We start from the raw sequence: 62,106 nt of genomic DNA, 5'->3' as shown, positions 1-62,106 counted from the left end.
TTTCAGCCTCTTCAGCCTCTGGTTTTTGCTTCATTACACTCCCCTACTGGACTAACAGTTCAACATAATGATTTAGTGGAGTGGTGTTTTCTTCCTCATTCTGTGTCGAAAACTTTGTCTGTTTATCTGGACCAAATAGCCATATTCATTGGACAGGCTCGGTGCACAATACTTCAAATTTCTGGATTTGATCCAAATGTAATTGTAGTTCCTTTAAATTGGCTCGAAGTTCAAGCTGCCTTTCAACATTCTGTACTGTGGCAGATTCACTTGGCTGATTTTATTGGCGTTATTGACAATCATTATCCAAAAAACAAATTTTTTCATTTTATAAAAATGATGTCTTGGGCGGTTCCTCGATTAACCAAAAATCAACCCATTCCTGAGGCTGTTACAGTGTTCATTGATGGCTCCAGTAATGGCAATGCTGGCTATATAGGTCCTACAGACAAACTTATTTCTACCTCTTATACTTCTGCTCAAAAGGCAGAGTTAACTGCTGTCATTACTGCCTTACAGGATTTCCCCAAACCTTTAAATATTGTCTCTTATTCTACATAAGGTGGGGAAGAGGATATGCTTGTGTTTCACCAGGAGATCATCAATCCCCTGTCTGGGTATCCACCAGAAAACTCAAACTTCAGGTGAATACTGACAATCAAAACCACAGTGAAGAGACGTCTGTGTCAGAGACTGCCTTCAGACGTGGTGAGATCTGTGCCGACTCCTCAGAAACAGGCACACCAAATCACAATGGGTGTAAATCAATCCTCCCTGATGGCAATGGAGACCCATCTAACTAATCACACTTCTCCTGATTACCTTTCTTTTTCTCCTTACAAACCTAAAGATATCGGCGGACCTGCCCCGATAATCACATAGGTTCTTTTCTATTTTCCTAAGCATCAGCTGGCTTGAGAAATAAAGGGACAGAGTACAAAAGAGAGAAATTTTAAAGCTGGGTGTCCGGGGGAGACATCACAAGTTGGTAGGATCCGTGATGCCCCACAAGCCACAAAAACCAGCAAGTTTTTATTAGGGAGTTTCAAAAGGGGAGGGAGTATACGAATAGGCGTGGGTGACAGACATCAAGTACTTAACAGGGTAATGGAATATCACAAGGCAAGTGGAGGCAGGGCGAGATCACAGGACCACAGGACCGAGGTGAAATTAAAATTGCTAATGAAGTTTCGGGCACCATTGTCATTGATAACATCTTATCAGGAGACAGGTTTTGAGATCAACCGGTCTGACCAAAACTTTTTAGGTGGGAATTTCCTCTTCCTAATAAGCCTGGGAGCGCTATGGGAGACTGGAGTTTATTTCACCCCTGCAGTCTCAACCATAAGAGACAGGTACGCCCCGGGGGGACCAGTTCAGAGACCTGCCCCTAGGTGCGCATTCTCTTTCTCAGGGATATCCCATGCTGAGAAAAAGAATTCAGTGATATTTCTCCCATTTGCTTTTGAAAGAAGAGAAATATGGCTCTGTTCTGCCCAGCTCACTGGCGGTCAGAGTTTAAGGTTATCTCTCTTATTCCCTGAACAATTGCTGTTATCCTGTTCTTTTTTCAGGGTGCCCACATTTCATATTGCTCAAACACACATGCTGTACAATTTTTGTAGTTAATGCAATTATTACAGGGTCCTGGAACGATATACATCCTCCTCAACTGACAGGATTAAGAGATTAAAGTAAAGACAGGCATAGGAAATCACAAGGGTATTGACTGGGGAAGTGATAAGTGTCCATGAAATCTTTACAATTTATGTTTAGAGATTGCAGTAAAGACAGGCATAAGAAATTACAAAAGTATTAATTTGGGGAACTAATAAATGTCCATAAAATCTTCATAATCCACTTTCTTCTGTCATGGCTTCAGCCGGTCCTTCCGTTTGGGGTCCTTGACTTCCCGCAACATGTTTCTCCATGGAATAAGTATTCACTTTGAGGACTTCTTTCAGAATCCCTACTTATAATCACAGAAAGGTTTTCCACCTTCGTGCAACTGCTTATGGTAAAATCTTGATTTCTAAAGAATTTACTAATCTCTTTTTTTCTTTTTCTTTTAGAGACAGGGTCTCATTCTGTCACCCAAGCTGGAGTGCACTGGTGTGATAAGAGCTCACTGCAGCCTCAGCCTCCTAAGCTTGAAAGATCCTCCAGTCTCAGCCTCTGGAGTGGCTGGAACTACAGGCATGCACCACTGCACCTGGGTAATTTCCTTATTTTCTATTTTTTTTGTAGAGACAACGTCTCTCTATATTGCCCAGGCTGGTTTTGAACTCCTGGCCTCAAAGAATCCTCCTGCTTTGGCCTCATGAAGCACCGTGATTATAGGTGTGAGCCATCATGCCCAGCCTAGATTTACTGATCTTGATATGTTCTGCCTTTTCTGACTCCCTTTTATGTTGACAAAAACAGCAAGTAGCCTGCCTGTGGTCCCAGCTACTCAGGAGACTTAGGTGGGGGATCGCTTGGGCCCAGAAGTTCTGGGCTATGGTGCACTAGGCTGATCAAGTGTCTGCACTAAGTTCAGCACCAACATGGTGACGTTCCAGGAGCAGAAGACCACCAGGCTGCCTAAGGCCTGGTGAACCACCCTAAGTCACAAATGCAGCAGGTCAAAACTCCCGTGCTGATCAGTGGTGGAATCACATGTCTGAATAGCCACTGTACTCCAGCCTGGGCAACACAGCAAGACCCTATCTCCTAAAAAAAGAAAAAGAAAAAACAAACAGTAGCATAGCCACACTTAGCCAAATTCTAAACTATGGTTCATGCTACCTAATCAGTCATGTCTGTTTAATGCAATAATGCCATTGAACACAACTGTCATAAGGGCAGGAAAAGAAAACACTAGAACACACAATGAAAAGGGACAAACCTTTGACCAAACCAAGTGTTGTTTCCTGAGCTGTGTAAGTCAAAGGCGGTCCTATTACAGGTCATGATTTGCAATGTTCTGGTGTCCACTGAGTGGTTGTCAGGGTAAGGTGCATGTGTCTGACTTTACCCAAATTGTTCAGAAATGGCACTTGCCTGCCATCTTTGAAAGACATAGATGAATCTTAATACAGTCCTTGTACATAGCTTTTCTATGTATTTTTTTCCAGTAGGACAAGAAATACATGGAAGACTTTATTGTCATGCTGGGTATAGTGACCCAGTGAAGATAAAGCTCCCTAAGTAAATTGATAGCATGTCTGTTTTATCAAAGTTCGCATTTCTTTCAAAGGGTAGCATCTGGCCAGGAAATATAATGTTCCCTCTTCTAGGAAATAGAGTGAAATTGTAATAAATGCAATGTTTATCATCGACACGTCTACATTCCTGAAATTATTGGAGTTCACTTTTCTCATGGGTGAAATCAAGATTGGCGTGTTACCTGTGCATAGCCTTTGATGTAAAGATAACGACACTCCCTAGCCACATTCCCTAGACAATTTCAGCTGCCCCCTAATAAGACATTCTGACTGTTACTCTTCAGAATTATGGGATGAAGAGGGCTCCATAAACCATCTTACTGAAATAGAATCAGAACCACCCACTCTTCCAGGAGCTGAAGGGAGCTTTTAAGCAGATCACAGATGACTAAGTGTCCTAGTAATGTCAGAGTTTCTGGGGAAAAAAACGCTAATAAAGAACAAAAGTGCTCCCTGCATTTCTGATGCAACAGATAATTCTTGCTGAAGCAAAGCAAAACAAACAAACTTTTTTTTGCTTCTCATTAATATAAATTTTGCTTAACAATATTCAGCTCCAGAGAAGATATGACACATGTCATTTTGCAATAAGCAACCTGCTAGGGTGTTTTTTATGAAAAAATATCCAAGGATCTATCAAATGATGGGCAACCGACTCTTTTACCCCAAAGCCAAAGTACATTTGTTCATGGAATATTTATAAAATCCCACCTGAGCATCTGACTTCCAGGGTAGACTTTGGAGTCACAATGAATGGAATCAGAATAGCTCCTCTCTCAGGAGAGAGGATCAGTGTCAGTCGTGGCTATTAAAAAGTTCAATAAAGTGTCACAGACAACAAGCTTAATGTATCCTGGGTTGAAATAGACACAGGTTAGAAAGTGAAAGGAATTCTACCTAGGGTGATCGGAAGAGAATCATAGAAAAAGGTCAATGTTCTCCCGTTTTCTAATAAAGCAGTCGGCCTGTCTACAAGAAAATTGAGTGAAGCAGATTTTGTTTAAGATTTGAGATGAAGTCAGCACTGCCTCCACCTATTTCAGGTTGGGTGGAGAGGGTCATTCTCTTCAACAAGATGTTGTTTTGATACGATCCAATGTGTTCAATTGTTTTAAATGTCTAGACTAGACATTGAAATTAAGAATGATGCTTCGTCCAGGAGTGGTGGCTCATGCCTGTAATCTCAGCACTTTGGGAGTTGAGGCAAGCAGATGGCTTGAGCCCAGGAGTTCGAGACCAGCCTGGCCAACAGGGCGAAACCCTGTCTCTACTAAAAATATAAAAATTAGCCGGGTGTGGTGGCACATGACTGTAATCCCAACTACTCAGGAGGCTGAGACAGGATAATCACTTGAACCCAGGAGGCAGAGGTTGCAGTGAGCCTAGGTAGTGCCACTGTGCTCCAGCCTGGGTGACAGAGGGAAACTTCATTTCCAAAAAAAAAAAATGATGGTGCGACCCGGTGCAGTGGCTCACGCCTGTAATCCCAACACCTTGGGAGGTTGAGAAAGGCAGATTGATTGAGCCTGGGAGTTTGAGACCAGCCTGGGCAACTAGTGAGACCCTGTCTCTACAAAAAATATTTTACAAAAATTAGCCAGGCATGGTGGCACACACCTGTGGTCCCAGTTACTCAGGAGGCTGAGGTGGAAGGATTGCTTCAGCCAAAGGGTTTGAGGCTGCAATGAGCCGTAATTCCACCACTATTCTACAGCCTGGGCAACAGAGCAAGATCCCATCTCAAAAAAAAATTTTTCAATTAAAAATTTAAGACAAAAAGAATGATGCTGCATTTTTTTTTCAAACCTTAAATCCAAGTAGGTTATTAGGGAGGTAATTGAGGGAGCATTGATCAGGGAAATAGGAAGAGAGACAGGGAAAGGCAGGAAGCCAGTAGAAGTTGTACTTATGAAGCAGCTTGCCACTGGGCTATTGAAGCTGAGTCCTGTGCAGAAACACTGAGATTCAACAACAGACCTTCAGAATTATCCAACCCAGGGACAATGAAGATGAGATATCTATCCTAGGATTCCTTTTCATCCTTCTGTCCCAGCACCTTTATTTGGTCTTCCATGCAGGGGCTGACAGCAGAGTCAATAGGACAACTTTGCCATGTGCTATGATGGCTAGTACCATGGGGCCATAAGCTGTGTGCAGACAGCATTCACCATATATACGTATTTCTGTATTAACTTGGAGGTTTCCTTGATCATTCTTTATATTTCCTGACTGGTTGACTTGAACAAGAGGGATAAGGGGAAGCAGAAACCAGGCAATCTTGTCCAGAAATAGTTTGAAATAGGCATAGTTTACTCCCAAAAGTAGGAATTGGGGACAATATTAGATTTTTTTTTTTGAAACGCTGTTTTGCTTTTGTTGCCCAGGCTGGAGTGCAGTGGCGTGATCAGGGCTCACTGCAACCTCCGCCTCCCAGGTTCAAGTGATACTCTTGCCTCAGCCTTCCGAGTAGCTGGGATTACAGGCATGTGCCACCATGCTCGGCTAATTATGTATTTTTAGTAGAGACGAGTTTTCTCCATGTTGATCAGGCTGGTCTCAAACTCCTGACCTCAGGTGATCCGCCCGTCTTGGCCTCTCAAAGTGCTGGGATTACAGGCATGAGTCACTGCGCCCGGCCAAAGATTGGATTTTAAGTGCAGTTTTGGCTGGGTGTGGTGGCTCATGCCTGTAATCCCAGCACTTTTGGGAGGCTGAAGTGGGTAGATCGCCTGAGGTCACGAGTTCAAGACTAGCCCGACCAACATGGTGAAACCCTGTCTCTACTAAATACAAAAAAAAAAATTAGCCAGGCTTAGTGGCACATGCCTGTAATCCCAGCTACTCAGGAGGCTGAGGCAGGAGAATCGCTTGAACCTGGGAGGCGGAGAGTGCAGTGAGCCGAGATCCTGCCATTGCACTCCAGCCTGGGCAACAACAGCAAAACTCTATCAAAAAAAAAAAAAGAGAGAGCAGTTTCATGCGTTGATCCTAAAGGCTGGGTTTATTTCCAACTTATCTAAACTTTCATGAATACTAAGCGATTTGAATTCCATAGAGAAAAGTAGACAGCCCTAAAAGACTTCATGGGTTTTAAGAAGACACTTAGGTGCGGGGGCTCACACCTGTCATCCCAGTACTGTGGGAGGTCAAGGCAAGAGGATGGTTTGAGACAAGGAGTTTGAAACCAGTCTGGACCACACAGTGAGACTCTCCCCCTATTTCAAGTAATGATAATAACAATTAATAATAATAATAGAGGAGGCTGATTGTAGGCTGCAAATTTTTTAATAAAAAAAGTCATTGTGGAGCCACATTCCTGAGTAAAGGCATTTGTAAGAAGCTTGTGAGGAGACACCCTGAGAACCAGGGGTGATGTCCCTTCAGGAAGAAAAGAACAGATCATCAATGCTGGGACCTTAGAGGTAGTAACAGAGAATTTGGATTTTATCTGACAGTGAAGGAGATCTGCCCCATGATTTATGACCAAGGTCCATCCACTCTGGCTTGTGTTTCAATATCAATACACTTGACCAAGTACAGCACACACTGTAAAGTGAGTGTGCAGCTGGGACCAGGAACAGGCATTCTTTCTTGAGAAACTACAGTGTGTCTCAGAAAAAAAGTCCAGTAGGTAGGCTGGGTGCAGTGGCTCACGCCTGTAATCCCAGCACTTTGGAAGGCCGAGGCAGGCGGATCACCTGAGGTCAGGAGTTCGAGACCAGCCTGGCCAACATGGTGAAACCCTGTCTCTACTAAAAATACAAAAATTAGCTGGGTGTGGTGGTGGGCACCTGTAATCCCAGCTACTTGGGAGGCTGAGGCAGGAAAATCGCTTGAACCTGGGAGGTGGAGGTTGCAGTGAGCCAAGGTCGCACCATTGCACTCTAGCCTGAATGACAAGAACGAAACTCCATCTCAAAAAAAAAAAAAAAAAAAATTACCCAGGCGTGGTGGCATGCACCTGTGGTCCGGAAGGCTGAGGCAAGAGAATCGCTTGAACTCAGGAGGTGGAGGCTGCAGTGAGCCGCGATCACGCCACTGCACCCCAGCCTGGGCAACAAGAATGAAACTCTGTCTCAAAAAATAAATAAATAAAATAAAAATACATTACAAGTAGTGACAAGCTTAGGGCTAAGGATGCTGCAGGGTAATAGCTTGATAGTTTTGTAAATCTGCCCAAATTTAAAAATTAAGTTGTAATTAGCCAGGCATGGTGGCACATGCCTGTAATCCCAGCTACTTGGGAGGCTGAGGCACTAGAATTGCTTGAATTCGGGAGGCAGAGGTTGCAGTGAGCTGAAATCACACCACTGTACTTCACCCTGGGCAACAGAGTGAGACTGTCTCAAAAAAAAAAAGTTGTGGATACAGCATTCACACCTGCTGAACATTTATTTTGACCAAGAAATGATCTCTCAATGTACAACTGCAAATCAAGGAAGTTCAAATTATCGGAGGACATGTCAGAAATTCTCCCTAAATAAAATGTCTGAAAAAGTGTATTTCCAAATGAGGTCCATCTCACCTACAGTGCCCTCCCCTGGAATTTAATATGCAACTCATTATGAATGTTGGGAGCTTTCTCACAATGTCAGGCTAGTTCCTGGGCATAGTTCCCAGGAAACCAATTTTCTGCAATTGCCTCACCCCATGCCAGAACTTGCTAATTTTCAGCCTGTTCACTACCTCCTGATTTGCATCTGCTAATTCTGGGGTAGCGACCTCACCCAGTCTTTCTCAGCAATAATAATCAAGAAAATAATTTCCTTGATAGACAAGTTAGATAAGCAGGATGAACTTCAGAGAGACACGTTCTTTAAAACATTCCTAGATGCCTTCTGTGTGCAATAACAATAATTATAAAACATTTTTAGTGTGTGATAGGTGTAAAAGGATTGCAGGCGTATGCATAAAAAAAGGTAGCTGCAATCAGGGAGATAGGTTTTATACTGTTTTATTTTGACTTCTTTGAATGTATCTTTTTTTTTCTTTTTGAGACAGGGTCTCACTGTCACCCATGCTAGAGTGCAGTGGTGTGATCACGGCTCACTGCAGCCTCAACTCCTGGACTCAAGTGATCCTCCTGCCTCAGCCTCCCAACATGTTGTGATTACAGATGTGACTGACCGTGCCCAGGCTGAATGTATCATTTTTACAGTAGAATATAATTTGAGCTGTTTCTTTTTAATCAGTGATTTCAAAAACTATAAAAGAACCTCTGTTGGTAATAGAAGAAAATTACACCCATGCTTAAGATAGGATATTTAGGCCTATACTTAAAGAATCAAAGCTTTTTGGCCAAAGTGGACTAGCAAAGCCAAAATATGAAGGACATGCAGAAAAAATAAATGAAGTATTGCAAGTGTTTGAATTTGACAAAATGTAGGTGAAAGTACTACATTGCTGAAAACTAAAATGAATGCTTAAATACAGCGAGGCATAGACCCTGTCATGGGATATAGGTTATACAGAGTTATGCATTTGTTTTTTCTTAGCAGAAGCTTGGTGTTATAACAAGTGCAGTTGACAAGGAAGCTTCATTTTATAAGGACGCCACTGGAATAGAAAATCTCAGAGGTGACTCAACAATAAGTGATTAAAATAAAACTAGTTAAAAATAATGTGATGGGTGACAACAGAATACAAGCTTTTTTGTTTTTTGTTGTTCTTGTTGTTGTTGTTGTTGTTGTTGTTTTGAGACAGCATCTCGCTTGGTTGCCCAGGCTGGAGTGTAGTGGTATAATCTTGGCTCACTGCAACCTCCAGCTCCTGAGCTCAAGCAATCCTCCCACCTCAGCCCCCCAAGTAGATGTGATTACAGGTGTTCACCACCACACCCAGCTAATTTTTTTATTTTTTTGTAGAGACAAGGTCTCGCTATGCTGCCCAGGCTGGTCTTGAACTTCTCGGCTCAAGCTCTCCTTGGCCTTGGGCTCTCAAAATGCCATGATTACAGGAGTGAGCCACCATCCCTGGACAATTTTTTAACCTCAATCAAGCAATAAAGGAAAGTGTACACCGTCTCCAACTTTGCCACTTTTTTCCTAAGAGATAAAAATGAACACACTAATAACTTTGGAAGGCAAAAATCTTCTCTTCTTTGTGATCAATGCTTAGAGGGAAACCTTCATGACCATCTCCTAGTGTTGTGGGAAGTCAGGGACCCCAAACAGAGGGACCAGCTGAAGCTACGGCAGAAGAACATAAATTGTGAAGATTTCATGGACATTTATTAGTTCCCCAAATTAATACTTTTATAATTTCTTACGCCTGTCTTTACTGCAATCTCTGAACATAAATTGTGAAGATTTCATGGACATTTATCACTTCCCTAATCAATACTCTTGTGATTTCCTATGCCTGTCTTTAATCTCTTAATCCCATCATCTTCGTAAGCTGAGGATGTATGCCGCCTCAGGACCCTGTGATGATTGTGCTAACTGCACAAATTGTTTAAACAACATGAAATCTGGGTACCTTGGAAAAAGAACAGGATAACAGCAATATTCAGGGAACAAGGGAGATAACCATTAGGTCTGGCTGCCTGAGAGCCGGGTGGAACAGAGCCATATTTCTCTTCTTTCAAAAGCAAATAGGAGAAATATTGCTGAATTCTTTTTCTCAGCAAGGAACAGCCCTGAGAAAGAGAATGCGTTCCTAGGGAGAGGTCTCTGAAATGGCCACTCTGAGAATGTCTGTCTTTTACGGTTGTAGTTAAGGGATGAAATAAGCCCCGGTCTCCCGTAGCACGCCCAGGTTTATTAGGACAAGGAAATTCCCACCTAATAAATTTTGGTCAGACCAGTTGTCTGCTCTCAAACCCCGTCTCCTGATAAGATGTTATCAATGACAATGCGTGCCTGAAACTTCATTAGCAATTTTAATTTCGCCTGGGTCCTGTGATCTTGCCCTGCCTCCATTTGCCTTGTAACATTTTATTACCTTGTGAAGCACGTGACCTCTGTGACCTACACCCTATTCGTACACTCCCTCCCCTTTGAAAATCACTAATCAAAACTTGCTTGTTTTGCAGCTTGGGGGGCATCACGGAACCTGCCAACATGTGATGTCTCCCCGGGTACCCAGCTTTAAAATTTCTCTCTTTTTTACTCTTTCCCTTTATTTCTCAGACCGGCTGACACTTAGGGAAGTAGAAAAGAACCTACGTGAAATAACGTTGAATTATTGGGGGCGGGTTCCCCTGATATCCCAGGCTGTCCCAACTCCTTGTTCAGTAAAAGTCATCAGGAAGGGTGACATGTGGAAATGGCTTCGAAAGACCACACCTGTTCCATTAGCCTTGAAGTTAGATCATCTATTTCTGCCTCTGCCAAAAATGTAACTCTATCTTTGGACAAGCTCCTTCCTGTCTCTTAGTCTCTGTTGCTACATATGCAAGACACAAGGAATGTTCTCCCCATCAAACTGGTGTATGTGCCTGCGTGAAAAGAAATAGAACGTGGAGCACAGTAGATGCTACACCTTAAAGATCAGTTTCTCCCTCAATCTCCTTGGCAACTACATCTTCCTCACAATCAAAACCCTGTAAATACTACATATGTTTTTCTCACTTTTAGAGTTGAAAGGTATAAAGTTAGGAAACCCAGCAGAAATTGCAGTGAGCTGAGATTGTGCCATTGCACTCCAGCCTGGGCCACACAGTGAGACTCTGTCTCAAAAAAAAAAGAAAAAAGAAATATATATACACATATATATGTGTATATATATATGTGTGTATATATATATGTTTACACCTACAATATATATACTATATATAGCCAACATATACAAAATACATGTGCACCATATGTCTATACACCTCTGCACACTATATGTGTACATTTTACATATCCCATATACATAAGTCTATACCATATATACATACCATATATATGTATATACTCACACCATATATACACATACCATATATACACACCCTATATTTATATACGCACACACACCATAACCATCCATATATATCCATATAGTATATATGGGGTGTGTGTGTGTATGTTTCTGTGTATACATAATATACACTGCATATAAAATACTGGTCCACCATATACATCTATACATACTACATATACCACATAAATATATATTCCCTCTCTCTATAGATACATACCCACCATGTACACATATATCCAACATATATGTACATGACATATGTATACACACATATATACACACACCAATCTATACACCATGTTTTTACACCAGATAGATATATATGCACCATTTATACACCATATATATACTCCATATATAATACACATCATATATATACATACACACATTATATATATCTACACTCCATATATAATATATACTCTCCATATATTATGTATAATACATAATTATATGTATAATAATGTATTTGAAGAGGTTTATCTAAGGAACATTACTCAAGAGGCTTCTTCCATAAATAAAACTGATTCAACTAATGAGATTCTGCTCGCTAACCTGATGCTATAATGGGACGAGACTTTTGGGGGCTTTGGAATGAGGTAACAATATTTTGCATGTGACAAGGGTATGAAGATTTGTGGCCAGATATCAGACTCTGGCACTTGAAGGGGTATGTCTACAAATTTCTGATAGGCAGCAATGGATAACTTTTTTTTTAGGCAACCATAAATAACTAATACAATGAGCAGACACACATTTGTAAAAAAAAAAATAATAATAGTAATGATTATTTTAATAAAAAGAATAATGAAAATATATGGCAGGAATTTAACAGTGTTATTTCTGGGTGATGGGAATATAGAGTCTTGTTACTTTCTTCTTACTATTTTTTCTGTATTCTTATTTATTTTATTTTATTTTTTGGAGACAAGGTATTACTCTGTCACCCAGGCTGGAGTGCAATGGCATAATCATGGCTCACTGTGTCCTGGACCTCTTGTACTAAAGTTGGGAGTACAGGCACATACCACCACACTCAACTAATTTTTTATATTTTTTGTAGAGTTGGGGTTTTGCCATGTTGCCCAGGCTGGCCTTGAACTCCTGGACTGAAGCAATCCACCTGCCTTGGCCTCCCAAAGTGCTGGGACCACAGACATGAGCCATTGCACCTGGTACTATGTTTCCATATCTTTGTATTTTCCGTTTTTCAAATTTAAACCATAAAAAGTAGGATGAACAAAGTTTGTCCAGAAATCTTTCTACAAATGTTTGCCTCATTTTGTCTACTAGCAACTAGGGGTCAGTTTGAGCTCTTGGTGCTATCAGAGCTCCTACCTCTCACTTACATGCAAACCTGGGCATGTCTCACTGCTTATTAGCCTCCTGTACTCCGATCTGCACATTTCAACATAAATGACCATTAAAGTTTAATTTTGTTCCATAGCATTGCCAGGGTGGCATGACTACCTGCTCCTGGTCCATCCTGCCCCTCAATGGAATTCCCTATGGCCAAGGTGAGAGAGTAGGAAGGAAGAAACTAGCCAGGCAGGCAGTTAGGGTGGGTCCTCAGTTGAATCCTTTCAAACAAAAGAACAGCCTGCAGGAACTGCAGATAAGGGAACTTGCACAGGGGGTTGCCTAAGACATGCCCACAGCTGTACAGATAAGAAAGGGTGCACAGGTGACTTGCCCAGACATGCCTGCAATGGAAAATTCTGTGCCCTGACACATGGGCAGTAAGCAGAATAAAACAGTATAGAGTAACTCAAGCTAAGGGCCCGTGTATGCACTAGGAGGATGTTGTGGAGCTACCAGGAATTTGCACCATGTGCAAATAAGATGCCCGGCCCTCATAGGTTTCTTACAAAAGCCTTTGCATTCAACTGTGAAACAGCAGCCCTCTTCTAGGCCCCGTTTCCGTGGTGGACAGCTTTCTTCTTTTGCTTATTAAACTCTGGCTGCAACCTCACCCTTTGTGTCCATGCTCCTTAATTCTCTTGGTTGTGAGACAAAGAACTCCAGATGATACCTTACAAGAGACTGCTACATTGTGGTGCATTGGCGAGAGAATAACAAAGGGGCTTAGAGCCCAAAGACTTACAGCCAACTTAAATGTCCTAGGACAGATGGGAATGAAGGTGGACAGACATTCATCAACCTTTAAAATTCTTTAAGCAATATGAAAGCCAAAAAAACAAAAGCCGTAAGTGAGGTTACAAAATTAACTTCTCTTTACCTTCTATGCATCAAGCTACTGTGTTCTCGGTTTTAGTTACAGACATGTCGTTATTAGCTACTCAAAATATAAGCATGGTTAAAACCTTTTACACTACGGAATTTAGAGAATTTTTAAGGAATTTAGAGAATTTTGTTGTGCTGTAATGCTTTTTATAGACTTTTTAGTAATTTGTCTTAAGTCAGCTAAAAAAATATATTTTATATATATATAATATAGGTATACTATATATATAATACAGGTATATTATATATAATATATACATATATAATATACATATACATATATTATATGTATTATATATACTATATATATAATATATACGTGTGTGTGTGTGTGTATATATATATATATATACACACATAAATCTCATACCTTGGAGTATTATATCAGGGAGGCTTTGTCATGAGGTACCTTTATCCTCTCAGTAATTTTCTTTTAATTCTATGGGTAGCAGGAAATTTGTTATGGTTTGGATGGATGTAAAGGGTTGGGTAATAACCCAGGAGGCAAAAACAGCTTGTTTTACCTGCTGTTTAGTCATCTGTGTATCCATCCTTGATTTGGAGGGTCTGAACTAATTCTGTCTCTCAAAATTGGCTGCTACAATCTCACGCTCCCATCTCTTCCATGATAGTCCCTGGGTCTAGAGTGAGGGTGCTTGTATAGTTTTAGCAGCAGGGCACTGGCAATGAAAAAATAGTTTTAGCCCAATGGGATGCCAAATAAGGGAGATTTACAGGCTTTGTCAAATTATCTCTGATCATCAGAATACCATGATTCCCGTTTTCTCAGAAGCAAAACAACAAGAGATAAATACATTCATAATTTTGACTATCAAGAGAATTTGTGTATCACAACAGAAAAAAGAACTTTTTCTATTAGGTTGCCAACTAAAAGCATCACGAATAAAATTATAACCTGTTTCATCTTCAGAGAATTCTTGTAGCCAAGAAATAATTCATGATTCCATCTGCATTTAAAAACGAAGGTCACAGCCAAGCACCGTGGCTAACGCCTGTAATTCCAGTACTTTGGGAGGCCGAGGCAGGCAAATCGCTTGAGACCAGGAGTTTGAAACCAGCCTGGGCAACATAGCAAAACCCCATCTCTACTAAAAACCCAAAAATTAACAGGGCATGGTGGCACGTACCTGTAGTCCCAGCTACTTGGGAGGCTGAAATAGGAAGATCACTTTAACCCAGGAGGTAGAAGTTGCAGTGAGATGAGATCGCGCCACTGCACTCCAGCCTGGGAAAGAGGGAAACACCCAGTCTCAAACAAATAAATAAGTAAACAATAAAAACAAAGGTCAGAGCTGGAATCTAGTAAGAGGTGTGTTATAGTTGAAACAACTTTCTGTCTCTCTAGCCCTCCTTTTCTACTGAAGAAAAAGTATAGGAAGACCAATACGTCTGCAAAATAAGTTTTAGGCTTATTATACTTGAGTATTTGCATAAAGCACAGCAAGAATTGATTGGTCATATGGGCTCTTCTCAGGCTGGCTTTGTTGGAACTTTACCTAAAAGCACATTATTTTAGTCAAAGCCTTGGTCGTATAACCAGTGTCCACAATTGTGTCCTATTTCAAAAGAAAACAGTCTTACTAAAGTCATGCAAACGACTATATATTGACAAAAAATGAGAATAGTCAGAAATAGTTTCCAAATTGTGGAGAACTCAGGCAGAGAGAAAAGTAAATTTTGCTCACAATAACATATGCTATCCAATCACTCTAAACTATAAATATCTCAAAAGAAAAAAAAAGTCCTGAATGCTTCTTTAACCAGAGCAACAGCCTTCCAAACAAGATGTTGTTGTTTACCTTGGAACTGCAATTCACATGTAAAGAGCTATTTATCAGGCTCTGTAAAATCCAGCAGCTCCTTACATAGTTACAGAGTCAGTCTGAAGAGGAAAAAGAGGCTCCCTCCTTGTATATTATCTTTGCATTCCCCAGGTAGCAGGTCCTATATGAACCATTTATGTTTCATCACGGAACTCTTTTGGACACCATTATTTCCATTAGCTTCAGTTAACATCCCATAGCAAGAGTGTATGCCTCTGCTGATGAAAAGGGTCAAACTCTGTAAACTATTCTAAGATATTTATTCTGAGCCAAATATGAGTGACTACTGGCCCGTAGCACAGCCCTCAGGAGATCCTGAGAACACGTGCTCAGGGTTATTGAGTTACAGATTGGCTTTATGCATTTTAGGGAGACATAAGACACCCCTCAATACATGTAAGATGGACATTGGTTCAGCCAGGAAAGGTGACACACTTCAAAGTGGGGGCTTGCAGGTCATAGATAGACGCATAGATTTTCTCATTGGAAATTGGTAGAAAGAGTTCAGTTATTGTTACAGTAGGTAGGTAGTCAGGCATGAGCAGGGCAGGAAAGGCTCTCCCCAGCCCCACCAGGAATGTCAGGTGAGCATCAGGTGGTTATTAAACTGTCTCTCTAAAATAATAATTGGTCACAGTCAGCACCAGGGAAAGGTCGTCTCCCAATAAATAGAAAACACCTAAAACTGGTGGTCAGCAGCTTCCCAATACGATCTCAGGAGGTGAGTGAGTGGGCTCAAGCATGCACACTGAGAAGCAAAACGGTGGAGTTTAACTGGTCTATAACTTTCTAGGAACATTCAGCTGGTAAGGGAAGAATGCCTCAAGTGAGCATGCGTCCAACTCCAGTAAACACACTGCGCATGCTCCCCTCCCAAGTGCTGGCAGGCCACTGTGCATGTGGACAGCCCACCCCAAGGGAAGACTCAGCGGAGAAGGGACACAAGACTCCAGAAGCATGCCAACCTATAAAACCCCAAGTCTAAAGGTCAACCATACACTTGATCTCTTATGTCAGCTACTTGGCCGTCTTCCAAGTGTACTTTCCTTCTTTTCATTCCTGCTCTAAAACTTTTTTTTTTTTTTTTTTGAGACAGAGTTTCGCTCTTGTTGCCCAGGCTGGAGTGCAATGGCATGATCTCTGCTCACTGCAACCTCTGCCTCCTGGGTTCAAGCGATTCTCCTGCCTCAGCCTCCTGAGTAGATGGGATTACAGGTGCATGCCACCACGCCCAGCAAATTTTTTTGTATTTTTAGTAGAGACGGGGTTTCACCATGTTGGTCAGGCTGGTCTCGAACTCCTGACCTCAGATGATCCGCCTGCCTTGGCCTCCCAAAGTTCTGGGATTACAGGCGTGAGCCACCATGCCCAGCCTCAATTTTTCTTAAACTTCTCCAATCTGAGGCAAATGAAGAAAACTGGCATGGGGCCCCTTAATGTTGGGGGACCAGTCGGGGCTCCCTGTGGCCCACCCAACCTTTGATCATGTTGTAAAGTCTTTTGTTTTAACTCCATCAATTTTCCTTTTCTTTGTTTCATTTCTTAATAATTATCTAAAGATTCCAGCCTGGCCAACATTGTGAAACTTCATCTCTACTAAAAATACAAAAAAATTAGCTGGGCGTGGTGGCAGGTGCCTGTAATCCCAGCTACTCGGGAGGTTGAGGCAGGAGAATCACTTGAACCTGGGAGGCGGGGTTGCAGTGAGCCTAGATGGCACCATTGCATGTCAGCCTGGGTAACAAGAGCACAACTCCATCTCAAAAAAAAAAAAAAAATTAATAATAATAACAAAATCATTGTCTAAAGATTTCCACCCTTCTGGCATGAGCCCTTTGACTCACTTTTCCCTTCCCTGTTTTTGTTTGTTAATTTATTAATTTTGTTTGTTAATTAGTGAAAGGAAACCAAAATCCCCAAACCAAGGGGGAAAAGGTAAGCTGGGAACTGCATCAGAAAAACCTGCCTCCCATTTTCTCCTAAATAAGACAGCTATGAAGACAAAAACAAACAAACAAACAAACAAACAAACAAACAAAAACAAAAAGCTACATACCTCTTTCATAATTTGCCCACAAAGAAATTTTTTGTGGACCTCAAGATCTTTACCCTAAAACAGTTCTGTTCAATTTCACCTTGGCATATCTTCAGAAATGTGAAACAAAGGAGAGACAGAAGTGAAAGTCAGCCCTCTCTGCTCACCTGAGACAAATGCATATCTGATAGATTCCCCTGCCCTATTGTATGCAAACATGCAGATTCACTGAACAGGCATCAGTCACTATTCCTCTACCCACCACCCCCACCCCCCAACCCCCATCACATGTAAATTGTGTATTCTGATCAAAGACCAAAAAGAATGCAACCTTTTGTGTCTTGTCCATCCATGAGCTGGAATCCCCCACTTTGAGTTATCTCACCTTTTTTTGGACGGAAACAATGTACATCTTACAGGTATTGATCGATGTCTCATGTCTCCGTAAAATGTAGAAAACCAAGCTGTACGCAGACCACATTGGGCACATGTTCTCTGGATCTCCTGAAGTCTGTGTCATGGGCGGCCATGGTCACTCATATTTGGCTCAGAATAAACCTCTTAAAAAAATTTACAGTTTGTCTCTTCTCGTTGACACCCTAGTCTTTTAGTAGCATCTGTAAGACCCATGAGGGAAAGCTACAACTGCAAACTTGATAAGGTTTCCAAAACCATTGTTTGATTCTGCAAGAGTAATGTCACCTGGGGTGCTCTTGTAGAAGGGGACCCTTGAACCACAACATTTATAGAAATAAAGCTTTCCTTTCCAAATGTATGAACTTCACAGTTCTTCAGCTAACATCATTAATACACTGAGAGTCTACTGTGAACCCAAAATATCTGAGACAGGTCTCGGTCAATTTAGAAAGTTTCTTTTGCCAAGGTTGAGAACGTGTGCCTGTGACACGCCTCAGGAAGTCCTGACGACACGTGCCCAAGGTGTTCAGGGCACAGCTTGCTTTTATATATTTTAGGGAGACGAGACATCAATCAGTATGTGTAAGACATACATGGGCTCAGTTCAGTAATTCAGGACAACTTGAAGTGGGGGCTTTCAGATTAGAAGTAGATACGAGACAAAAGGTTACATTCTTTTGAGTCCTTAATCAGCTTTCCACTGAATACACAATTTAGGCTGGCTCCGTGAATCTGTACTTTTACATAAGCAATGGGGCAGAGGAAGTTATCAGATAAGCATTTGTCTCAGGGGAGCCTTGGAAGGATGACTTTGAGTTCCGTCTGTCCTTTGTGCACAAAGAATTTCCTTAAGCACAAATTGTGAGGGGGGTATGTAGCTTCTTCTCTTTGTAGCTGTCTTATTTAAGAATCAAATGGGAGGCAGGCTTGCCTGACGCAGTTCCCAGCTTGACTTTTCCCTTGGCTTAGTGATTTTGGGGTCCTGAGATTTATTTTCCTTTCACACTATGACCTGGGTAATATAGTTTGGCTGTGTCCCCACCCAAAGCTCATCTTGAATTGTATCTCCTATAATTCCCATTGTTGTGGGAGGGACCTGGTGGGAGATAATTGAATTATGGTGGCAGTTTCCTCCATATTGTTCTTGTGGTAGTGAATAAGTCTCACGAGATCTGATGGTTTTATAAGGAGAAACCCCTTTCGCTTGGCTCTCTCTCTTTGCCTGCCACCATCCATGTAAGATGTGACTTGTTCCTCCCTGCCCTCCACCGTGATCGTGAGGCTTCCCCAGCCACATGGAACTGTAAGTCTAATTACCCCTTTTTCTTTTGTAAATTGCCCAGTCTCGGGTATGTCTTTATCAGCAGCATGAAAACAGACTAATACATTGGGTAATGGGCATATTCAGCTGGTGAATATCCCAGTCATCATAAAGCCAATCCCACATGACTTGCATATGAAGCACATCAGCTGCTTTATCTGGGGTGCTCCACTTGGCATTTTATAGGGAGGGCTGGGCAGTCCCCTTTTCAGGATAAACAGACCTTGTAGTGGTGTTTACCCAGTCCACCAGGCTGGCCATTTCCTCAGGAAAAACTTCCTGTGCATCTGGGTCCCATACACTCATCAGCAAGTATTTAATAGTGAGTGAGCTGCGGGCCCTGCACCAACCCAAACATGCTCTTTCTTTCTGTGGCATTTAAAAATTAAACATATCGGCTGGGCAGAGTGGATCACGCCTGTAATCCCAGCACTTTGGGAGGCCAAGGTGGGCAGATCACCTGAGGTCAGGAATTCAAGAGCAGTCTGGCCAACATGGTGAAATTCCATCTCCACCAAAAAATAGAAAAATTAGCCGGGCATGGTGGCGTGTGCCTGTAATCCCAGCTTCTCAGGAGGCTGAGGTGGGAGAATTACTTGAACCCAGGAGGTGGAGGTTGCGATGAGCTGAGATCATGCCACTGCACTCCAGTCTGGGTGACAGAATGAGACCCTTTCTCAAAACAAAACAAAAAAAATTAAACATACTGTTCTTAAAGTAGTCATTCTTACAACCCATTTTAGAAAAGGGAACTCAGGAAGCTGACGATACCAATCTAGAAGATGGACCAATTCCTTTTCAAACTTGTCCAATCCACGGCCCGCGGGCTGCACGTGGCTCAGGACAGCTTTGAATGTGGCCCAACACAAATTTGTAAACTTTCTGAAAACGTTATGACGTTTTCTTGCCTTTATTTTTTTTCTCATCAGCTATCATTAGTGTTTGTGTATTTTATGCATGACCCAAGACAATTTTTCTTCCAATGTGGCCCAGGGAAGCCAAAAGATTGAACAGCCCTGTAAATACCCTCTGGGTTTAATAGTTACTTATTTTTGCCCTTCCTCCACATGTCTATCTTCTTGGTAATCACAGGTCTCAGAGGTAACTTTTGGTTGACCTGGCTTAATTTTTCCTTGTGTAGGAAGCTTTGAGGTCACTGGCCTGATCTGAGACAGACCCACATCTGAGCTTGGTGCTGCCTTCACGCCCAAGCCAGCACTCTTTTACTTTCATTTTAGCAACTACAGAGGCAGTAAGCAAGGGACTGAATAGTTCACTTTTTCCTTATTAATTTGCATTTCCTATACATCCAGTGAACTAAATTCCCTGGGACTATGAGTAGGATCCATCTCTAAATTCCTCTGGTGGCTTTGACCTTTAGTGACTGAAGACAAGCCAGCTGCATCTCCTTACTGATAGAGGAACTAGAAAGAAATTATTCAGGCAGATAGTGGGGGTAAAAGAGTCCTTGGCAGAATTTCCCTTTTTAAAAAGGAGCCCCCAAATCATTTCTTTTTAACAAAGAGCAGCCTGGAAAATAGAGCTGCAGGCATAGATAAGCAAGCTGGAAGCTTGCATGGGTAAATGCTGGCAGCTGTGCCAATGGAAAAGGGCTACCTGGAAGCCAGGTATGTTCAACATGGAGGCTCCATCTTCCCTTTTCTTTGTCACCACGTGTACAGTAAAAAACCAGAGGCCAGGCGCAGTGGCTCACGCCTGTAATCTCAGCACTCTGGGAGGCTGAGGCGGGCGGATCATCTGAGGTTAGGAGTTCGAGACCAGCCTGGCCAACATGGTGAAACCCCGTCTCTACTTAAAAAAATACAAAAATTAGCCAGGTGTGGTGGCACATGCCTGTAATCCCAGCTACTCAGGAGGCTGAGGCAGGAGAATTGCTTGAACTCGGGAGGCAGAGGTTGCATTAGGCCGAGATCACGCCACTGCACCCCAGCCTGGGCAAAATGAGTGAAACTCCGTCTCAAAAACCAAACCAAAACAAAACAAAACAAAACAAACAAACAAAAAACCAGGCAACATGGCACTAGCCAGGTAAAGAATCCATCTGCATAATAAAAGATTAGGCACCGAGGTGGGCAGATCACCTGAGGTCAGGAGTTTGAGACCAGCCTGACCAACATGGAGAAACCCCATCTGTACTAAAAATACGAAATCAGCCGGGTGTGGCGGCAGGCACCTGTAATCCCAGCTACTCAGGAGGCTGAGGCAGGAGAATCGCTTGAACCCAGGAGGCAGAGGTTGCAGTGAGCCGAGGTGGCGCCATTGCACTCCAGCCTGGGCAACAAGAGCAAAATTCTATCTCAAAAAAAAAAAAAGATTAGGCCAGCTTTTCATGCCTTATGCAAATGACACATCTAGTCCTAACCAGTTTTACGTGCCCTATGCAAATGGTACACCTGGTCCAACCAATTTTTTGTGTCCTATGTAAATCATACACTGCCTCCTCAAGCTCATCTATAAAACTTGCTGCATTTCAGCAAAGAAGCAGCAACCCACTTCTCCAGGACCCCGCTCTGCTGCAGAGAGCTCTTCTCTTTCTTTTGCCTATTAAACTTCTGCTCTCAACCTCATTCTGTGTGTCCAAGTCCTCATTTTCTGTGGCCATGAGACAATGAATCTCGGGTATTTACCCCAGACAATGATGCCACTTCATTACCATGTGTGACCACGTGGCCACCCAAAAGTCAAAGGTTTCTCATTCCCCACCTCTTTATTTTTCTCTTTCTCCAATGAGTTTTATCTACATAATTTTCCATTTATTTTAAAGTGACCTTTAAATAGCCTCTAAACATTACATTTTCTTTGGCAAAAACCACATCTTTGTGTTTTTATAAACCTCACCAAAAATACGTCTTACTCTCCTACTATTCCAACTCCCAGTAACCCTAATTTCCAGTGCAAAACCTAGGATTACCTAATTTAATCTAACATTGATACGGGATGGCTGGGCTCCCGGCTAAACTACAACCTCAAGTCTGGAAGCTCAGCCCTACGTGAAAGCAGCTGACCTCGTTTTTCTGCCCAAATGATTGCCTTTTTGGCCTGCCCTGCCCCCTATCCTGTGCCCATAAAGACCAGACCAGCCGGCAGGAAGAAAAAAGAAAAAGAAAAAGAAAAAAGCAACACAAGCAGCTGACTGGCAGGGATACAAGCTACTGAGTGAGCAGAGAAGTAACTGAGCATTGGAGACTACAGATAAACATGACTAACTTCAGACGGTGTGGTTTTGGAGGGGAGCCCAGCCAGAGAAGGCTAGGCTTCAGAGAAACATCACCTTCTTCACACACCATCCCCTTTCCAGCTCCTCTTCCACCAAGAGCCACTTCCACTGCTCAATAAAGTCCTCCACATTCATCATCTTTCAAACAGTTTGTGTGACCTGATGATTCTTGGACACCAAACAAGAACTCGGTGTCAAAAAGGACAGGTGCATAAGGCTGTCACCTTGACCCTTCACTGAGCTGTTAACACATAGCTGTCCATAAACTGCAGGCTGAGTAACATGAGCCACTCCAGTTCCTGCCCACGAAGGGGGTCAAGGTCAAGGGAACAGTCCCATCTAACGTGACTCTAAGATTTTAAACCACTGGACAGGATTTTGAAATTAAATTTACCAAATTAGTCTTACCAAAGATTACTAAAGGGATGTCAATTAAAAGCATCTGAGCTAGCTTCTGGTTGTCTGATAAGCACTTACTTTTCTTTAAGCCATTTGATTAGAGCTCTTTCATATAATTTGGTACTGAAATATTACTTCCTCATGACATATAGAAACTTACAGACAAGGCCAGGCATGGTGCCGCATGCCCGTAATCCTAGCACTTTAGGAGGCCAAGACGGGTGGATCACTTGAGCTCAGGACTGAGACCAGCCTGGCCAACATGGCAAAAACCCCATCTCTACATAAAAAATACAAAAAATTAGCTGGGCGAGATAGTATGCACCTGTGGTTCCAGCTACTTGGGTGGCTGAGGTGAGGCAGGAGGATCCCTTGAGCCCAGTGTTCAAGGGAACAGTGAACCAAGATCACACCACTGCACTCCAGCCTGGGTTACAGAGTGAGACCCTGTCTCAAAAATAAACAAATCAATCAAACAAATAAACAATAAATAAACATATAGACAGACACACAGATAGAGGCACATCCTATAAAATTTTTCATTTGCCTGTTTTCAAAAATTCTCTCTCTTCCTTTATACTATTAATTTTTAAAAAATTACAGGAGCCAGCAAAAGTTGAAGGAGAGAGTTACCATCCCAGGCCTTTTCAAAAGAGGGAAAGCTCTGAGGCAAGCAGGATACAGCAGAAGTTGAACCCCTAAGATGTCAATCTGAAGAATTTCAAGAAGAGATTATGGAATTCAAAAATAAAAAACTTCTTGCAATTTCACTGAGTACATCAGTATTTTAAGAAAATCTTGTTCTAACCAATTATCTCCTTTTGCATTACTGTATTTTTATTATTGAAGTCCAATATCTAGAATGATTATAATTTCCTTTTAGTTATAGCAAACTTAATTACATAAAATTTTTTTTGAATTCCTTTTTTACAGACTGTATTATGACTTGCACAGACCATATACAACCTGCTTGGATTTTCTGTTCTGTCCTAAACATATCTCTTAAACAACCTGTTATTTTATGTGAAAAGAAAAATTAAATGTACAAGATTCTTTGTCATACAAAATTATTTTTGTTTTAACATTTCTTACCAAAAATACCACCTTGTAACTTTCTTCTTCTTTTTTTTTTTTTTTTTTTTTTTTTGAGATGGAGTAGTCTCACTCTGTCACCCAGCCTGGAGTACAGTGGCACGATCTTGGCTCACTGCAACCTCTGCCTCCTGGGTTCAAGCAATTCTCCTGCCTCAGCCTCCTGAGTAGCTGGAATTACAGGCACGTGCCACTATGCCTGACTAATTTTTATATTTTTAGTAGAGGTGGGGTTTCACCGTGTTGGTCAGGCTGGTCTCAAACTCCTGACCTTATGATCCACCTGCCTCAGCCTCCCAAAGTGCTGGGATTACAGGTGTGACTCAATGCACCCAGCCTACTTTCTTTACATCTCTTGTTTCTTGGTTCCTTTTACCATATTTCATAAATGACCCTTAAATAAACCTAGAATCTGGCCGGGTGTGGTGGCTCACACCTGTTATCCCAGCACTTTGGGAGGCTTAGGTGGGTGGATCGCCTGAGGTTAGGAGTTCAAGACCAGCCCGGCCAACATGGCAAGACCCCTATCTCTACTAAGATTACAAAAATTAGCCAGGCGTGGTGGTGGGCACCTGTAATCCCAGCTACAAGGGAGGCTGAGGCAGGAGAATCGCTTGAACCTGGGAGGCAGAGGATGCAGTGAGCTGAGATTGCACCACTGCACTCCAGCCTGGGAGACAGAGAGAGGCTCCATCTCAAAAAATATAAATAAATATACATGGAATTAGATGAAAATAACTTAGCTTTGAATAAGAACATATTTTTTAGAAAAGTTTTTCTATAATATAATTTTTTTAAATTGAAAATGGCCCAGATATTTAATGAATGTCTATTATTTAACTTTAGATTCTAAATTATGTTTATTTACAGGCATTTGTTTCATTACATTTACCTAATTAATTTTATAAAATCTTTTACCTAGATTATCTGTGAAAACTGTGATAGTCATCATTTAATTTCCCTGTTAACCATTTTTATAGTCTGTGAATTTTCTGTTTGCCTAAGCAAAAATTTTAAATATATAGATATTTTACTGATAACTTGCGATTTAGCTATTTTTATTACACTAATAACATTAAACGTCTTATTTCTCAAAAAGTACACAAACAAAGATTATTGTGTTTCATGCTGGGTTGCTGGGATTATAGTTTTGTAAGCCTTATGCCAAATTTTGACACCTTATAATATCTGTCAGAGGTAAATATGAAACTGCTTGATCAGTAAATGCAAACAAACATGTATGCTGACAATTTTTAAGATATTTCTAATACTATTGTACCAATAATTTTAAAGCCAGCTTATTTATTAAAGATTTATGCAAGTCATGTGAACTTGAAAAGCGTTTTGCCTTATTTAATTTATGAGTACTCTTTGACTTGAAGCCAATTTGACACTTCATGGCTAAAGCACATAAAAAATATATGTATGTACACACATATGTGCATGCACATAAAGACATCTAAACACGCATACACACTCATACAAAGATCCTATAGCTTTTACTTCAGAACTCTAGCCAAGAGATATCAACACAAACTCACCAGTTTATACAAACAAAAAGGTTGGATCCCAACAGTGACTTCTATCTCAACAGCAGTGGAAAAGTAACAGAAGGGCCAGGAGTAGTGTGGTTCACGCCTGTAATCCCAGCACTTTGGGAGGCCGAGGCCGGCGGATCACTTGAGGTCAGGAGTTCAAGACCAGCCTGGTCAACATGAGAGCCTGTCTCCACTAAAAATACAAAAATTAATTAGACGTGGTGGCACACGTCTGTAATCCCAGCTACTGGGGAAGCTGAGGCAGGAGAATTGCTTGAACCTGGAAGGCAGAGGCTGCAGTAGATCACGCCATTGCACTGCAGCCTGGGTGACAGAGCAAGACTCTGTCTCAAAAAAAAAAAAAAAAAGAAAAGAAAAGAACAAAAAGTAAACAGAAGATTTAAAGTAGGCAGAAAAGAAAACAGCGAAATAGAGGACTTAGGAACTGAATGGTTGCAGGTTGACCTTTGGGCTGGAATTTTCTCTGATGTAATGTGTGCAGCAGTTTAAAGTGTGAACAAGCACAGACATAATATGTAACAGGAAGCTTCTTGTTTGGCCTGGCATGCCCTCAAGTTTTCCCACTTACACAAATACTTGCTAGTAGAGGAACCAGAGAACCAAAAGTGGTGCCCAAATGGAGGTCGCTCTCTCCGCCTTTCCTCATTCTTACATGCTGTGTCTCCCACTTTTTTAAAAAATGAGGAACTAAACTGTGGCCTGGGTTTTAATAGGGTGGATTGAAGTGTGCTGGCTGTGAGAGGGACTATACTGTGTGTCACCACTGAGTCATTCTGCCCTTTTACGTGTCTCAGTTTCTCTCTCCAGAGGACTAGACCTCTGACAGGGCGCAACACAACAAGTGATCAGCTCTTACACCTGTCTCCTGGATGAGCCTCTTAAAATTAACTTTGTTGTGTGGTTCCCTGTAGGGTCACTGCACATCATGGCAGGAGTCAATCCCCCAGACACTCCCACTCAACCCCTACCACCCAGGGGTGTTTTTTGGCTAGGAGGAGCAAAACTCCCTTTCTTTTACAAGCTGAGGAGGTCAGCCTCTCATTTGGCAATTCAAAATTGTGCCACAAAAGTGGCAGTTCAGTCTCTCACGCAAATGTACTCACAGGCCAATCGAGATTAATTTGGGGGGAAAAGGGCAGTGGAGAAGACCATTTAGAATGCACCACCAAACCTAAAGTAGGATGCTATACAACAACTTCCTAGGAGAAAAATAAAAAGGAGATAGAAAAACAGTTCAGAATGAACCAAGGACCATCAACCAAATGGAAGGTCCAGAGCTGCAGAGGACTCACCGGTTCCACTGGAGGAGAAACCCAAAGCCAGGGAGGGCTTCCAACGGCCCCGCTGGCACCTTAGCTCCGGGTTCGGGCAACTGCGTCAAGGATTCTGAGTTTTTTCTGAGGCTCCATGTGTAGGGCACCAATTATTATCCATGAAAAGAGTCAAACTCTGTAAAATATTTGAAAAGAGTTATTCATTTAACCAATGGCTCACGACACAGCCCCAAGGAGGTCCTGAGAACAAGTGTCCAAGGTGGTTGGGTGACAGCTTGGCTTTGTACAATTTACGGGGACAGGAGACATCAATCAACACATGTCAGATGTACATTGGCTTAGTCCAGAAAGGTAGGATTCCATTCAAAGTGGGCGACTTCCAGGTCGTAGGTGGATTCCAAGATTTTCTGATTAAAGACCTGTAATCAATAGAAAGGAAATGTCTGGGTGAGGATAAGGGGTTGTGGAGACCAAAGTTTTTATTATGCACTTGTAGCCCGCAGGTAGCAGGCTTCAGAGAAATCAGATAGTAAATGTTTCTTATTAGACTTAAAATGGTGCCAGACTCTCGCTTAACCTTTCCTGGACCAGAAAAAATAGTAATTTTACAGTGGAGAATTCCAACAGACACCACTTGATCCAGGTGATCAAATTTAACATCACCAGGACAGGACATAAAGACATCATGCACTCCATAACATGACACACTGAAAACTTACATCAATTCTGATGATTTTTTTGCCAAAAATGCATAACCTCAGTCTAATCATGAGAAAACACTGGACAAAACCAAACTGAAGGCTGGGCACAGTGGTTCATGCCTGTAATCCCAGCACTTTGGGAGGCTGAGGCGGGTGGATCACCTGACGTCAGGAGTTTGAGACCAGTCTGGCCAACAAGGTGAAACCCCGTCTCTACTAAAAATACAAAAACTAGCCAGGTGCAATGGCGGGCGCCTCTACTCCCAGCAATTGTGGAGGCTGAGGCATGAGAATTACTTGAACCTGGGAGGCAGAGGTTGCAGTGAGCCAAGATCGCACCACTGCACTCCAGCCTGGGGGGTAGAGGGAGACTCTGTCTCAAAAAAAAAAACAAAACTGAAGAACAATCTATAAAATAATTACTTAGACTGGATAGTGGAACAGAATGATATCAAATGCATCCATTTATTTTCAACATTTTGTTTGTTTGTTTTTAATTAAGCTACCTCCTACACTACTGTATGTCCGGATTTTATGTTTATTTTCCCATTCAGAAAGCCTATCTTTTTTTAAAGAAATTTTAATCCATCCATGTTTATTATGATCATGATTATATTTGGATTGAGTCCTGCAGTTTCACTTTATATTATTTTCCCTTTTTTATATATATCAGATTTTCTACTTCTTCAGTGTAATTCTTTCCCACCCACCTCTGATTGCATGAATCAGGTTTTCTTCAATCCACGCATTTCCCATTAAGGCTCTGAAACTTGTACAAATCTTTTCTAGTTTTCTGGTGGTAACCACCTTTCAACTGTCAGCACACGTATTTAAGCTTATATTTTCTATCAAATATAAAGATAGTCATTATCTATGTCTTCTTCCCAGACGAAACAAAAACATGAACATATGCTCATTCTCTCTTTCTTCTCTGCTCTTTCAATTACCTCCCATGTGAAATGTTAATTCCAGATTATTTTCACAACTGTGCACTAACACATTCAGACTTTGTTTTATACATTTATTTATTCAGCACTGCTTCCTGTGTACTCTCTTCTTTTTATTATTATTAGTAGTAGTAGTAGTAGTAGTATTTTGAGACAGGGTCTTGCTCTGTCACCTAGGCTGGAGTGCAGTAGGGTAATCATATCTCACTGCAGCTTCAATGTCCTGGGCTCAAGTGATCCTCCCGCCTCAGCCTTCTGAGTAGCTGGGACTACAAGCATGTGCCACTCAGCAATTTTAAACAAATTTTTAGTAAAGATGAGATTTCACTATATTGTCCAGGCAGGTCTTGAACTCCTGGACCCAAGCGATCCTCCCACCTCAGCCTCCCAAAGTGCTGTGGTTACAGGCATGAACCACTGTGCTTGGCTACTCTTGCCTTTCTTGGATTACATTCCATTTTGCTGGAGTCAATCAACTAACTTTTTCCTCAAAGGTCTTTGAGGGATAACATTTTTGAGCATTTGCAAATTTGAAACACTCTGTGAAGATCAAAAATGGCACATTCATTTTCTTCAGTCTCTCCATACCTAAGGTGATATGGCTTGGCTGTGTCCCCACCCAAAGCTCATCTTCAATTGTAGCTCCCATAATTGCCACGTGTTGCAGGAGGAACCCAGTGAAAGATAATTGAATCATGGGGGTGGTTTCCACTGTTCTCATGGTAGTGAGTAAGTCTCATGAGATCTGATGGTTTTATAAGAGGTTTCCCCTTTCACTTGGCTCTTTTTTCTCTCTTGCCTGCCACCATGTGAGACGTGCCTTTTGCCTTCCGCCATGATTGTGAGGCCTCCCCAGCGATGTGGAACTGTGAGTCCATTAAACCTCTTTCCTTTATAAATTACCCAGCCTTAGGTATGTCTTTATCAGCAGCACGAGACTAATACCTGAGGAATATGTTCCTTCTGGCAAACATGCAGGGCAGCAAACACAAAGGCACCCTGGGGCTATTTCTTACATTTCCCTCCTACCACCTTAACAATTCTCCAAAATATTGCCGTGAGTTTTGGAAAATATAATAATGAAGGAAGGGTTTGCTCCCATCACCTCGTTGCCAGCTCTCTGGCAAAACCACAAATCCCAGAAAATCTCTTCTCGGACACCTTCCAGAACTCACGTCTTTAAGGTTCATGGTACGAGGCTTCCTGTGTGGGAACGTCCCTGATGAAGACTCTGTCTGTCCTTCACTCTCTCTCAATTCCCCCAGTCCTCTGAATATGTGGCTTTTCATGTCCCAGCATGGGATGATAGACAGATCAGGGCAGATGGTTGGAGTAAGACTCCTACTTCAGCTACCTCATGTTTCTTATACATTCATTTAACACCTCTTATTTTGTCAGCATTTTATTTTTATTTTTAATTGATAAATTTTATATATATATATATAGTGTACCATGGAATGCTTTGATATATGTTCACAATGTGGAACGATTACATCAGGCAAGTTAATAAATCTATCCCCTCCCAGGAGCAATAAGCTTAGTGATCTATTGCACAGAATGGTGACTGTAATGAGTAATAATGCATGGTATATTTTAATGACCACTTCTTCCTAATCTAAGTTCTGGGTTAAGAAAATCCAACCTCAGTCTTTCTTGTAATAAAATAAAATTACTGTCATCTTAAAGTGCTCGTTCCAGCCTCTTGTGTTTAACATATTTATCTATTTAATCTTTGCAACAACTCTGTGAAGAGTTTGCTATTGTAGTCATTTTAAATTTGAGATATTGCACTACAGAAAAGTTGTGACACTTATTTTTCCCTAGCCAATAAATAGAAAGAACCTGAAAAGCAGACATTCAGTTTTAGAGTCTGCATGTTTCGCCACCATTTTTTATTTCTCTAAAAATGCTAAATTGTGGAGGACAGATTGGCTACTTTGACTGTCTGAAATGGACATGTCTGGTTGGTACATATCTACTATCATATCCCCTGGATTAACATAAAACAAACCGAGTCTTTTCCTCATGGCCATTTCCTTCTAATGGCTCAAGAAAACATCAATGACAAGTCTCTAGCAAGAACACCTGTGGCATGCTTGAACGCATTGACCGAGTAGTTGAGAAATGTTTTTCTAGCGCCTCCTAGTGGCACATTAGTGAAGTGGGGGCATAATTAATTGGTTCGTTTAGGTCAAAGTCTGCAGTGTGGCTGCAATGTAAAGAGGGATAAGAAATAGCAGAATGGGGGCAGGTGCGGTGGCTCACGACTGTAATCCCAGCACTTTGGGAGGCCGAGGCGGGTGGATCGCCTAGAGGTCCGGAGTTCGAGACCAGCCTGGCCAACATAGCGAAACACTGTCTCTACTGAAGAATACAAAAAATTAGCTGGGTGTGGTGGCGGGTGCCAGTAATCCCAGCTACACGGGGGGCTGAGGCAGGAGAATCGCTTGAACCCAGGAGGCGGAGGTTGCAGTGAGCCAAGATCATGCCATTGCACTCCAGCCTGGGCAACAAGAATGAAACTCCATCTCCAAAAAAAAAAAGAAAAGAAAAGAAATAGCAAAATTGGGCGGGCACTGCAGCTCACCCCTGTAATCCCAGCACTTTGGGAGGCCGAGGCAGGCAGATCATGTGATGTCAGGAGTTCAGGACCAGCCTGGCCAACATGGTGAAACCCCGAAACCCCATCTCTACTAAAAATACAAAAATTACCCAGGCATAGTGGCACACACCTGTAATCCCAGCTACTGGGGAGGCTGAGGCAGGAGAATCACTTGAACCCGGGAGGCAGAGGTTTCCGTGAGCTGAGATCACACCACTGCACTCCAGCCTGGCTGACAGAGTGAGACTCTATCTCAAAATATAAAGTATAATAAAATAAAGAACATTCATTGTTGGCCACATGTGGTGGCTCACACCTGTAATCTCAGCACTTTGGGAGGCCAAGGCAGGAGGATTGCTTGAGCCCAGGAATGGTAAGAAGAAGAAGCAGAAGCAGACAGAGGACCAAATTGAGGACTAGCTAAAACATGGAAGCAGCATTCCATAAGACATGCCTAACAGCATGCCATGTCAGTTTACCATTGCCATGGCAACTTCTGGGAGTTACTGGCCTCTTCTATGGCAATGACCTGAGCACTCAGAAGTTACCACCCTTTTCCTAGAAATTTCTGCATAAACTGCCCATTAATCTGCATGCAATTAAAAGTGGGTATAACTATGGCTGCAGCAGTGCCCTGAGCTCCTGTTCTCTGCAGGAGCAGTCACAGAACTGTGACACTACCTTCTCCATAAAGCTGTTGCTTCCACCACTGGCTTACTCTTGAATTATTTCCTGAGGGAAGCCAAGAACCCTCCTGGGCTAAGCCCCAATTTGGGGCTCACATGCCCTGCATCCATCTGTAGATCTTTTCTTTGTGTTTTGTAGTCTGCAGTCACAAATGCTTCAAATTTTGGATTTATGTTTGTTTATCCTGCTTTGAATTACTTCCTATGTGTATTGCCAAATGCCTTTCTTCAATTAAATAATTGTTTTAGCCATGTTTCTTTATTTTTTCTTAAATGTTGACTCTTTGACATTTTTCTTATTTTGTGTTTAAGGAATCATAATTAACTGCAATTGATGATGCTTACAACAACATTTGTAATAATAATATTTATTGACTGCTTATTCTACACAAGGCGATTTCACATTAATTAATGCATGTAATCCTCATAGCTACTCTGTGAAGTAGACACTTGTTTTCCTCATTTTACACATGAAGAAACCAAATCACAGAGACATTTCCACGATGATATAGCTATGAGGAAGCAAAGTCAAGTACTTCAGCCCAGCATTTTTTCTCATAACCAGATGTGTATTGGACAGGAAGAGAAAAGAAGGAAAGAGAGAAAATCAAGAAGTCAAACTGACTATAATAGTACTACTTCAAGTTTTATGTGACCCTCTGCTTCATGAAAAAATTAAGTACTTATCATGATTTATTAGAAAGCTAGCATGCCTGGGTATAGAATCTGCAAGCAGAAGTTTCTAACTTATGACATTGGACCTGATGCTTCCATGAATTCTAGGAACAAAAGCTCTACAAGAATCTGCTGAAGTCACTTTGATTTGCTCTTTTCCTTGGGCAATGGCACAATTATATACTAGAAAAAAATTATACAACAAATGCTCCCCTCCGGGTTCACTGTTATATGGACCCACTTTAATTTCACCGAGCTCTTGAAAGAACTGATTTCTGAGGATAAAACAATGAGTTGGGCCATCAGTTTTTATCCCAAATGGAATGAATCAGTCAGGTGAGCTCTGCTCCTATGACCATTGTAACAGTAAGTTTGTGGTGGGTAACACGTGGTCCCCATGGTCTCAGGGAGCCATGGGAAGGATGTCATCTTCCTTGTCACACCCACAGAAGGGGAAGGTCCCACAGCATGGTTGCAGCCATGGTTTCCAAATTGTGTTGAACACAGAGAACTGCTGTGGGACAGGTGTTAGTGTCCTACGATGCTCTTTTATGGCTGCCTCCATCTTCTTGATCACGGAGTCAAATAATGGCTCATTGTCAGGGTTCAGTGGAAGGGCTTCCGAAGGGTCTCTTGAGATGTCAAAGAGGAGTGGTGGGTCGTGGTAGGTTACATCCCCCGAACATGAACATATTCCACTCCCATAGCAGGCACCTGTTCCTTCAGGGTAGAATTTAGGAGTCACATAATGAGCTTTCCACACAGTTGCACCTAAAAAACAAGTTGCATTATGTATGATACCATCTTTGTGGTGATTTTAGGACTCTTTTCGTTAAAGATGTTTTTCTCAAATGCTTTTTCTAGCGATTGATAATACTCTTCTGCACAGAATTATACAGCAACAGTAGCATTTCTTCAACTCTAAGAACAACGCACAATTTTACTGCAAACTTGCAGACATTTTTAGAAATCTTGTCATGAGAACATTTGGAGATAATAATGATGACCCAGGTGGGAATAGGGTAATTCTGGGAATACCAAATTAAAATTCTACCTCAGTCTGATTAGGTACAAACAAAATTAAAAATGATCCAAGGCTAAATACCACTTTCACATCTGAAATTGACAAAAGTAATTTGGCAAAATTAATCATTCTTTATCCTTTTCTCCCTCCCTCTTCTGTCTCTCCCTCCCTCCTCTTCCCTTCCTCCCTCCCTCTTTCTCGCTCTCTTCTTTCCTTCCTTTTTTCCTCCATTTCTGTTTTCTTCCTTCTTTTCTTTCTTTCCCTCCTTCCTTCTCTCCGTCCCTCACTCCCTCCTTTCCTCCTTCCTTTCCTTCCTCCCTCCCTCCCTCCCTTCTTTTCTTCTTTCTTCTGATACGAAATGGTTACCAAATCTATTTTCAGAGATCAATTTTATTTTTCATTTTTTATTATTTACTTATTTGTTTATTTTGAGGCAGGGTCTTACTCTGTCGCCCAGTCTGGAGTGCAGTGGCAACATCTCAGCTCACTGCAACGTCTGTCTCCTGGGTTCAAGTGATTCTCCCACCTCAGCCTCCCGAGTAGCTGGGATTACAGGCACATGCCACCATGCCTGGCTGCAGAGATCAATTTTAGATAGAAAACATAAGCATTCCCCAGCCTCTGGTCAATGAGGATTATACCGAAGTCTACTGGTGGGATCTTGCAGAGAAGCTGTGCTTTCCTACTAAAATAGGATCAAATCATCTAACTGGATTCTTTACCGCCTTTGGTTTTTTCCCTCCTTACTGCATGGAGAGCAGGTGTGATGCTTGGAGGAACTGCAGCCACTTTGCAACCATGGGGTGAGATGCACAAGAATGAAAGCTAGCATGTCAGAGGTGGCCAAGTGGAAAAAAAGAACCCTGGTCCCATGACCGTGGCACTGAGCACTGTGTCAGCCCCATGCTCCCAACTTCTGAAATTATGATGACAAAAAATAATAACAAAAAATTCTACTGTATAATCCTCTATAGTTAAATTTGGGAGGCTTATGCTGTTTACAGGGCTGTTTTATTTATCATTGATCATGTCCTGCACTCATATAGAATCTTAAAAACATGGTTTTTATTTACTTATTTTTGCTTTTGTAATTGTTTTATGTGGGACTGTCCACATCAAAATGAAGATACATCACACCACAAGTGACTGATCCCATCAGAGAAAATTCCTCCTGCAAATAAATCCAACCAAGTAAGAATTCTGGAATTTCATGCAATGACTCCAAAAGACCTTTCTTTACAGGTGTAAGGCAAACAATACTATTTGTTAATTTATATTTGTTTGCATGACTCCCATGGCGTGAATGTGGGACAGAAACAATCACTAGGATGTTAGAAAGGAAGGAAGGTGGAGATAAGCAACCACCCTGCAGATAACATTGAAGAATTTACTCCTCATTGCTAGAATAATTACTTCAGTCATCCCTAAGCTGTGGGTATTCATAGTCTCTCTTTCTCTCTTGTTCTCTCTCTCATGTATACATTCACACAAGCTAATGCATACTCACACACACACATTAATCATGTTGTCTTAATTTTCTGTATCCTATAACGTTTTGACTTTTTTTTTTTGAGACAGGGTCTCACTTTGTTGCCCAGGCTGGAGTACAGTGGCACGATCATTGCCAGCTGCAGCCTCAAACTTCCCACTCAGCCTCCTGAGTAGCTGGACTACAGTTGTATGCCACCATACCTGGCTAATTCTTGTTTTTTTCTTTGTAGGGACAGGGTCTTGCAATGTTGCCCAGGCTGATATCAAACTCCTGGGCTCAAATAATCCTCCTACCTTGGCTTCCTAAAGTGCTGAGATTACAACTGTGAGCCCCTGTGCCAGGCTAGTATTTTGACAGCTTGAGGGGCCTTATAGACTTGGGGAAAGACTGCTCCTCACAGGGCTAGCTGATTCCTAAAAATAGTGATATGGTTTGGCTCTGTCCCCACCCTAATCTCACGTTGAGTTGTAATAATCCCCATATGGCAAGGGCAGAGCCAAGTGGAGATAATTGAATGTGGGGGCAGTTTCTGCCGTACTGTTCCCATGGTAAGGAATAAGTCTCACGAGACCTGCTGGTTTTATAAGGCATTTCCCTTTTCGCTTGGCTCTCATTCTCTCTTGCTTTCCACCGTGTAAGATGTGCCTTCCACCATGATTGTGAGGCCTCCCCAGCCATGTGGAACTGTGAGTCCATTAAACCACTTTTTCCTTTATAAATTACCCAGTCTTGAGTATGTCTTTATTAGCAACGTGAGAATGGACTAATACAAATAGTAACAACTCATTTAGGAACACACGCTTCCTATGCAAGCATCCACCTCCTTTATCTAACTCTCACACAGTAAGCTGATATTTTCTCTGCCCTAAATCAACCCAGCACCAGGTACCAGGCAACTAGGGACACTCTCTGTTGCTCCAAACTTACTGTAATTACTCAAACTACCAGTGTGAAGCTTTTCACCCTGCCCTGCCTGATCTTTCCCTTGGAAAGCCTAATAATAAAGGCTATTGCCTGGGCTCCTCATTCCTTCCTACCTCTGCTTCCGAGCCAAGCCCTGGCGCTTCCCACCGTGAACCTGTGTGGTAGGGCATATCCCCTTCTCTCTGGAAATCTAAGTCATGAAAATATTGCAACGGCATTGGTCTGTCTGTGTCAACACTCACCTCCCGAAGCTAAAATGCTTTGAGTGGATCGGCTGTGGGAGGCCAAGAAGAGAGGATCACTTGAGCTCAGGAGTTCAAGACCAGCCTGGGCCACATAGTAAAATCTCGTCTCTATTTTATAAATATTTTAAAAATTTAAAATAAAACCCTTTGGGCACAAATCTCTCTCACAAACACATCTCTCTAAAATCCTACTGCAGGCCAGGCACCGTGGCTCACACCTGTAATCCCAGCACTTTGGGAGGCCGAAGTGGGCAGATCACCTGAGGTCAGGAATTTGAGACCAGCCTGGCCAACATGGTGAAACGCCGTCTCTACTAAAAATACAAAAATTAACTGGTCATGGTGGCAGGTGCCTGTAGTCCCAGTTACTCAGGAGGCTGAGGCAGGAGAATCACTTGAACCCGGGAGGCGGAGGTTGTGGTGAGCCGAGATTGCACTACTGTACTCCAACCTGGGTGACAGAGTGAGACCCTATCTCAAAATAAAATAAAATAAAATCCTACTGCAGTGCACTGTTTATGTGGCTTTCCCAGCGAAAAAGAACCATCATGGCTGGGCAATATCTGCACATGGTGCAGCTTCCCCCAGGAGACAAAGGAGACAGGAACCGGGCCCTTATCGTCTTTCCACGGGTCCACAGCCTTCGTACTTACAGTCCTTCTGATGCCACCTGATTGTGTGCAGATAGACCCCACAGTAGTGGAAGAGGAATTCGTGGTCGGAGTGGGACGCCCTTCCTTCCAGCAGGGGCATTAGGTTCTGGCCGTCAATCACTCTTGGGAGAGAAGGGGGTGTGTAGAAGGTGATGAGAGAGGCATGGTTCAGTCACGCATTTTATAGCAGAAGAAAGAGGAGGAGGAGGAGGAAAAGGAAGGGGAGGAAGAGAAAGAGGTGAAAGAGAAAGAGGAAGAATTTATTTATTTATTTATTTATTTATTTTTGAAACAGAGTCTTGCTCTGTCACCCAGGCTGGAGTGCAATGGTGCGATCTCTGCTCACTGCAACCTCCGCCTCCCGGGTTCAAGCAATTGTCCTGCCTCAGCTTCCCAAGTAGCTGGAATTACAGGCACATGCCACCATGCCCTGCTAATTTTTGTATTTTTAGTACAGACGGGGTTTCACACATTGGCCAGGCTGGTCTCGAACTCCTGACCTCATGATCTGCCCGCCTCGGCCTCCCAAAGTGCTAGGATTACAGGCGTGAGCCAAGGCGCCCGGCAGAAGAAGGAATTCTTAAAACTTTCTCCTTTTCCCTCATTTTATAACAAAAAGAAAGAGAAACAAAACATTCATTTTCTGAGGTCATGGAAGAAGAGAACAGCTAGAACTATTATCCTGATACCTTGCAAGACAATATGAGTTACTATTATGGATTGGAAAAATTAAGCTATTTACGCTCTTTTGATTCCAATAAAAGTTCACATTTAATGAATAGATATCACCCCACACACGGAATTAAATCGTTAAAGCACAGGATGTATTTGTTCATTTTAAAGCTCATAGACAAGGCCAGGCCCGGTGGCTCGTGCCTGTAATCCCAGCACTTTGGGAGGCCGAGGTGGGTGGATCACGAGGTCAAGAGATCGAGACCATCCTGGCCAACATGCTGAAACCCCATCTCTACTAAAAATACAAAAATTAGCTGGGCATGGTGGCGCCCGCCTGTAGTCCCAGCTACTCAGGAGGCTGAGGCAGAAGAATCACTTGAACCCGGGATGCAGAGATTGCACTGAGCCGAGATCACACCACTGCATTCCAGCCTGGCTGACAGGACGAGACTCTGTCTCAAAAAAAATAAATAAATAAAATAAAAAATAAGCTCATAGACAAAGTGCAAACCAGAAAGAATAATATCATTTAGCACACATGCAATTACACATATGTGTTTTGTTTTCGTCTTTGTTTTTGTTTGAAACAGGGCATCACCCTGTCACCCAGGCTGGAGTGCAGTGACGAGATCTCGGCTCACTGCACTCTCTACCTCCCAGGTTCAAGCAATCCTCCCACCTCAGCCTCCCAGGTAGCTGGGATTACAGGAACGTGCCACCACACGACTAATTTTTGTATTTTTAGTAGAGATGGGGATTTCACCATGTTGGCCAGGCTGGTCTCGAACTCCTGACTTCAAGTGATCCACCAGCCTCGACCTCCCAAAGTGCTAGGATTACAGGCATGAGCCACCGCACCTGCTCTATGCATACATGTTTTTATTCAGTAATCATTTAACACTTAATTGCATAATGGTCTAGAAGCTATGAGAGATGTGATGATGTATGAGAATCAGATCCCATCCATGAGAACAGTCAAACACACACAGGCATAAGTGTAATATGACAAAGGTTATTAAGGTATACTCTAAGAAGAAAACAAAATATTCCACCATGCACCAAGGGGAGAAAGACATCTGGCCCTATGGGCACAATATTGATAATTAAGTAATATACTACGTACATACACACACACATAGAATTATCAAGTATATCCACTTATGTTCAAATATATCACCCTAGGTTAGGAGCAAACACTGTTTCCATACCTGTCCTGGGGCAAGATCCCTCCGCCTATATAAGACAGCGTCGGATAGATGTCCATTAGGCTGGTGGGCTCATTGATCACTCTCCCAGCCTCCAAGACTGACGGCCACCGGAATATCCCTGGCACACGGATACCTCCTTCCCATCCTCCCATTCCTTTGCCACCTAAAACCAAAGATTACAACACAACCAAAGATGAGTTAAAACCCAACCATATTGGCCGGGCATGGTGGCTCACGCCTGTAATCCCAGCACTTTGGGGGGCCGAGGTGGGTGGATCACTTGAGGTCAGGAGTTCAAGACCAGCCTGGTCAACATGGTGAAACCCCGTCTCTGCTAAAAATACAAAACCATTAGCTGGGCATGGTGGTGGGCGCCTGTAATCCAAGCTACTTGGGAGGCTGAGGCAGGAGAATCACTTAAACCCAGGAGGCGAAGGTTGTAGTGAGCCAAGATCGCGCCACTGTACTCCATGGCGGTGCATGACTGTAGTCCCACCTACTCGGGAGGCTGAAGTCGGGGGATCAGAGACGAGGAAGTGGAGATTGCAGTGAGCTGAGATTGTGCCACTGCACTCCAGCCTCGGTGACAGGGTGAGACTCTGTCTCCAAAAAAGAAAAAAGAAAAAGAAAAGAAAAAGACAGGTTTTATCCACGTTATAATGATCCTTGAGGAACAAGCTAAAAAATTTTACCCTGTGATTTCCCATATAGAGGAAGAAAGAGAGGAGTGTGAGTAGAAAAATGGCCAGAGGCAGAGTTGAGAATCACTTCTTAGACAAAAGTCCCCTTGGGTGTTTCTGAGCACAAAACAAATAATGAAGCCCTTGCCCTAAGATCAATCATGAGATTGAGGCGGTTGTTACAGAATAGAAAAATGGCCCTATGCCAAATGCCAGTGTCAAGACCATATGTCCAGACTCTTTAAGAAAAAATAGGAACCTCTCTGGAGGAAAAGGTCTCTTCCTACGTGAAATGTTTATTGAGCGTCTTCTACGTGCACACCTGTCTGACAGGCAGCATTACAAAGAAACAGAAAACCGGAAGCCTCTAGCAGAAAATGAGGTAAAATTCACTGCAGACACATTCACTGATCTAACCAGTCTAACCAGTGTTGAAAGGCAGCTCAGCTTCTTGGCACCATTCTTTTTTTTTTTTTTTTTTAATTAAGACACTGACTCCTTCTGTCGCCCAGACTGGAGTGCAGTGGCGCAATCATAGCTCACTGCAGCCTCCAACTCCTGGGCTCAAGTGAGCCTCCCTCCTGATCCTCCCAAGTAGCACCATTCTTTATTATAAGAAAAACTCGACAAGCTCACTGAACCAAATCTATGTGTTTTTAACATACAATCATAAAGCCATCCTGATGTTTTCTTCATCTGTATCTTTGTGGGGCAGAGCTGCGGGGTGTAACTAGACTAGAACAAAACCCATTGCTTACCCAGGAGATCTAAATCTCTCTATCCATTGAATTCATCGCTTCACAGGAAGCACCCTGAGAAACAGGCATCCTGTCCCAAAGCCTGAGAAATGCTCACAACAATTTTGCCAGTCCTATTCCAGGGTTATCTGTGCTTTTTAAGGACAGGGGCTTTACACTCACACATACTCATGCAGTTATAATAATTATTATAATATATAATATGTACAGTTTTTAGAATCATCGTGACTGTAATAATCACACTTCATTAGATGGCATATATATGGTGACTCAAATCTGTTCCTCACTTTTTCTACTAGGCTTAGTACCAATTTAGTCTTTGCTAATTAACAGTTATGACTACAGCAAGTCCACATGACAAGCCAGAGGAGGTGAATGCTTTCAGGAGCTCACTTCTATTAATTTACAATATATAATCCAGTATATACAATCCTATGTATATACAATGAATATAGTGAATATATATATAGGATTATGTGTAATATATAATGAATATAGTGAGTACATATAGTGAATATGTGTAGGGTTATGTATACTCTATACAGTGGATATATAGAATTCTATATACTATATATAATTAATAGAGTGACTATAGACATAGTAAATATATATAGTATTATATATTATATCATATATACTGAATATATAAAATTATATATAATGATCTATACAATAAATATAGTAAATATATAGAATTATGTGTGTATATATAATGAATATAATGACTATATATACATAATGAATGTGTACAGGATTATGTATATTATATGTAGTAAATACATAAAATTACATGTATTATATTATATATAATGAATATAGCGAATATATATAGTATTATATGTGTTATGTGTAATGAATATAGTAACTATATATACATAGTGACTATATATAGGATTATATATCACATATGATGAATATATATGATTATATATTACATACAATTAATATGATGAATATATATACATAGTGATTATACATCTAGGAAAATATATATATAAGACACACATACACAGAACTTTTTAATGAAATACAAGGAAGTTCAAACATTCTGATTTTATAATGATGACAATTTTGATACCCTTTTAGTTTTTTTGTTTTACTTGGAAGGTTAGGGGGTAGGGGGAAAATAGCAAATACAGAATTCTTTTTTAAATTATTCTTTCTGTTGGCATGCCTTTGGTGATGCCTAAGAGTGGGTGCCATGGAGTTCTTGAACAACCCGGCATGAAGTCTATCAAAGTGAGCTGGAAGAATCTGCTGGCCATAAGGAGATAGGCACCCCAGTCAAATGAAAAACTCTTTTTTCTGATCCACATAACACTAGTTAAAGCTTAATGAATAGCATCATTGATGTGACTGAATTAAAAAGCTGCATCTGAGAATCCAAGCGAGGCTTAATCTAAAGGAGCACTTCTCACTTAGAAATGACCTTGCCCCCAGGGGACACTGGGCAATGTCAGGAGACATTTCTGGTTGTCGCTGCTGTGGGGTGGGTGCTACTGACATTTGTGGGTGGAGCCCACGGACGCTGTTCAACACCTACAATGGCACAGGATGCCCCCAGCCAGAGAATCCTCCAGCCTCAAATGTCAATCGTGCGGAGGCTGGGAAATCTGCCATACATGGTCATTGAGATCCTATGCTGTCTCTCATGGGGTTGGCATTGCTTCAAACATTTTACTTTGAAGCTCTTGGAAACTGCCCCAAAATTTGCAGCTTTTTTTTTTTTTTTTTTTGGTCTAGCTTAATAAGAGTCTAACTCACATCAAAATATCTGAACATCACGGCAAATGAATTCAAGCAAACACAAAGCCAATAGAGACTACTGATTTTAAATGGACAGGCATTGGTTCTCTACACACAATCACCTTTGTAGATCCCGTTCCAGCCGCCCAGCTGAACAGCCCCGTCCAGGGGCTCCAGGTGGCCCCCGTTGTCAGAGGTGAAGTACACCAAGGTGTGGTTGGCCAGGTGCTCCTGGTCCAGGGCATCCAGGATTTTACCTGGAGAGGGTCAGAGACACAAAGACGTTGATCTCTTGATGCAGATCACCACTGCTTTATTACATATCCACTACCATGCATTTATTACACATAGCGTTTAAATGTTATTCTGCACTACACAATATTGTATAATTAATCATATAATATTGTAATATATACTATTTTAAACTGTATGTAATACAGTGTATATAATATATATTATATCCAGCAGTTAAAATATTTAATATATAATGTAATAATGTACGTTATATTTAATATAATATATACTTTCACACATTTTAATTACTAATTATTTATTTATTATATATTGTATGATATATAGTACATATTTCTTACAAATACATATTAATATATAAGATGATGTATTAGAAATGCATAAGGAATTGTAATATATTAAAATATAATCAATTATGGAATATAACAAAATATATTGTAATATGTGTAATCAATACATATTATGTATTATTATACCATATGACCTTACAATACTAGAAACATATCATTATATAATAGTTTATAATGATTATTAATACACTATATCATTGTGTAAAAATTGTTATGTAATTATATAATAACATGTAACTATTATTTTATTGTATAGTATTTTGTATATCAATGCAATATGTAAAAATATATGTTTATTTATTGACATATAGGAAAATATATTAACTATAAGATAAAATATGAGTATATGTAATAAATGTATAATATATAATGAACATATTAAATTTTATGATACATATCTAATAATATATTACATTTTATCATAAATTTATATCATTTATATAAATATATACTATATTATTTTATATAATTGAATGATATTATGTGTCACATATTATTACTTTAATTAATTTTATTATATTTATGTAATTATATAAATTATATTAAATATACTAAATACGTTAATTATATTAATTTAAAATGTAGAATAGTTCATATATAGTACATAAAGTATTGGTTTATTATATAATTTTATTGTATAATGTGTTCATTATTTTATTATTTAATATATAATACAATCTATTTTATTATACAAATCGTGTAATAATATATAATGTCATCATTGCCCCAAACAATTCAAATAGACAGTGCCAATAAGGCCCAGCAGTTAAATAAACCGATGAACATTAATTTAAAAAAATACAGTTTGCAAAATGACACCTCCAGGAACACATGAGCAAAGCCATCCCCGTACTCCAGGGCACAGCACCGCCTCCCTTAGAGACTTTGCTGTCCTGGCTGCTATCTGAAGTCTACATGGAAATTGCAGGTTATTCTTGCTGTTTGGGTTATGGTTAAGATCTAATGACAATTAATGCTGCGCTAGACTCAGCAGACACTGTCTTTAATGTGTCGACAATCCCTCAGGAGGACAGTTTTTTAAAATAATAAGTAGAAAGCTGTTCTAGCAAAATTCCAAACAACATTCGTGTCCTTTCTGATGTCTGTTGAGCATTTGCTAATCAACAGATAACATCGTCCTGGGCCTGAGGTCACACTGCATTTCTAGTTTACACTAGATCATCTTTGTGCTATGCTCTTGTCCCATTCAAAGATAAAAGAAAATGTAACTAGCTGCACAGAAAACTGTTTATACGTAAACTCAGTGATTTGTTTTAGAAGTGACATATACTATTTTTTAGAAATGCTATAATTAGAAATTAAGATATTTTAAAGCCCAGGGTTTGTAAGATGAAAGATTGTAAAGGCTTTCTGGGAACAGAATAATTATATGTAAATTATCAATTCACATTAGATCTGGCTATAGTATAAAAAAATCATAAAAGTGATTTGTAATTTATACTGTGCAAATATAGTAGCTGCAAATTCTTTTTCTGTTCCAAAACAAATATATATGCAAATAATTGTCTGTATAGTGTCTAAAGTGAAAACACACAGATGCATATGAATATATAAATACTAATGGTAATAGGTCACTTATAAGACCTCCTACCAAAGACACCTGGAAAGAAACCAATAATGAAAAGTGATTAAGGTTGGGCCTGGTGGCTCACACATGTAATCCCAGGACTTTGGGAGGCCGAGGTGGGAGGTTTGCTTGAGCCCAAGAGCCTGGGCAAGATGGCAAAACTCCTTCACTACAAAACACACAGAGACACACACACACACACACACAAATTGGCCAGACACGGTGGTGCACACTTTTAGTCCCAGCTACTCACGAGGCTGAGGTGGGAGGATCACCTGAGCCCAGGAGGGCAAGTGTGTGGTGAGCTGTGATCGCACCACTGCATTCCAGCCAGACTGGGCAAAAGAGTGAGACCCTGTGTCTTAAAAAAAAAAAAAAGGACTAAAAGTGTTTTTTCATAGGCACAAGTTTCTTCATTGGAAAGTTTAAAATGTTACTGAATTCCTGAAGATTCATTAAGTTAATTTTGCACGTTGTATTGGCATTTGCATGAGTATAGCATTGTTATGGCTTATTTTTGAGTAAAGTTAATAAGTTACTAAACCTTTGAGTTTTATACTCGTATTGTTAAATAGTAAAATAATACCCACAGAGATACCTGTCTGACTTTCAATATGTCTTTATTTTGGTAGAATTTTTATAAGAAATGACGGAGAAAACTCAGAATATTTGGGAGATGTTATGCAGAAAAATAGCTACTCAACATTTCTCCTGAGTCAAATAATATTAGCCATTTAATAATGCAATTGCTAGCTTTTGTAACACGTCCTCATCATGGATTTACATATACTGTAAAACAAACATAATTATTTCTTAGTGATAAATACTCAGATACAGACTTTAACAGAAAATCCCTTTACAGGAAATTGTCCTTTGACTAAGTAGAACTATAGTAAGCGATTTCAAAAGAAGCAGAGAAAAAAAAATCCCAATTATATAATTCCATAAAGGCTACAATGTTATAGCTATTTTTAACTGTAACACGTTTCAATGTTTGTATTTCGTTACCAAGGAATTAAACTATATATAATAAATGTGTATATATGCAACATACAGTACTATGTGTGTATATGTATAAAACATAACATGTGTATACATGTAAACCATATGGTGTGTGTGTATATATACGTATATAACATGGTGTGTGTGTGTATATAGCTTAATTCATATTAAATCTGGCTATAGTATTATGCATTAAAGTGATTTGTAATTTATACCGTGCAAATAAAATAACTGCAGCTGGGTGTGTATATATATACACACACATACACATCCCACAGCAAAGATTAAATTAAGAAATACAGAGCTTAGCTTTAGTTCAACAAGCTTAAAAAGAGTTTGGATGTCAGGGTTAGTTCCCTTTAACTAAGCCCGTAAATTTTTCCCTTTAACACATTCCTTTTTTCTCCCCATTTCTGCTTAAATGCCTTACTGGCAACCTGGCAGCACTGACTTTCCTTGTATTCTTTTTTTTTTTGAGACGGAGTCTCACTCTGTCGCCCAGGCTGGCGTGCAGTGGCACAATCTCGGCTCACTGTAAGCTCCGCCTCCTGGATTCACGCCATTCTCCTGCCTCAGCCTCCCGAGTAACTGGGACTACAGGCACCCGCCACCACACCTGGCTAATTTTTTTGTATTTTTAGTAGAGACAGGGTTTCACCGTGTTAGCCAGGATGGTCTCGATCTCCTGACTTTGTGATCCGCCCGCCTTGGCCTCCCAAAGTGCTGGGATTACAGGTGTGAGCCACTACACCCGGCCTCTTTTTTTTTTTTGAGATGGGGTCTTGGAGTACAGTGGCACAATCTCGGCTCACTGCTACCTCCACCTGCCAGGTTCAAGTGATCCTCCCACCTCAGCCTCTTAGGTAGCTGGAACTACAAGGCACGCGTGTGACACCATGCCTGGCTAATGTTTGTATTTTTTTGTAGAGATGGAGCCTTGGTATGTTGCCCAGGCTGGTCTCAAACTCATGGGATCAAGCGATCCTCCCGCCTGAACCTCCAAAAGTGCTGGGACTACAGGCATGAGCCACCACGCCCAGCCCCTCTCTGTATTCTATCTCCTCTTTGGGATTAAATATAGACAGTAAATGTTACAATGGTACCTATAATTAGAGGTAAACACACATAGTGGAAATATACAAGAGAAATTTATCCCATGACAAGATTCCCCTCTTTGTCCTATCCGACACCACTAGTTCTTCAGTAATTTTAACTAGTATTTTATAGCTCACTTAGATTGTGGTTTTCAGAGAAAAGAAAGTTATTTGTAATAAAATGTGATTGATTAACATCCCTTAAATGCATTTAAATTAAAATAGCTCTGTTTCTTTCAAAGGCACTCCATATAAGTCAACAACAGAGGCGGCTGATAACTGGGAGATTGTTAGTTTCAATGGTTTGGCAGAGCACCGTTTTCAGAAGTTTGCACTCAGAAGAAGAAGAAAAGTACTGTATTCCAAAATGAAACACCATTGCTGAGAGGAAGGACAACTCTGTCACGTACATAGAGGCGGGGGTGGGCAAATGCAATTCAACTAGCACAGCTATTTATTATTCTGGAATGCATACAGTAACTCTTCCCACCTGCTCGTTTATTATCCTTAGCATTTCTTTATAGTGAACACTATGCCTTTGAAATAAATTGCTTTAGTTGTGTTAAATCCCCATCCCAATTTTCTATGTATTTCCTGTAGAACTGACTAATCAGAATAACGTTACCTTTTATATCCATCAAAATAATTGGGAATTGAAATTACAATATTCTTTTTTTTTTTTTTTGAAACAGAATCTCGCTGTGTCACTCAGGCTGGAGTGCAGTGGTCTCATCTTGGCTGACTGCAACCTCTGCATCCTGGATCCAAGTGATTCTCCTGCCTCATCCTCCCGAGCAGCTGGGACTACAGGCCCGCATAACCATGCCTGGCTAATTTTTGTATTTTCAGCAGAGATGGGGTTTCACCATGTTGGCCAGGCTGGTCTAGAACTCCTGACCTCAAGTGATCTGCCAGCCTTGGCCTTTCAAAGTGCTGGGATTACAGGTGTGAGCCACTGCGTGCCCGGCCAGGAATTACAATATTCTTTACAGTGCAGCTTTCTTTATCTTGCCAATGAGTTTTTCAGAAAAGTGGCTGTCTTTATTTTAAAGATGGGAAAACTTGTATTTACAAACTGTGACTTATCTTGGGGAATATATTTCACTGGTATTGCTGAACAATTAAAAGCCAGCTTTTAATCCAATTCAGGGATGAAACAAATACTTATCAGGTGTCTATGCTATGCAAGGGGCTGGACATAATTTGAGACAGTTAGTACAGATTTGTTTTTCTGTAGCCCGTACTTCAGATATTTACAGTTCTGTTACTGAATACTTACCCACCATCCAATCCATTTCTTCTACATTGTCTCCATACCTGCCATATTTACTGTGCCCAACAAACTTCTTTTTGGAGATGAGTGGAGTATGTACGTGCAGGAAGGAAAAAAAGAGGAGAAAAGGTTCCCTTTTGTACCTAAGGGGTAGAAAGTTACCAAAATTACCTTCACAAACAAAGTCATTTCCATCATTTAAATGCAATTCTGCATTGATGAAAAGATCTCATAATAGTTGGTGGAGGTTTTCTATGTAGTTTACATGACAATACCACTCCTGTGAGTCGTAAATACCACAAGATTTATGTTGAAAGGATATGAGGAGGAATGAAGGATAACAGAACATTTGTGTTCCCAGTAAAATGTTTCATGTAGCCAGGCACAGTGGCTCATGCCTATATTCTTCGCACTTTGGGAGGCTGAGGCAGGAGGATTGCATAAGCCCAGGAGTTTGAGACCAGCCCAGGCAACATGGCAAGACCTTGTCTCTACAGAAAATACAAAAATATAGCTGTGCTTAATGGCACACCTGTGATCCCAGCTACTCAGGAGGTTGAGGCAAGGGGTTCACTTGAGCCTGGGAGGTGGAGGCTGCCGTGAGCTATTATCACACCACTGCACTCCAGCCTGGGCAACACAGTGAGACCCTGCCTTAACAACAACAACAAAAATGTTTAACCCAGTTCATTTTATACTGTCTTGTGTCCAGTTTAGCATCTGACATAAAGTAGCAGCTTAATAAATCTTTTAATCTTTGTTGAATGGGTTAAAAAGTATGAATTCTCCTCATCTATTGTTTCAAAGTGTTCTTTTAGGTATGAGTTCAGAAGAATCATATCTTAAGGACAGACTCAGATGTGCCACAGTAAGGATTTGATGCTCCTTACTCTCCATTTTCCCTTCTTTCTTTCTTCTACCTCCTTCATGGTTCCTGGAACATAAGTCTGATGGCTGGAGCTTTGGCATCCACCTTGGGCCATGAGGCTGCTCACAAAGGATGGCAGAGAACAAGATAAAAGCTGAGGTGTGAATAACCTCACTGTATCTGTAGCCTGCCTACCCCAAGAGAGAAATAAATTCCCCTTATTTACATCTTGCTTTTTGTGTTCTGCTTTTTATGTATTTATTTGTTTTGAGACAAGGTCTCACTCTGTTGCCCAGGCTGGAGTGCTGTGGTGCAATCATGGCTCAACCTCCTGGGCTCAAGTGATTCTTCCACCTCATCCTTCCAAGGAGCTGAGACCACAGGTACACGCCACCAAGCCTGGCTAATTTTGTACATTTTTTGTAGAGATGGGAGCTCACTATATTGCCCAGTCTGGTCTCAAACTCCTGGGCTGAAGCAATCCTCCTGCCTCAGCCTCCCAAAGTGCTGGGATTACTGACATGAGCCACCACACCTGATCTTGTGTTTTGCATTTTAATGTCACATGCAGTCATTCTAAAGCTACTCCTTTACACATTTTTCACAACCAGCAGAGAAAGAAGGGAAGGAGATGGAGATTGAATATATTCCCAAAAAGATAGCCCAAGCAAATGGGTTGAGATGGGAAGGGCAGGTAAGATGAATGGAGAGCTGAGTGGGTGGCTGTATCACTGTTCTCACGGTTGTGTTGGAATAAATAATGAATCTGATGGCCACAGGGGCATATGAGTGAATGATATTCCACTGCATACCCTTCAGCCTGGTGGAGGAACAATATATCCTCCCCTCTCCACTCCCTGTCAACCCCACTAAGGAAGGTGACAAACAGTGTCAATGAGAATCCACACCAACAATTTTGATGTGCCTCTAATTTGTAATCTAGGCTGGGCACAATGGCTCACACCTGTAATCCCAGCATTTTGGGAGGGCAAGGCAGGAGGGTCGCTTGAACCCAGGAGTTCCAGACCAGCCTGGGCAACATAGCAAGACCTTGTCTCTATGGAAAAATAATTTTATAAAATTAACTGGGTGTGGTCATGTGCGCCTGTAGTCCCAGCTACTCAGGAGGCCAAGGTGAGAGGATCACTGGTGCCCAGGAGTTTGAGGCTTCAGTGAACTATGATTGTACCACTGCACTCCAGCCTAAGTGACAGAGTGAGACCCTGTCTCCAAATAATAATAATAATAATTTGTAATGTAGAAGTGAGCTGGTATGGGATGATGAGAGCTCATTATAGTTATGCCTGCATAGCTTATGTTGAACACAGAAAACTTAAAACTAGGTATCTATAAATACAGAGCCACTTCCCAATAGTTCATGGACAGAGAGCTCTTCTGGCTGTGTCTGAGACAGAGAAAAAAAATTTTACCCCCCAGGTTTAATCAATTTACATAACAATCCACACTGAAGCAATATAGATTAAAATATGGCAACTCCAGTTTTCATTTTTAAAAAAGGGGTAAGTGGCCAGGCATAGTGTATTCCCAGTACTTTGGGAGGCCAAGGTGGGTGAATCACTTGAGCCCAGGAGCTTGAGACCAGCCTGGGCAATATGACAAAACCCCATTTCTAAAAAAAATGCGAAACTTAGCCAGGCATCCTGTACGTGCCTGTAGTCTCAGCTACTCCGGAGGCTGAGGTGGGAGGATCACTTGAGCTTGGGAAGTCGAGGCTGCTGTGAGCCATGATTGCACCACTGCACTCTAGCCTGGGTGGCAGAGTGAGATCCTGTCCCAAAAAGTAAAAAAAAAAAAAAAAAAAAATTAAAACATTAAAAATGGGGAAGTGAGCAAAATATGTTTTTATGGGTTTTTTTGTTTGTTTGTTTTTTGTTTTGCCTTTTGAGCATTCAAAATTTGCAGGAAATTTAACTATTTTATTCTACCTAAGAGGAGATTCAAGTCTATCACAATGTCACCTAAAATTTTTTTCCTCAGCTTTTATTTTCCATACAGGGTCTCCATGTACCGGTTTGTTACACGGGTCTATTGCACTCAGGGGGTAAGCAGAGCACCCAATAGGTAGTCTTGCAGCCATGTGCCCCTGGTCCCCCGTCTCCCTCCTCTAGAAGTTTGCAGTCTATTGTTTCCATGTTTATGTCCATGGAGGTTCCATGTTTAGCTCCCATTATATCCCACGAAATACTACACAGCCATGAAAAAGAATGAGATCATGTCTTTTGCAGCAACATGGATACAGCTGGAGGCCATTATTCTAAGCAAATTAATGCAGGAACAGAAAGCCAAATGCCGCACATTCTCTCCAAAAGATTTTTAAAGGCCATGTTGTCAAGGTGTGATGACCTGCTGTGAAATAAAAATAAAATTTCCATGCAGGAAATCAGGCAAGAAATGGCTAAATACCTTTCAATGAAAGCGAGCGCCTCCTTCAGCATGAGGGAAGCTACTTTCTCCTCTTTCATCGGCTGCTGGATAATTTCATGGTTCCTCATAAGGATGCAATTCCAACGCCGAGTAAATCCATAACTAGAGTACCAGGAAGTGAAAAACAGAAAGGCGAGGAAAGCAAAGACAAAGATGACCTTCCATGGCACCGAGAACCAACGGGCAAACTTGGGAATGAGAAGCAGAAAAGGAACCAGGGCAAGGGCTGCCGTGGAGATCCACAGTTTGATCCTGAGCCAGCGGTGCAGTTCTGGTGTCTTGGATGCCTGGCAGTCGCTTAAAAGTCCGAAAGGCACCCCGTAAAAGTAGTGAAAACCATGGTTGAGCGGGTGGTAGCAGTGATCATTCCGAGAGGCACAGCTCAAACCCAGGTGCCATTTTCCTAAAAGTAAAACAAAATCGTACCATGGCAGCATGGCAGCATTCAATGCTGGTCTGTTTCTAGAATGTGGGCTTCCCTTTGGAAAAGTCAAATATAACTTTCATTCTGTTGTCATCGTGGTTTTTTCTGGGTATCCCCAAATACCTCCCTGGTATAGACATGCTACCAACAGCCTTCTCCCTACAATATGCCTCTTTCAGACAAAAGCCATGCAGCAGGAGCCTCTTTGCTTGCGACAAGGAGAGGAGCCTAGCGTTCATTCAGAAGAAACCTTTTGCTTGGTACCAAACAACCTCATGAACAATGAGAAACTTTCCAGGTATCTGGAGCTTGCTAGGAAGCCAGAATCGATGTCTTGGTTGTTTGGTGGGGACAATACCAAGGACTTTCGGTGCACCTCGCACATTCATGCTTTCATCTAGCAGTGCCTTCCGACCCTCTTATTCCGTCTCACTGAAAGGTAACCGAGGTTTTATTTATAGATGGAACACCTCTTCTAGGTCCCCAAGCTAGGGATGACAAAGTAGCCAAAGAATTTCATTAAGAACCAAATGATTCTGATAATGCAAGTAATTCCTTTTATCAAGCACATACTCTAGGGGGCCAGGTCATGTTCTGATTTGTCTGCACACATTATTGTATTCAACACTTCCCAGACCCTTTATTATGAATAAAAAACACATTGTCTAGATTATCTTTTTAAGAGACAGAGTCTTGCTCTATTGCCCAGGCTGGAGCGCAGTGGCATGATTATACCTCACTGTAGCCTCGAACTCCTCGGCTCAAGCAATCCTCCTGCCTCAGCCTCCTGAGTAGCTGGGACTATAGGTGCGTGCCACCATGCCCAGCTAATTTTAACATTTTATTTTTGTAGACCCAGGGTCTTGCTATGGTGGCCTAGGCTGGTCTTGAACTCCTGGCCTCAAGCAATTCTTCTGCCTCAGCCTCCCAAAGTGCTGGGATTACAGGTCTGAGCCACTGTGCCCAGCTATCTAGATTTATTCAGAAGCCTGAGTCACATTAATGAATAGTAGCAGAGTCAGATCTGAATCCCGTGCTCTAATGATGTAAGAACGCTGCTCAAAGCTAATCTAGAGAATTCCCACTCACAGGACGCTGCTGGGAGTTGCATGGGAATACATGCCCTACTGATGGAAAATTTCTTAACCTTTTTTTTAACTGAGGATATCTCGGAGCTGTGGCTTACAAGTCACATTAGGAATCCTCAAAAATAGTGGACCATACAATGCTTTTGAGTAGCATTTCCCAAAAGGATTTGATCACACAAGTTATTCTTAGAGGACTATCTTCTAGGACTGGAATTCTACAAACTGATTTTTCAGTGAAAGGCTCCCTCACAAGCTCATGTCCCCCCGCCCCAAACCCCCACCCCCGCCAAAAGGGCATAGAATATTACGTGATCTAAATCGACCAGCAATTGCCTCCATTTGACAACTCTTAATGCTGTAAGTTTTCAATTTCAACAGTACTTCTCTACAAATTCACTAGTTTTTCTGCTATTAATGGTGTCACGAACATCGTATCCCTCCAACACAACATTCCATTTTAGTGGCAACTTTGGATACACTTGTTTGCTTTCTGTTCTCATTGCTTTTCCAATATTATGCCCTTGATTCTACACATGCTCAATCAATGTGTGATCAATTCCTTCTCCAACTGTCTTATCTCAAAGATAAGTCGGTCAAACTGGCGCGCACAAAGCCAACATCCCCGGAAACACCTTAGACACGATGACAGAGAGACTGCAGCATCACGTTTCCAAGGCCAGAGTTCCGGCGCCATACCTATGAGTCCCGTGCGGTAGCCACGGTGCTGCAGCAGCTTGGCAAAAGTCGTTTCATTGGTGGGAAGACCACCTGACCCACCAAGCCACGTGAGGGCACGGTTCAGGTTGTAGGGAGACACCATCCCTAAATTCACAGAAGTCAATAAGTTAGCACCATAGTCTTTGCTAATACCGAATTTATCCCGACACGCTTAAAGTCCTCTCCTCCCGCACCTCCTCAAAGCCATTCTTCCCCAAGTTTTCTGTTGCTTTCTGGCTGTACGTCCTTGACTCTCCTTTTTTCACTTGCTAAATGCAAACATTCCCTTGGAATTAGGGCTGCCAGAATAAATACGGGACACTTAGTTATATTCATTTGAATTTCAGACTAACAACAAATAAACTTCGTTAGTTTTTCATATACAGGCTGCTAACCTTCAATGTTTCAATAGTATCTGAGGACACTACTGCATTTTAGCTGGGTATAAATACTCGAGTATTTAGCTGGCTATAAATACATTTTTAAAAGTATCCTTGAGAATCTGAAATGAAGAAGTGTAGGAATAACAATTTCTTTTTCATATGTATGTGTGTGTGTGTATATATACATATATATTATATATATATATTTTTTTTTTTTGAATTGGAGTTTCACTCTGTCACCCAGGCTGGAGTGCAGTGTCAACATCTCGGCTCACTGCAACCTCCGCCTCCCAGGTTCAAGCAATTCTCGTGCCTCCACCTCCCTAGCTGGAATTACAGATGTGTGCCACCACACCTGGCTTTTTTTTTTTTTTTTTTTTTTTTTTGTATTTTTAGTAGAGACGAGGTTTCACCCTGTTGGCCAGGCTGGTCTCTAACTCCTGACCTCAAGTGATCCACCCACCTCAGCCTCTCAAAGTGTTGGGATTAAAGATGTGAGCCACCGTGCCTGGCCTCCATATTATTTTATGTAGATTTATACTGGTGGACAATGGACAATATTATACACCTATAGTTTAAAAGGAATTCACAAGAAAACCACAAGTGAAGATCAGCACGAAATAAATAAATGATAATTTCAGGCCGGGCTCAGTGGCTTACACCTGTAATCCCAGTGTTTTGGGAGGCCGAGGTGGTTGGATCACCTGAGATCAGGAGACCAGCCTGGCCAACATGGTGAAACCCCGTCTCTACTAAAAATACAAAAATTAGCTGGGCTTGGTGGCAGGCACCTGTAATCCCAGCTACTCAGGAGGCTGAGGCAGGAGAATCACTTGAACCTGGGAGGCAGAGGTTGCAATGAGCTGAGATCATGCCATTGCACTCCAGCCTGGGTGACAAGAAGGAAACTCCATCTCAAAAGAAAAAAATATATTTCAAGGATCCTACCTTGGAAGAAGAAGAAAGTAGACTCTAGATAGTGCCATTGATAGGAAAGAGAAACAGTTTTATTAAGGGAAGCATTAGACCATTATCTTGCTGTTGAACTGTTTTGCTGAAATTTTTGATAAGTAGAATGAATTAAACTGAACCGTTTGTGTCAAATGATTAAAAATATACACATGGCAATGACTTGAAATCTCTCCACCAATCACCTAATTTTTTTCTTAATTTTTTAAAATAAATTTTATTTCACCATAATCAATACTTAAAATTCCCTGAAATTAGGCGGAGCATGGTGGCTCACTCCTATAATCCCAACACTTTGAGTGGCCAAGGCAGGTGGATCACACATGAGGCTAGGAATTCAAGACCAGCCTAGCCAACATGGTGAAATCCCATCTCTACTAAAAATACAAAAATTAGCCGGGTGTGGTGGTGCATGCCTGTAATCCCAGCTATTCAGGAACTGAGGCAGGAGAATCACTTGAACCAGGGAGGTGGAGATTGCAGTGAGCTGAGATCACACCATTGCACTCCAGCCTGGATGACAGAGCGAGAGTCTGTCTCAAAAAAAAAAAAAAAAAAGAAAGAAAGAAAGAAAAAATCCTGAAATCCCGAAATTATAAGTGTGGTTTTTTTTGGAAACTCATACAAATTCATATCTTTATCCCTCTTCATACATGGTACTGTGTTATATAGAGACTGCTTATCTAGAAACCAAACTATTTTGAACAAAATGGAGAACCTTGAATTATGAAAGAAGGTCATTAGGCAACAAAAAAGATAATAAGAAATCAATATTTATGGGACAAAAACTTTCAATGTTTACTCTTAATTTTAGTATAATTCTCATTAACCTAATTAATTCATTCTTTGAATGTATTGGATGAGAATCTACTACTTAGAAGGAAGAAAATTCATACAGAAAAATTTTTCACTGAAAAATTAAACTGTGAAGACAGGTATACTAAAATTATGACAAGCAAATACTAGAATTAAACAAAATGCAGCAGCATGACACAATATTTCACATAGAGTCTGATAACCATGAACACTTCAATAGTGTCTAAGGGCACCACTATATTTTAGCTGGGTATAAAAATTGTTCATAATATTGATCTTGAGTGGATGTTTGTAGGTATTGATCCTAAGCTAAGAAGCAAAGGAAAACATTTAATTGTCATTATATCAACTTGGTAAGTCTAAATCTTGAAATGATGGGGTCAAGTAAGGGAGTATGTAAAAGTTTCATTTCCTTTTTGTTTTCTCAGTTATACCTTTTTTCCCAACTGTGTCTAGTTTTCCAATCTCATCTGCAGAGATGGATTTGATCTACTTATCTCAGAACCACTGCATGGTCTCTGCTAGCTTAAAGACATCAGGGGTCTCTTGAGAAATCTTAGCACAAGTACCTGAAAATGGGAGTGTTGACCATAAGTTGGCAAATTGCCCCCGGGAGGCCTAAACCTTGTCACTATATGCACAGAGATGGGCAGGTGCAGTGGTACCTGGTGAGAGGCACACATATTTAAGTTGCCCAGGGATAACAACCACCTTTGAATTTAGATCCCTAACACTCTGAGTGACCTTTTGAGAATTCTTATAAAGATTTGCAAAAACTAATCATTAGAATGCATTCTGGTGAGACTGAAATGTTGCTGCCTTTTTATTGCCTCACCTGATCTGATGGGGTACCGGCCAGTCAGGAAGGCAGCCCGACTTGGGGTGCACATGGAAGCAGCTGCGAGATGCTGGGTGAGCCTCACTCCCTCACTTGCCAGGCGGTCAATATTAGGTGTGCTGCAGACCAAAGAATTCAGCAGGTGAGTTTCTAAAAATTCTCAATACAATGATCAAGGATCAAAGCTATTCTATTCTGGGTCAAGTTGACTCTATTTCTGGTAAACCTAAAATCCAACTTTTTAAAACTTTAATCTGTCTATTTCCTTATATGCATTGATGGTTAGAAGCAAATGGAAATGTAAGTTTAAAATATATGTTTAGTCAAAACTATTACAAATGAATACAGGTCACTCGGTATACAGTTTTATGAGTCTGAGAAAAAAATGTATTTCAATGGAAAAATTAGCCAATTTCTTCTTATCAAGGACCTAAAATTAATGGGTAATTTAAGTAAAATTTTAATGTGTTTCATATTTTTTTAAGAGACAGTCTCTTGCTCTGTTGCCCAGGGTGGAGTGTAGTGGTACAGTTATAGCTGACTGCAACCTTGAATTCCCTGGGCTCAAGTGGTCCTCTCACCTCAGCCTCTCAGGTAGCTAGGTCCACAGGTGTGCGCTACCATGCCCTACTAATTTATTTAAATTTGTATTTAATTTAATTTTTTTTCTGAGACATGGTCTCACTCTATTACCCAGGCTGGAGTACAGTGGCGCGATCCCGGCTCACTGCAACCTCTGCCTCCCAAGTTCAAGTGATCCTCCTGCCTCAGCCTCCTGACTAGCTGGGATTACAGACATGAGCCACCACGCCCAGTGGTATATTTTTAGTAGAGATGAGGTGTCACCATGTTGGCCAAGCTAGTCTTGAACTCCTGACCTCAAGTGATCCACTTTCCCCAGCCTCCCAAACTGCTGGGATTGCAGGTGTGATCCACCACACCTGGCCTTAAAATTTTATGCAGAGATACATGTCTTGCTATTTTGCCCAGGCTGGTCTCAAACTCCTGGCTTCAAATGATCCTCCCACTTCAGCCTCCCATTAATATATATCTTACGGTAAAATTGACCGATTTTATGACCAAATTGTGACATTTTTGAGTTTAATTTATTTCCCATTTTGTTTGTCTAATATATTGCAAAAATTTTGTAAAACTTATAGGTTAAAAAAAAGACGTGCCTGTTCTCCTCAAAGCTAAACCATATCCAATCTTGATCCCATGGGTACAACATTTTTTTTCCATAATCCCACAGAAAGATGATAATGGAGGCTGAATGTGATGGCTCATGCCTGTAACCCCAGCACTTTGGGAGGCCAAGAGGGGCTGAACACTTGAGCTCAGACCAGGGTGGGCAATATGGCAAAACACCACCTCTACAAAAACAAAAAACAAAAAAAACAAAACAAAAGAAAAACCACAAAAATTAGGCGGGTGTGGGGGCTCATGCCTATAGTCCCAGCTACTCAGGAGGCTGAGGAGGGAGGATCACTTGAGCCTGGGAGGTCAAGGCTGCAATGAGCCAAGATCATGCCACTGCACTCCAGTCTGTATGACAGAGTGAGATCCTGTCTTAAAAATAAAAGGAAAAAAAAAAAAGAGATAGAGGAAAGAAAGAAAAAGAAAAAGGGAAGAAAAAAGAAAGAAAGAAAGAAAATAATAAGAAGAAGATCAATGCCTTTCAATCAACAAATATATGCTTAAAATATAGGACTAGACTGTGATCTGCATTCCAAGAAGAAACAATGTTATTTAAATCCACACTAAAAGATGCTATGTATTTTTACAAGAGCCAGATTGGCCTATCAATAGAGAGTAGAGAAATAAAGAGCCCCGGGTACCAGAGACTTTAGAAGTAATTCAAGGAAGATATTTTTAAAACTGTAGAGTAATGTGGTATGTCTATATAATGAAAAATTATTCAGCCATGGAAAGGAATGAAGTACTGACACATGCTACAATATGAATGAACCTTGAAAACATTACGCTAAGTGAAAGAAGCCAGTCACTAAACACCACATACCATATGTTATGAGCTAAATTGTGTCCCTCCCAAATTCCTATGCTGAAGTCCTAACCCCCAGGACCTCAGAATGTGACTGTATTTGAAGATGGAGTCTTTAAAGAGGTGATTAAGGTAGCATGAGGTCATTAAAGTGGACCTTTATCCAATAGGACTGGGGTCCTTATAAGAAGAGGAGATGAGGACACAGACACACACAGAGGGATGACCCTGTGAGGACACAGGGAGAAGATGGCGTCTCCAAGCCCAGGAGAGAGGCCTCAGGAGGAACCAGCCCTGCAGACACCTTGATCTCAGACTTCCAGCCTCCAAGACTGTGGGAGAATCGATGTCTGTTGTTTCTAAGCCACCCAGTCTATGGTATTCTTTTATAGCAGCCTGAAACAGACTAAGACATCTCATAAGAAGAGGAGAGAAGGACACAGACCCACACAGAGGGACGACCCTGTAAGGACACAGGGAGAAAACGGCATCTACAAGGACAGGAGAAAGGCCTCAGGAGGAACCAGCCCTGCCCACACCTGGATCTTGAACTTCCAGCCTCCAGGACTGTGAGAGAATAAGCTGATGTTATCTAAGCCAACCAGTCTGTGGACCTTTGTCACGGCAGCCTGAGAAAATAAATACTTATATGATTACTTGTACATGAAATTCTAAGAAGAGACACATCCATAGAGACAGAGGGTACATTTGTGGTTAACAGGGCATGGGGATAGGATGGGAAATGGGGGTCTTCTTTGGGGGGGTGAAAAATTCTGCAACTACACAGAGGTGATGGTTGTCCAACACTGTGAATGTGCTAAATGCCACCGAATTGTTCACTTTAAAATGGTTAAAAGGTGATTTTTTTTTTTAAACAGAGTCTCCCTCTGTCACCCAGGCTGGAGTGCAGTGGTGGGATCATAGCTCACTGCAGCCTCAATCTCCCTTGCTCAGGCAATCCTCCTGCCCCAGCCTCCTGAGTAGCTGAGACCACAGACGCACGCCACCATGTCCCAGTAGATTTTTTTTTATTATTTTTGTAGAGACAGGGTCTCCCTATGTTGCCCAGGCTAATCGCAAACTCCTGGGCTCAAGCAATCCTCCCGCCTTGGCCTTCGAAAGTGCTGGGATTATAGGCTTAAGCCACCACGCCTGACCAAAAAAGGCCAATTTTTAAATGTAAATTTTGCCCAACAATGAAAATGCCACCACCAACAGCTAGAAACTAAAGAAACTGGGATGTTAAGTGGTCTCCTGACATTTTGCAATTTTCTCCAGTGACCTCTGCTATTCCTGCTGATAACATCAGACAATGACTTCTCTCCAGAAACCCTTCTCTGCAACGGCAAATACGTGAACACTGTGGCATACAGGGAGGGGGTCAGAGTCCATCTTTACCTCACTGAGTTATTACCGTAGCAGCACAAATCCCCCACTCCAAGGTCATCTGCCATCAGCAGGACAATGTTGGGTCTGGCGTTTCTTGTCATAAATGTGCCATCAACACCGCAAAACAAACAGCACAGGGACACTGACAGCCAGCAGCTCCTGAAAGTATTTTTAGAAATAAGCAAACAAACAAGCAAGCAAAAAAACCAGGCACTATCAATTAACATTTGCATTTTAGATAACTTAACATATGAAACAGTGATATTCGTTATCAGTTCTCACTGTACAATGTACCTGTGTTGTCTTACTCAGAAACTAGATTAAACAACAACAACAACAACAAAAACTAATGTTCTATACCAGGGTCCCCAGTCCCCTGGCCATGGACCAGTACTGGTCCGTAGCCTGTTAGGAACCAGGTCACACAGCAGGAGCTGAGTGGTGGGCAAATGAGTGAAGCTTCATCTGTATTGACAGCTGCTCCCCGTTGCTTGCATCACTGCCTGAGCTCCACCTCCTGTCAGATCAGTAGCAGCATTAGATTCTCATAAGAGCGAGAACTCTATTGTGAACTGTGCATGCAAAGGATCTAGGTTGTGTGCTCTTTATGAGAATCTAATGCCTGATGATCTCTCTCTGTCTTCCATCACCCCCAGATGGGATCATCTAGTCTCAGGAAAACAAGCTCAGGGCACCCACTGATCATACACTACAATGAGTTGTATAATTATTTCATTATATATTACCGTGTAATAATAACAAAAATAAAGTGCACAATAAATGCAATGTGCTTGAATCATCCTGAAACCATCCTGCACCCCCTTCCTGTCTGTGGAAAAACTGTCTTCCACAAAACCGGTCCCTGGTGCCAAAAATGTTGGAGACCATTGTTCTATACGAATATGGCATCATATTTTACCAATTCATTTTGCAAGCATGATGAGGTTTAACTCTTATAACATCTTTTGATATTGTTTTAGTGACATCAGAGGCTTAAAATTTATAACAGTGGTTACAGTTGAGGGTAAGGTCTAAAAATTTAATTTTGCTGGGTGCTGTGGCTCATGCCTGTAATCCCAGCATTTTGGAAGGCCAATGCGGGTGGATCATTTGAGCCCAGAAGTTTGAGACTGGCCTGGGCAGCATGGTGAAACCCCATCTCTACAAACAATACAAAAATAGCTGGGCATAGTGATGCATTCCTATAGTCCCAGCTACTCAGGAGGCTGAGATTAGAGGAATGCTTGAGCCTGAGAGGTCAGGATTGCAGTGAGCTGTGATTGCACCACTGCACTCCAGCTTAGACAATAGAGCAAGACCCTGTCTCAAAAAAAACTTTTTTGTTTATTTTATTGCATAAAAATGTAACCAAGGCCGGGCACAGTGACTCATGCCTGTAATCCCAGTGCTTTGAGAGGCCGAGGCAGGTGGAATACCTGAGGTCAGGAGTTTGAGACCAGCCTGACCAACATGGTGAAACCCCATCTCTACTAAAAATACAAAATTAACCGGGCATGGTGACACGCGCCTGTGGTCCCAGCTACTTGAGAGGCTGAGGCAGGAGAATCACTTGAACCCAGGAGGCAGAGGTTGCAATGAGCTGAAATCGCACCACTGCACTCCAGCCTGGGTAGCAAGAGTGAGACTCCGTCTCAAAAAAAAGAAAAGTAAACAAAATGGAAAATCAGAGACTAAGAGTGAGTCAGTTTTGATTTTTCAAGTGCTCAGTTGTACTTTTTAATACATTTTATAACCTCAAAGGTTTTCTCTAAGCCACATGGAGCGGGGTGGGGGCAATGATAACAGAAGCTCTAGTAACTTATTAGATCTAAGCCCGGAACTAGATGCTGAAACACTGATATTTTGGGATGGAACACATGTGTGTATAGAAACTGTTTTCTCCTTTGGTTCTTCAAGAACATATGTCCATAGAAGAAATCAGGTGGAAAAAATTCCACTTCAAAAACAATCTAGAAATTAAAATCTATGAAAGAAAATTTAACATTTTTGAGATTCTGCTAAATTTTTTTAAATTTGTCAATTAGTTCAATGAAAGGCAGATTTTACTAAATTTTATTTTATTCTTTAATGGGTCAATGTTGGAATAGATCTACTAAGTTTTATTTATTTATTTATTTATTTATTTATTTATTGAGACGGAGTCTCGCTTTGTCACCTAGGCTGGAGTGCAATGGCGCAATCTCGGCTCACCGCACCCTCTGCCTCCCAGGTTCAAGCGATCCTCCCACCTCAGCCTCCTGAGTAGCTGGGACTACAGGTGTGCACCACCATGCCTGGCTAATTTTTGTATTTTTAGTAGAGATGGGGTTCGCCATGTTGGCCAAGCTGGTCTCAAACTCCTGACCTCAGGTGATCCACCTGCCTTGGCCTCCCAAAGTGCTGGGATTACAGGTGTGAGCTGCCACGCCCGGCCTAAATTTTAGATTGTAAAAGAACCCTCTTGTAACAGCTGAATTGTACAATATCCTGAAACATTCACAACAGCCGTTGATCAAAAATGATCACTATGAATTGAAGACCAATATCCCCTCAGTCAGGTTCCCCAACTCCAAATTCCATTCAATCAATTCCAAGTCTTCCTAATTCAGCCTCAAATATTGTATCATAAATCCTTTTGTATCCATCCATCTTCCCTTCTATTTCATGTTTATATTTTTATTTAAAAAACTTTTTAAATTGAGATGAGGGGTCTCACTATGTTGGCCAGGTTGGTCTTGAACTCCTGAGCTCAAGCAATCCTCCTGCCTCAGCCTCCCAAAGTGCTGGGATTACAGGTGTGAGGCACAGTGTCTGGCCTATTTCTTTTTTAAATATTAATAGTAGTAATTTTATTAAATCTCGAGCCTATGTTTTTTTTTAAAATAGACTTATTTTTTAGAGCAGTTTTAGGTTCACAGAAAAATTGAGCATAAGTACAGAGAGTTCCCACATACCCCCTGCCCCTACATATGTAATAGCTTCCTCCATTATCAACACCCAGCAACAAGATGGTACATTATCTGATAGAATCAATGAACCTACATTGAGAAATCAT

At 41.3% G+C, this 62,106-nt stretch overlaps 1 protein-coding gene across 1 annotated transcript; it reads right to left on the bottom strand.

The window, feature by feature from the left end:
* Positions 1–31,825: 31,825 nt before the first annotated feature.
* Positions 31,826–59,217, bottom strand: ARSH (arylsulfatase family member H). Its single transcript, XM_024241536.2, has 9 exons — positions 59,061–59,217; positions 55,658–55,779; positions 52,634–52,759; positions 50,405–50,828; positions 47,119–47,255; positions 41,676–41,810; positions 38,370–38,532; positions 36,487–36,608; positions 31,826–32,919 (listed from the first exon to the last, which is right to left on the bottom strand). The coding sequence occupies exons 1-9, from the start codon at positions 59,150–59,152 to the stop codon at positions 32,552–32,554; spliced, it is 1,689 nt and encodes a 562-aa protein (XP_024097304.1). The 5' UTR covers positions 59,153–59,217; the 3' UTR covers positions 31,826–32,551.
* Positions 59,218–62,106: the final 2,889 nt, after the last annotated feature.

The sequence above is a fragment of the Pongo abelii genome, chromosome X (assembly GCF_028885655.2).
Source record: "Pongo abelii isolate AG06213 chromosome X, NHGRI_mPonAbe1-v2.0_pri, whole genome shotgun sequence".
Lineage (NCBI taxonomy): Eukaryota > Metazoa > Chordata > Mammalia > Primates > Hominidae > Pongo > Pongo abelii.
Note: the sequence above shows the minus strand (reverse complement) of the source record. Positions and strands in the feature narration are given on the sequence as shown.

Excerpts from the sequence above, each read along its gene's own strand:
- ARSH (XM_024241536.2), bottom strand. The coding sequence starts at position 59,152 with ATGACAAGAAACGCCAGACCCAACATTGTCCTGCTGATGGCAGATGAC. Across the intron at positions 47,256-50,404 it reads GCGCTCGCTTTCATTGAAAG|GTACAAAAGGGAACCTTTTC; the intron begins GTATTTAGCCAT and ends TCTACCCCTTAG. Across the intron at positions 36,609-38,369 it reads GGGATCTTGCCCCAGGACAG|AGTGATTGACGGCCAGAACC; the intron begins GTATGGAAACAG and ends TTCTCTCCCAAG.